This window comes from Xenopus tropicalis, chromosome 6 (genome assembly GCF_000004195.4).
Source record: "Xenopus tropicalis strain Nigerian chromosome 6, UCB_Xtro_10.0, whole genome shotgun sequence".
Classification (NCBI taxonomy): domain Eukaryota; kingdom Metazoa; phylum Chordata; class Amphibia; order Anura; family Pipidae; genus Xenopus; species Xenopus tropicalis.
The window spans coordinates 89,218,005-89,278,952 of NC_030682.2; the positions used below are offsets into that span (position 1 = coordinate 89,218,005).

At 36.4% G+C, this 60,948-nt stretch overlaps 2 protein-coding genes across 2 annotated transcripts; both read left to right on the top strand.

The window, feature by feature from the left end:
- Positions 1 to 4,804: 4,804 nt before the first annotated feature.
- On the top strand, positions 4,805 to 13,493 carry snrnp48 (small nuclear ribonucleoprotein, U11/U12 48KDa subunit). The gene is given in 9 exon segments (NM_001142014.1): positions 4,805 to 4,972; positions 5,578 to 5,685; positions 5,781 to 5,841; positions 6,832 to 6,912; positions 8,923 to 9,108; positions 9,299 to 9,420; positions 10,303 to 10,409; positions 10,499 to 10,651; positions 12,648 to 13,493. Coding segments are annotated over 9 exon segments (996 nt in total). The 5' UTR covers positions 4,805 to 4,849; the 3' UTR covers positions 12,703 to 13,493.
- A 4,478-nt stretch (positions 13,494 to 17,971) lies between these two features.
- On the top strand, positions 17,972 to 60,635 carry LOC100488932 (collagen alpha-1(XXII) chain). Its single transcript, XM_004915296.4, has 29 exons — positions 17,972 to 18,211; positions 26,100 to 26,205; positions 29,626 to 29,976; positions 31,216 to 31,339; positions 32,457 to 32,850; positions 32,932 to 33,009; positions 33,343 to 33,354; positions 33,466 to 33,552; positions 33,718 to 33,771; positions 34,437 to 34,490; positions 35,180 to 35,233; positions 35,397 to 35,450; positions 36,305 to 36,358; positions 38,824 to 38,877; positions 40,204 to 40,257; positions 41,873 to 41,926; positions 42,958 to 43,002; positions 46,269 to 46,322; positions 46,463 to 46,516; positions 48,329 to 48,382; positions 48,470 to 48,541; positions 48,698 to 48,733; positions 50,314 to 50,358; positions 52,381 to 52,413; positions 54,238 to 54,384; positions 55,129 to 55,305; positions 57,282 to 57,372; positions 57,465 to 57,542; positions 59,829 to 60,635. Exons 1-29 carry the CDS (start codon positions 18,191 to 18,193, stop codon positions 60,023 to 60,025), a joined length of 2,688 nt encoding a protein of 895 aa, XP_004915353.2. The 5' UTR covers positions 17,972 to 18,190; the 3' UTR covers positions 60,026 to 60,635.
- The last annotated feature ends 313 nt before the right edge of the window (positions 60,636 to 60,948 follow it).

Below are 60,948 nucleotides of genomic sequence, written 5' to 3' on the forward strand. Positions count from 1 at the left end.
TTTGGAGCATGCTGGATTGTGAAGGCTTATGGTAGTGATGGGCACGATCCAAAACCCAGATGCGGGCCACAGGTGGATTAAAGCCGAGCTCTTCTTGATGCTCTCCCCATCTACGACCTAATTGATCCCCACTTTTGCCACTGACAGAGTCTATTTATAGAGTCTATGTGCGCATGCCCCGCCCCCTCCGTGACATCAGAGATGGGGCAGGTCGGGTGTTTCAACTATTTGTCAACCCGCACATCACTAGCTTATAGCACCAAAATTAGATGCAATTAGCCAGTGGATGTGGAGCTTCTAGTTGCAATCCTGAATTTTTTCCTGAAACTTGATTCCTTGTGTGATTATCATGATTTACCTTTTGTTGCCGAAATCTGCCTATGTTCCCTTTTCCCACTTTTTTTTAAAAAAAAATAGGTTAAATCATTTTTGTAATTTTTATGAGATGATATTCCTGATAGAAGACTATACAGATAAGGTAATTCAAAGTCTAAAGTTTTCCCACATCAAGTAAGTCATAGCAACCAATCAGATGTTTAATTTCAAACAGACATGTCAAACAGACATGTCATGTCATTAAATGCTACCTGCTGATTGCTACTCTTAGTAACTCATAGCATCCAAAGTTAAGACCATTTAATATATTACCCAGCATGTCTACATGATTGTAGATAGTTGTTCGAAAAGAAGATAATTCTTAGCCTCACAGACTTTTATAGAAGTGAGTTCATTTTCAATTATTTTCAAGCATCAGCTTTACCTAAATATGGTTTTATTGCTAGTTACAATCATGATGCGTTTTCTACCCTCCAATAGTAGATTACTTTAATCCACTATGTAGTAAACCAGATGATACTGTACCTATATGTTAGTGCATTAATAATAGCAATGGCACCCATATTAGCCAATCATATTAGCTAGTTCCCAAATATAGTCAGCAATATACTTTTATAAACCCTGTTCCTTGGGATGTAGTGCTACACCTCTGATAAGGTGCTATGGTGCTCCAGTGTTGTAGAGGACCTGCAGCCTATCCTCTACTACCCACTAAAGGATCCGTGTATGCTTGCCTTTCTTTGGATCAACTGACTGCTTGAAGCCAAAGGAACAGGAACACTAAAAAGTTTGTGAACATTTACAACAGGTATGGTATGCTGCACCTCTTTATGCCTGGCTAGCAGTATATATTTATACCCTACTCCTGATCGAAGTAGGAATAGATGTGTCTCTAAACCTCACCCAATTAGCATGGGGCCACAGTGACCTTACAAGTTAAAGGGCCTTGTTCCCCATAGGCATTTCAAAATAGGCCTGTGATTAACCACTCAACAGAGCTCTAATCATTACAAACATTTCAACAGCTAGAATTTACATCTAATTGAAACAACGTCTTCATATTGAAAGCAGCCCTAGTTCTTCCCTGCAAAGGCCCCGGTCTAGGACGGCAGGATGCCCAGCTGCCTGTAAATTGCGTCTGGAGCACTGGGGAAGTGCAATACCCCCTGGGGGAAGTGCATACCCCCTGGTATCCCCATGTATGAGAGGTTTATTGTTCAAATGTAACTGGTTAATATAGCACAGAAGACATTTTTTTTTGTTTTGCCTACTAGATGACAGCTCACTGAAGCCTATGGGAAACATTTTCTTCATAGAGATATTACAGCAACAAAAGAGGCTGCTTCCAATAAGACTCAGGACTAATTGTATGTGGGCAGCAGTGCTCTTCTGTATGTTGCATTATTACTTGTATAAGCAGTGCGAGAGCACAGAGCGATGCATTGGACACAGACAGACAGCACAGGATTGCACAGACCGAGAGACAGTAAAAAGATCTCTATCCCATGAGTAGCACAGACTATATAGTTTTGTGAGGAACCTATTAGCTTCTGTTCTCCTATCTGCTATATAATTAACAGCCTCCCTGGATTATTCTGTGTATTTATGCCAAGATATATCCCTGACCTGACCAAGATATATCCCTGATATCAAGCTAATCTGATCGTTTGGCCTTAGGGCCTAGTGATCGCATTACAATGACAGGAATATGAGTCGTCAGGGCCCACAGGGAAAAGTCCCACTAAACTGGCAGGCCAGTCTGACACTGACTGTGGAAATAAGGGCTAATCAACGTACAGTGCTGCATACAAAAGTAGCGCTATATAAATAAAAATATACATAAATTAAAAATGAATTTGTTTGATTCCTCAAAGCAGTCTAACACATTTCAGTAAACTGGCACATCTATCTGCTTTGATAAATGTGTCCCTTTGTTATCACTTTCCTAGCTGTTGGTATAAAGGAAAATGCTTGAATTGCTAGGAATCCTTCTGGCACCCTGTTTAGTTTTTATGTTTCAATAGTTTTACTGGAGGGAGGAAAAGAAAAAAGGAGGGTTATACATTCCCACTTCTACATTATTGATATCAATTCACAATATTTATCCTTTTTCCGTTTTGTGCACTTTTTGTGGGGTTCTTCTGATGTATCCATTGACGTGAAGAAATAAGAAGAAAGGAAGAAAAGAGAAAGGGGGGAACAATACAGTAAGTTCAGGGACAGAAGGGAGGGGATTTGTAACTAGGATAATAGAAATTATTAAGTACGCCACCTGGTTGCTGCACTGTACACATGACATTTACATTGCTCATCAGATACATTTAACGAAGCAGGTTCAATCAGAAATGTTTTAATATTAGCGGATTTGCTAAACCCCAATTCGTTTTTAATAAAGCTACTACTGTGCTGGTTTCTGTGGAGCCACACATTACAACCATTCAACATCAGCCCTACAAAATAATGACTTCATATGTGTTTGGTTTAAAATGCATAGGGTTTAAACTGGGAAATTAATCTTCACTGTTTGGGATTAGAACCGGTACAGTTTCCAGTACCTTTGCATATGTGTGTGCATGATCAGATTAATTAAAGGGAAAATGTCAGATACAACTGAATACAATTCCCATTACATGGTTGTTATAGTAACTTAGGAGGTGAGCATTCATATTAAAAAACAGGGACAGCCTAAGGGTAAATAGCACAATGTGGAGACCTTGTGTCAAAATATATAAAGCCTTCTCTAAATGTACCATCTGCTTAAAATACATGCCAAACCTGAAATATATTACCTTACACTACATACCTAGGGGCTACTTAAATATTTTATTGTGTGTGTTTTAATTTTTTTATAGAAGCATAATGAATAGTCTGACCCTTATGGCCTAGTCTGTAGGGCTTTGGTGCCCAAAAGTTAGATCATGAGCTTGTTACTAGTACAGGTATGGGACCTGTTATCCAGAATGCTCGGGACCTGGGGTTTTCCAGATAAGGGGTCTTTCTGTAATTTTGATCCCCAAGTCTATTTAAAAATTAAACATTAAATAAACCCAGTAGGGTTGTTTTGCTTCCAATAAGGATTAATTGTATCTTATTTGGGATCAAGTACAAGGTACTGTTTTATTACAGAGATAAAGATGGCGTTCCCGTAATTCAGAACTTTCTGGATAATGGGTTTCCGGATAAGGGATCCCATACCTGTAGATCACTCTTGGCCACCAAAAGTCCTCCTATGAGATCACTCTTATATTCTTACCATTTTTCAAATATTAAAGGACCAGAAATATAAAAAAAATGTTTTTGTTTTTACATTTAACGATTTTATTTGTTCTTTCAGAACCTACAAATTTTTTTTTTTTTTCAAATGTACTATTTGTATTTTTAAACAAGTCTGTAGTTCTATAAAGACCAATAAATGACATCTGGCCACCACTGTTTAGTAGTGTTGCCACCTTTTCAAACTTAAAATACTGTCTGGGTGGGGGCGGTTCCATTATGTAAGGGGCTTGGTAATGATACAAATGGTGTGAAGCCATGGCGTTACCAGCTAGGGATGAAGGACTAGATGTTACAAGTATATTGGGAAGTACATTGCCACTAAATGTGTAATACTGGCCCCAGTCTCTGATAGAAAAATACCAACCTGCTACTAACTAAACCCACTGAATCCTTTTGCAGCTTGAATGGCTACTCCCATAGTTACACAGCAGCTTGCTTTATAAACTATAGTAATTATAGAACAGACTGTAAGACGAACAGGAGCGGACCTGGCTAGAAAGTAAATAGGACATTCTGTAAAAATACAATTGTATCTGTTGTAGGTCTGTATCGCTTTAATACACAATGGCGTTGAAAGGCACACAATTCTAGCATTTTGTCACATGAATAGTTTGTAGCTCCATAGGGGGTGTTCTTTGTCTACCAAAAATCTCATTGTGCATCTCTAACCTAAATATACCTGTAAGAGAAAGTACCCTGGCGCGTAACAACGATTCACATTGATAAAGAAAAGTGGAGCGGGAGGGGTTTCCCTTTCGGGTGTTTCAATACCCAGACAAAGCTTGGGTCCTGTGTTCCACTACCTTTAAAGTTAATTAAAAGATGAACTACTCTATATAACATTGCCCTTGTGCTTGTAAAAGTTTTCCAAAAAGCAAGACACCCAACAGTACAGTTTAGGTACTTGACAACAAAGATGTACTATTAAAACCTAGGATTTTAGTTTGGCACATGCATTTAAGACGAATTACATGCAGTTTAGTAGCCTTCAAAAGGTAGCTGCTACTAGTAGCCCAGGGTGTCTTCACCCTAACAACTAGTTATCAAGTTTTATACAGTGAATAATTCAACCCCTTTCTTCATTCCCAAGACGAATCTCTTTACCCCGCCTCCTTTTTCACAGCGAGGCTTGGAGCGCTACGTACTTCTGGCGGCACCTCCGTGTTCCGGTCTGGAAAGTGGCTATGACTGTGTTTATTTAGTAAGTGCTAAACATAGGATATGTATGGAGGGCGCTATGGATGGGGATCCTTGTACTTTGCTGCAGGAACTGAAAGACTTTACGGAGCAGTGCCAGAGCCGCCTCTCCGATTTGATGCAGGAATTGGGATGGACGTCTGAGTTTTCTGACGGTGACAAGGTGAGATCCCTTTGGAATAATTGCGAATCGCACTGGATGAGCCGGTGTTTGTAGCGAATTGACTACATTGAAGGGGCGGGCTGGTGTAATGGCAAACTGTGGGATAGAGTCGTGATAGGAGGGGTTACAAACCGCATATTTACTATATATATATATATTAGTGCGGTCTAACAATAGCAAGTATTACAGCCCTGTGCCTATTGCATAGGTGGTACATATCCAATCTTTCAGTTGGTGATGGAATACAGCCTCTACTATATGGGGAGTCTGGAACTGTAGTTTGACAGCTGTTGTAGTCTAGATTCTAATTTGGACAGAGGTGTCTCTCTGCTCTCAAAAGCGAGTTTTTTGTTTTAATTGTCACAATTCTACAACTTCGGAGACAATTGCACACTCTTTACCCCATGTCCTCTGCATATTATCTTGGTTTTAGAAATATCTGGGAAGTATCAATGTTTTAAGTAACACAAAATGATTTATATAGCATGGATACAGGCCATTTTATGCTGCACATGTTTCTATTAAAACTGTTCGGAGCTCAGGCATACACAGAGGCATATAGGATGCTATTATTTATCTTCGTTTTCTTAATTTTCTTGCACCAGGATACAGCAGTTTGTCCATTTGATGATAATCACCGAATGCCTAAATCCTCCCTGGAAAAACATGTAGCTACATGCAGGCTACGAAAGTTGGGATATACCAAGGAAGAGGTAGATTTTGTGAAAGAAATACTGATTCAGTGATTCATGTTGTTATCAATGCTCTCTGCAAGTTTATATTTATAATTGTTTTCTTTTGAATTAAGGTTCAAGTGTCTGACCCACAGTTTTACTATGAGGATGCTAAAGTACCTCCAGTTGTTATTGGTATGGTTTAATTTATTATTATACTTTTTGGGGAAATCTTTCGAATCCTTTGTATATTGCCTCTGGCTTATATACATTTCTGTAGAATTAAATAGGGACCAACAATATCCAGGTCTTGGGTCAGGATTGGGTCAAATAATGGCATGATTTGCAGGATTTGTATTTGGTTGAATCTTTTGTGTTCAGCTGAACTAACTCACAACCATTAATGGGGAAGTATACACTTTTACTAAAACAAATAATAGAGCACAATAAGTAGGACCCATGTTGAAAATATATTCAGCCTTTTCTTCCATGTTTTTCTGTTTTTGTTACATAAACATATATAAACAGTAACAGAAAATTTTGTTTATTACTTAGTTCATTCCCCTCTCCTCTACAGGAAACAGAGTAATTTTTGAAAGTGAGGTAATAAGCTCTGCATATAACAAACTCTAAGCTGCAGCCTTTGTTAGCCTCTGAGATAAAGCACAGTTCCTTAGGCTGATGGCCCACAGGGACATTAGTCGCCCACGGTTAGATTTTGCTACCGCAGTTATTGATCTGCCTGACATGCCTTTCCACCGGCAATAAAGTGAATCACTGGTGGAAAGGCATACACATTGTTTCCCTGAAGGAGCATCTTTGGAAAATGAAGAAACACATATGGCTTTCCCCTGGTGGTTCACATTATTGCTGGTCGAAAGGCCTTTTAGGAAGATTAGTCACCCACGGTAACTGAGATTTACTGCAGGTGACTAATCTTCCTGTAGGCCATATGCGTTATGATTGGATGATACTGGCCCTGTATTTTCAAGCAATATTGTTTGTCACTAGAAAAGCTGTGTCCATTCATTCTGAGTTGGGAGAGATTTAAATTATTTTGTCCCCTTGCCTCGGGCTGACAAAACACTACACATCTTCCTGTGTGACATAACCCTTAAGTGGCACAAATGAGGCAAGCTTCTTAATTGAAAACTGTGCATTTTGATTCTCTTCTTTAACCCACAGATAAAGAGCTTCAGTTTCAAATAATCAAACAAGCTAGGGATCGTGTGTCAGCCAGCAATGCAGGTGGATCCTATGAGAGAAGTAAGTGTAAAAAGCAAGTGTCATGATGTTTTTAAAATATGTAATAAAAAATATATTTAATGTATAAGAAGGATTTATACTTACGCTAGAAGGTTTCCTTTTTGAAGAGCCATTCGTTTATTTGAAACAACTACTTATTAACACATGTGACCTACAAATAAATATCCGTTTACCTTTTTTATAGCGACTTCATTAATATTGGAATTAAGTATTTTGGCTTATTGGTTTCCTCACAATGGCACATGTAAGAAGATCTAGCCTGCATGCATGTAGGTGCTATTAAATAAGAGCTCCCAGCATCTCTTTAAATCAGATGGTTGTTGGGTACTGCTAGGAACTGTAGATTACTAACACATAGCAGTCTGCAGGCTGGAAACTGCTGGCTAGAGTGGTAGTATTCAGTGGCACTTCAGTGGCAATGTATGGCAATAGCAGGTTGAGAAGATGTCTTTATATGAGGGTGTTAAAAAATAAAATATCTGCTATCATATATGTACTCAGTTCAGAGATATATTAGTCCTGCATAGGTCTTGCCCGATAGACCTAAGATCTGATCCAGCCCTGCAGTTTAACCCCCCTGTAAAAAACAGTGACATCAGTATAACACAGGACTGGCATCATTGATGGGGCTGGTGATTTTTTTTGTCTAAGATTGTGGATTTTTCATGTAAATATTTTGATTTACTGTGTTTTTTTTGTGACTGTTGTACTCTCTCACTTCATAATTATTCTTTTACTTTCATAATAGCACTAACCACAGAATGTCATGAAACTGTTTTTTATCTGATGCAGTTTTTAACCAAACCCTGCAGACTGTTCCACAGTGCATGTTACTGCATGTCTTAATTTTTTAAAAAAAGATCCACTTTTGTGTTTAAATTATTGTCCAGAAGGAAGATTTGAAATATATAATTTGTATGTATTTGCAATTATTTAGTAATACAATAGCTCTTTTTGGTTCTCTTTTCACCAACAGGGGTGAGTATAGACTGGATTTAGCCTTGACTTTTCACAGATAAGAACCACAGTGTATTTGCTGTATCCTTTGACAAGCTATATCCTTTTCAAATGAAAGGGGGATAAAAAATCCTCTAATATGTATATTACGGGAGAGAATGTATTTTTCCCTTTCTAAGCAGCAGTGATATGGATAGAAATAAAATGGTTGTTGTTTGTACATGGTCACAACATACTTCCATTACTATGTATACACATGGCTTAACTCTCACACAAAGCAGTTCTTACCATATTGCCTGGTAAATATATGCATCCCTGCCATTTTTCTAGTGAAGAAAAACAAAAAGGTTGTCATTATGCTAAATCTGCCCCTTTTTCCACTTGAAAATGAGACTTGTTGTGGTTAATGCTTGAATACTGGGAATGTTGTTTGTCTAATTGAGGATCATGTTTATTATAAGGAGAAGATAAAATTATTCACAGAAATGTCTCCCAGTAGATAGATTTGGGTGGCTTTTTAAACTACAAATTTCAGATGGCAGTTGGTTCACCTAATTGTAGTGTTAATTGAATGCAGTTGCTTGAGTGAATATAGTGGTATTTTATTCCATTGATTTCTGCTAAGAATGCATGAGAGTTCAGGATGTAATATAGTAAAATCCAGTTTAGCTTTTGGTACCAAAACTGTATTCCTCAGCTCTAATGATCCTATACATATGGGATGGTCATAATTTGCACCTGGGTTCAGTAGTATGCGTTCACAACTGGTTTACACTGAAGCCCAACCGTATTGATTATATAGTAAGAAGCCCTTAGGAAGTGTGGTAACTTAGGTCTGTGGCATGTGGGCCATGTTTCCACCAGTGTCATTCAGCTAACAGAGATGGACCCAAATCCTCTTGCATTAAAAACACTTCACTTACAGGCTGCATTCTCTACCACATGAAAGACTCTCGTACAGAAAAAAACCCCATGTGCCATAGATAGACATTATAGTTGTGTTCTGCCTTTTTTGTGGTGTCTAGTGATATTTTTCTCCTTTTTGTGCCTTAGGTGCATATTCTTGCTCTCCAGTTGAAGTTCCTTATAATCACAAGTATGCCATTTGTGACCTGACACCTGCTGATCGCCTAGCCATCTATGATTATGTTCTTGAGCAGACCAAGATTCAGAAACCTTCTCTGACTGATCGTTCCGAAGCTGATCTGTTTGAAGATTTAGCTGCAAAAATAAACCAAGGTAACACTGCCCCCACTAAGCTGTTTTTTAGTAAATTATTCATGCTTACTATTAATACAACCAAGATTTTATGGCAGATATGTCTGTTCTGTTGTGATGACTAATTCAAAACAGCTAATAAAAAGGAGTTATAAAATAACTGCTGTAAAACAGCATGTGTTTATCCTTTTGCTTTTAACTTGCCTGTTAGATGATGACCAGAAAGGACCCAAATCCCACCTTGAAATCATGGCTGAAATGAGAGATTACAAGCGACGGCGCCAATCTTACAGGGCAAAGAATGTGCATATAACAAAAAAGTCTTACACAGAGGTAGGCATTTGGCAATACCTAGCAAAGTGTTCTTTAATGGCTTAAGTTTAGAACCTCCAAATGGGTGGGCGAGTTACATGTAAATGTAGGTACTACCTGCATTTGTCATTATACTTGCTATGGCTGTACATCTGCATATTGCATATGTCTTTGCTAATTTAAGCATGCACATTTTAATTAAAGAATACCCCAAAGATGCCAAATCACTTACAAATATAAGTTGGATCTATACTTTTCTTTTTTTGAAACTTTTCCTTTCTTATCTCTGAAAAAGAAGTCATCGTGTTGTTTCTGTCCCCTGTTGTAACATGTCCTCCATGCTTAAGGAACAGGCATTGTCTGGTAAATTTTTAACTTTGTAGAGGCGACATTTGCTGGAGTGCCATGTTCTTACATATTCTATGTGCACCCTCACTGAGATGTTTCAAGCAATTGTAACAATAATAACATTTTTCAGTAGCTGAGGCATATTTGCGAGAGGCTATAACAATAAATTCCAGCAGAACCATTTACCCAGTGATCCCCAACCAGTGGTTTAGGGGCAACATATTACTTCCAGTGGCCTTAAAGAAGGTGCTTGTTTTTGAATTCTTGGCTTGGTGTCAAGTTTTGGTTGTATAAAAACCAGTTGTACTGACAAACAGAGCATTCTATAGGCTGCCAGTCAACATAGAGGCTACCAAATAGCCAGTCACAGCCCTTATTTGGCACCCCCAGGAACTTTTTAAATGTTTGTGTTGCTCCCCAACTCTCTTTACATTTAAATGTGGCTCAAGGGTCAAAAAGATTGGGGATCCCTGCATTAAGCATTACATTGTTAAGGCAAATGGATGTAAATGATTGCATGGTGGAATGTACCTTTTAATGACCTGTAACTTTTAGATTATTCGCGATGTTATAAATGTGCATATGGAAGAACTGAACGGCCATTGGCGTGATGAGATTAATGATGATGCAGGATCCTCCGTTTCTTCTTCTTCTGTTAGAAGGTAAATACCAATTTTGATCCTTTTATCTATTTTCCTATATTATACATATATATATTTACATACATGTGTTTATGTGGACTTGTTTTTAGGAGGCATACACAAAGATCTCCCTCAGCAGATTCCAAGAACTCTGGAAGTCACAGGGACAAGCAGTATTCTGATAGAAAAAGGGAACGAAGCAGGAGCCCACGCAGACATTCTAATCGGGAAAAAGAAAAGGACACCAAAAAGAAAAAAGAGAGGCAAGATTTTATTTCGTTCTAGATTTGCTGTAATAAAATTTTCAGCCTCTCAAGTGTTTGTTGCTGATATAGTGCAGAAGGCACTTTATGGCATCACCAATATTTCTTGATGTCTATATTTGAATGTGAATTCATTAGGCCTGTTTTGAAAACATTACATAATATCATCAATAAGTCAGGATCATAAAATGTGCACTGATTATTTTCTCTTGTGTTTACTACAGTTTGTGGACTGATCAGTAACATGTAGCTACACTTCTCTTGTCATTTTATATCACACCATATAAACTATTAACTAGTTTGTCGGGGTACTGCAAAAATAGATATGAACTTTCTTTTCTGTAGAAGCTGCGCTGTTGAAATATGCAGTTCTCATAGAGGATCTAAATAGAAAAAGAGGCAATGATAAAAATCCTGGCAATCCATTTTTTTTTTTTGGTAGCATGTGTCATGGAACAACCACATTCACAATGAAAGACCACCAGCATTGCAGTATTATGTGTTGTAATTCCTGCCTCCTTCCCAGAGTGGCCTAGCCCAGCTGGTGTGGCAATATGGTTGGAATCAGCTGCCTGACCAAATCTGGGCATGTATTGCCATTTCTGAAGCTTGTTTAAATCCCTTTTCCTTTAAATATAATCTGCCCACCGGCACTAAGTAGCTTTTTACGGCGAGTTTTCCTGATACACTTGGTTTCAGCCAGGTCATGGAATACATAGGCAGAGATTGCAGACAGAAGATTCTAGGAAATGTAGGTCTCCTGAATCAACATGCATGTTGGATGAGTAAAAGGATTTGAAAGCAATAACATAGTAGGCAAATAGTTGCTGATTTTTAGGTTGTTATTTTTTAAAAATATTTTAGAACTTTTGTCTCCTTCTTCCAGCCAGCATTCATTATAGTTCATGCTATTTATATTAGTAAGGCCATGCCAGATCAGTGAAATTAGGTAACTTATTAAACCGCTCCCTATATTTCACCATGCCCCTGCCCAAGTTGGGTTTTTATAAAGCAGAAAGCTAGTATTTAAAATAGATCTATATGAAATACACAAACTGCATGGCTAATTAATTTAGATATGTGATTGAGGCTGGTGTGTCTGCAGTTCTCAGTATAGCCTCTTTAACCATTCATTAATTAAACATTAGCCTATATTTACTAATCTGCCTGCTTAGTACTGAAACATTTCTGCAATGCTTTACAGAGACTGTTCATCATTTGCATTATTCCATTCCCCACTGGAGCTTACAGTCTAAGTCCCTATCACAATTACACATACTGGGGGTCATTAATTAACACTGGGCAAATTTGCACCTGGGCATTAACTAATTATAACCAATCACATGACCCTGGGAAAACATACAGATTTCTTGCCACTGTTCTTTGTGCTTGCTGTGAAAAAACAATATTTTTATTTTTTTATTTTTGCAGACATTTATTTTTCTTTTATACCACAGCACTTAAAGGAAAACTATACCCCCAGAATGAATACTTAACCAACAGTAAATAAATATATATAACAGTAAATATTGCCCCTTTTACATGCTTGCCCTTGATCCACAATTTAGTGATGGGCTGCGTGCTCCCTTAGATCACATGACCAGAAATAATGTAGGTTTAACTGTCACAGGAAGTAGTGTGGTAGCAAAAGACAGAGCTCTGTCCATTAATTGGCTGATGTGGCCTAGCATGTATGTGTGTCTTGGCTTGTTTGTTTGCACTGTGAATCCTATGATCCCAGGGGGCGGCCCTTAATTCTTAAAATGGCAGTTTTCAATTTAGGAGTACCCAATAGCACATACTACTAAAAAGTATATTTTTATGAAAATGGTTTATTTGGATTAAGCAGGGTTTTACATAAGAGCTTGTTTATGCAATACATTGTTTGGGGGGGTATAGTTTCCTTTAATAAATTAGAGTCCCATCTATATTAACAACCAATCATAGTGTCCCTTTCAGCCATATGTTGTATTAATAATATCCTTATTTGTTTCAGGGATGAAGACCGCCGTCACCACAGAAATAAAAGAAGAAAGCAAAATGAAGACTAAAACAATGTTAATTTCAACATCCCCAAATCGGATGTTTCTTTGGCAGTGTTCTCTACTTTTGGAAACATAATTTATGTTTCATGCTGAGTTCATGCATACAGACTTACAGTCTGAAAGTCACTGGCAAGTAGTGTCTATAAACAAGGACTAAGTTTTTTTTTTTTTGTTTTTTTAACTGATGTGGTGTTCTGCCAAAGCTGTTGTCATTTTTATGTATATTGAGAACCATAGCTTGTCCTCTGTAATTAGGTCATTCAACAAAAATAAAACTTTGTATCCTTTCTTGTGTACATTTATAACTGACAGGTTACAAGTGATATGCTGTAATTAGTTTTTATAGTGTTGTAATTGGTAACAGTTACTGACCATTTCTACAAGAAAATGTGAGTTCTAGATATGTCTTAGATACTTCAATGTCTGTTCCTTTGTTTTAAATAAGAATTGAAAAATGGCCTTTGCTTGTTGATCTGGTGTCATGAACAATTTTCCAGACATGGTTTCTGTTGATTTTCCACATAATGTCATGTAGCATATTTAGGCAATGTTGCACCTGTCCAATTGATGTGTTCTCCAATAGGTCACATATATAAATCGTGACCCACAGAAGTGCCCACAAAAGAAGCGTCCAAGAGTGTTAATCAATCAAAAGTATACATTAATCAGGGTTCTTAAAAACAGAATCAATTTATTATAAATACAGATATGGGATCTGTTACCCAAAATGCTTAGGAACTGGGGTTCTCCAGATAAGCAGTATTTCTGTAATTTGGATCTCCATATTTTCTACTAAAAAAATGTTTAAACATTAAATAAACCCAATAGTATAGTCTTGCCTCTAAGAAGAATTAATTATATATTAGTTGGGATCAAGTACAAGGTACTTATTATTATAGAGAAAAATATTAATTATTTGATTAAATGGAGACTATGGGTTGATGGCCTTCCCATAATTCATAGCTTTCTGGATAACTGATTTCCAGATAACAGATCTCATACCTGTACAGTTAAATATGATTGGCCAACCACAGCACAATTACTGCAAGTACCATTAAACAGTCACAGAAATACTTAATACAATTTGTCACTTGTTATGGAATCCATTATATACTCTGCTTTGTATCCATTCCTTTTATCTTACACTGCACTAAAAATGTTTGCATTCATGTAGGTTATATGCTCTTTTTTTTATGGAGGACACAGATGTTAAAGTATTTATTTCCGTCTGGTGCTTTTAGAGTCTTTAAATGTCACTTGTATGTACATACAGCATAATGCAACATCCCATCATGTAAAGTGCATTGCTATGTAAATGCTACAAATTATCTCTTAATTTGGTGTCCCACAAATGTAGGTCTGTATTCAGGATCCAAGCTTGTGTGGTTTATATGGTATCAACCTTATCTGCCAGTAATCGCACACTGTAGTGATAACTTACATTAAAGGACATGAGAACCCCAAAAATAATTTTTGCCTAATAAAAGAATCAAGTTACTCGCTGGACCGACTTCTTGTGCAAGTATAAAGCTACTGCCCCGATGCCTTTCAGGGCTTTTGCTCCTAGAAGGTTTTGGCTCAGTCGCAGCTGCTACCAGGACAGTGCTCTTACGGCTGTGCCTGTCTACACTTCTGCCCAACTATGTAGTGCAATGTAAATCTACACAGGAACAAGTGTAACTCAGATTGCACTGTAAACTTTAATTCAGAAAGGATAAGTGGGCTACACAGTCCTCCTATACTGCATAAACAGAAAACTTGGGAAACCCAATCTAACTTGGTTACGAAACATCGCTTATAATAAACATTGTTTACTTTGGAATACTGTAAAGCTAAAAGCCCAGTCAGTAAAGTTGAGCATGCTGTCCGCAGTCTCCATATTTTTGTAGATTTGTACTTCAATGTAGAAATTAGAGTAAAAAATGTTGAAAGGAAAAAATGTAAACCTCCAGTCTTCATTTAACCCATTAGGGCTTGATGGTTCTGAAAACTGGTTTGCAGTTTCTGTTTTATAGTTTCCCTCAAAGTGCTTACAGAAAAGGTGAGTGAAAGACCCAGGTGCAATTTTGGGAGAGTTGTCCATTCCTAAATCATGGTTTTGACTACTCTGATGATCATAACACCCAAGCAAAGCTGCAGTGGGAAAAAGAAGCAAGATCCTATGTATGGACAAAGCACCCTAGCCTTTTGGAAATGCATTCATGTTGAAAGTCTAGTAGTGGATTCTCATGAGTATTTGTTTCAGACTGATACAATAAGGCTCTGGGTCTAGAATTTTGCAAGACTGCATGTAGATCTAGCTGTACAGTCACTGGCCTTAGGTAACATAAACATCATCTTCCATTTGAACATGTGATGACAGAAAATTGTAATGCAATCTTTATCTACACCATTGTGCTATTTTAGCTCCAGAAGGTTCATAATGGAGGCTGCAGTTTACTTGCCTGGTCCTGCCTCTCTTGGTGGCCTGCATATTTGGGGAGAAAAGAGGTAAACAGAAATAGGCAGGAGTAGTGTCAGCCAACAAAGGCTTAATACTGGGGTTTGTGATGCAGAACTCTTGTTATCAGGTTAGGAGGCCTAGTTTCCAAATGTCTTGTACAGGTATGGGATCTGTTATTTGGAAACCCACTATCCAGCAAGCTCCAAATTATGTGAAGGCCATCTCCCATGCCATAGACTCAATTATAAGCAAATCATTCTAATTTTTAAAAATGATTTCCTTTTTCTCTGTATTTAAAAAAACTACCTTGTACTTGATCCCAATTAAGATATAATTAATCCTTACTAGAGGCAGAACAATCCTATTGGACTTCTAAGGTATGGAGATCCAAATTATGGAAAGCTCCAGGTCCCGAGCATTCTGGATAATAGGACCCATACCTGTAGTAATGAAGGTTTCTGTGTATCACTGTATGAAAGGATAGTTAATATTTACTTAAGGTAAACAAATGCCCATCAGATAGTATCTAAACCAACTCAGTAAGTCATAAGAGATTGAAAGAAAGTGCATTTATAATATAATTATCTATTAACCCATCAAATCAATTGATCTTTATTAATTATCTGTATTTCTGGAAACTTATCAAATACACAGCATGCATGCCAATTACTAACAGTTTGAGCATTATACATACTGTAGAAGCCAGTAAAGTCATCAATTTAGTAGCCACCCAATATAATTATTTTGTTAACCTGATCTGTTCTATAGGGCCATGCCGCAGGGGCAACTTGAACATACAGTAACTAAACTTGTATTTTTTCATTGTTTATGATTGGGACAGGCTCTACTCCAATACTTATCCTATGTGACTTAGTTCATAAAATTCAATAATAAATGCATGTTTCCTGCTACATGGTCAACTATGATTTAGGTGCTGTGAGGGCAGATTAAAAGAACACAGTTTGGCAAAGCTAACTTGTCAAAACAGTTGAAATATGAATTTCTCTACAGTTTCATTATTGGCTTAAATCAAAATGACTGAGCAACATGGTAATATTGTCTAAGTGGGGAATGAATGATTTTGCCAGCAGACCTGGAGTGCTATAGTATCTTAAAAAAAAAAAAAAAAAAAAAATATATATATAAAATATATATCTTTTGTAAACAGGTCATCTTCCTCAATGTTTGGGAACTCTAAAATGTAGAGATGTACCGAATCTACACTGAATAGGGCAAATTAGGGCACACATAGGTTAATGGGAAAAGTGCACACAACATGCCGTAAAAAAATTTCAACTTCTGTGTTCATGTGATGAAAAGTAAAGTGATTTTAAGGGTTCAGATTGAATTTGAACAAGCACTTGGATTCGGTCAAATCTATAACCTGCTGAAAAGGCAAAATCCTGGCTGAATCCTGAATTTGGCGCATCACTCCTAAAATGTTTCTGTGGGGCCTAGGAACATCATATTATGCCAATAAACTTGATACTATATCACAGAAATAGCTAGAATCTTGGCCATGAAACACAAATGTATGTATTTATAAAGAAAGGTTTAAACTATTTTGTTGTATGTATTTATTTAGCACCACAAACAGGAGTAAAACAGTTAATCTGAAATGTTGAAATGTTGCATTACCAGGGCAAAATATACAATTGCTACACAATCCTATTAGGTATTTTTAATGTTAGATGTTTTGGGTAGTCTTGAGACATGGTGTTCCAAATTATGGAACTACTCCTTATTCAGCAAATCTCTGCCCTTAAGCATCCCAGATAATATATCCCACGCATGTTAAAGCTTTTGAATCCTTGCTCTATCTTACTAAATAACTGATTAAAGGTGGGCATAAACAGGCCGATTTTAGCTGCCGATATCGGCCCTTTAGACTGATTCAGCCGCTTATCTGTTTGTATGGGCAGCAGCGGGTCTCTTTGACTGACATCTGACCTGAAATTGGGCATATCTCAATCAGGGAGGTTTGATTTGCCCCCCGAACAGACAGTGCCTATTTGGTTCTAGGGCCAAATGATCGGATTAGCCCGATATTGCCCTCCTGTAGCTGGGCATATTTGGGAAGATCTGCTTGCTTGGTGACCTCGCCTGGTGAGCGTAGAAGTGTAGAATGAGACTTGTGATTTTCCATTTTCAATGTTTAATCTAGAATAGCTATGGCTACCAACATTTTTACATCAGAAAACAATGAACATATATACACATGGGGGGGAGGTATTTATCAAAGCATTTTTTTCTACTTCAAATAACCTCAAATTTAATAGAAAACATCAACGTAACATATTTATTAAAAAATGTGATCAAAAAATGCTATTGCATAAAACCATTAAAAAATACATGAACACCTTGAATATCTTGATTTCATGTTTTACTCATCATTATTAATTGGTTGGCAAGCTAAAAATATTTTTAAAAAAATTGAGTTTACTAAATAGTTAAAATTTTGCTTATGACAGCACCCCTTGACTTCTACATGACCTTGCAAACTTTTATGTACCAAAGTCTTACATTTGAGTTCTTCATGTTTTTTTTTGCTTAATAAATTGCTTAATAAATATTGAAAATGTATCTTTTTCAAAATTCAAATTCATGATTTTCAGTGGAAGAAAAAACTCACATTGCAGAAACAAATTGATATTGATAAATAACCCCCTAAGTTGTTTTAAAAAAAAGTTTCTTTTCATGACCAAACTATCTCATAAATCTTGTGTGAAGATGGGCAATGGCTTGACAATGCAAGCTTAACATATCTGGCAATGTTTGCATTTCCTAGGTCAGGTATTTCTCACCAGCCTGGGTTCCTCAAGATGCTGCTTCTGAACCTCTGAGATCAGTGGGACTGCAGTTGAATGAAGAGGGCCCTTGGGATGCTGCTGTGGAGACAAGACTTACTAGATTCTTACAAGATTCTGGCTTAAATCTAATGCTAAACTATAGTATAAAATAGCATGATTGCCAAAAGGAAATCTAAGGAATAAATAGCTTGTCGAAAACTTTCCTTGTGCAGCAGAAGTCAGAGGCTTGATTCACTGCACTATGTCTCGCTCAAGTGCAAAGGTAAGAGATCCTCTCAATTTGTTCTATAATCCTTTTTACAATAAAGACACTAGCAATAAAGGCACCAAGACTGAGGGGCTGATTTACTAACCCACGAATCCGACCCGAATTGGAAAAGTTCCGACTTGAAAACGAACATTTTGCGACTTTTTCGTATGTTTTGCGATTTTTTCGGATTCTGTACGAATTTTTCGTTACCAATACGATTTTTGCGTAAAAACGCGAGTTTTTCGTATCCATTACGAAAGTTGCGTAAAAAGTTGCGCAATTTTCGCGTAAGTTTTAACGCTACGCAAAATGCGCAACTTTTTACGCAACTTTCGTAATGGATAGGAAAACTCGCGTTTTTACGCAAAAATCATATTGGATCCGAAAAATTCGTAAAGAATCCGAAAAAATCGCAAAACATACGAAAAAATCGCAAAGTACCGATCATTACGAAAAAAACGCAATCGGACTCCATTCGACCCGTTCGTGGGTAAGTAAATCAGCCCCTGAGTGTGGTATTGCTATTTATATCTTCTACTTACATAGTTTTGAAATTGCTGATCGTTGGATCTAATAAAAAAAAAATAAAGATACATATTTAGACATTATAGTGGTCAAACTCATTTATGACATCTATCTGTAAAATTAAAAATAAAGAAAATATATGCTAAAATAATATATCCTTCGTAATAAATGAATTAACTATTTTAAATTGTATACATATAGTGGTCTCTTCTATATTTATATACATGTAAGGGATCTGGGATTTTCCAGATACAGGGTCTTTCTGTATTTTGCATCTCTGTTCTCTATTTTTAAAAGGAAATGATTTTTAAAAATTAGAATTATTTGCTTAAAATGGAGTCTATGGGAGATGGCCTTGTAATTTGGAGCTTCTTTATAATGGGTTTCCAGATAACAGATCCCATACCTGAACATATATATATATATATATATATATATATATATATACATATGTCAACAGGAGGAGGACTCAGATTACAGGTCCAACAGTTTGCTCGGGTGCAGGTAACAAACCCAATAATAAGTAAACCCAATAGGATTATTTTGCAAATAAAAAAGACAACTGAATATACAATAATAAATAAGCTGCCAGGAAGTGATTTCAAGGTATCGATGACCAGTATACCTACTCAAATGTAAAAAAAAAATGCCATTAATTGAAAACATTAATATATTTACTATACTAACCCCTTTACTAAACATTTACACACAATTTGCAGAGTAAATTACACAAATTTATGAAGTTGCATAAAAAATAATTCATGCAAAATGTCTCTTTTTATAAAAGATTAGGGGAAAAACACTCAACAACATCTAACTGGAAATAATGTTATTATTCGTCAAACAGCAAAAAGAAAAAAACATTAATGAAATGCTGTTTTTTTTCAGAGTTATTCCAATTGCAAGTGCACACGCCTATCAGATAGGTAATTAATAAAGCACCAGCCATTTCAAAATTATGTAGCACTCTATGTAATAAAAAGAGAGCAGTCACAATTAAACAATTTAATCTTAACTGAGATAACGAATTTGTGTAGTTGTATTGTGCCTATAGTAATGTGTAGTGTGGTATAGTAACACATTTTCTATTAGAAGAAGTCTGTGATTTTTAAAATTTCTTTTTAATAAATGCTGATTAAGATTATGGGTCAGCAAGGGTATAATGCTACCAACCCAACTGCTGTAAGCTCCTTCACTCTCTCTATAGTACAGGTATAGGATCTACTATCCAGAATGCTTGGGACCCTGGAGTTTTCCAAATAAGGGATCTTTCCATTAGTTTGATCTCCATACATTAAATCTACCAAAAAATCAATTAAACGTTAAATAAACTCATTGTTTGCAATGAGGATTCATTATATTTTAGTTGGGATCAAGTACAAGGTACTGTTTTATTATTACAAAAAAAAGGAAAAAATTGGATCAATCTGGATAACAGTTTTCCAGATAATGGATACCATACCTGTATTATCCTTACACCTGAAAGATTTGTGCTATAAAGAAATTAAACAGTAATATCAATGGTGTTTTAACCCCTCACCCACAACATTAATGTACATTTGTATACAAATAAAATAATATAAAAATGTATATGCTACTTGTTAGATATGCTCGAACATTTCTGCAAATGAGCATTTCTCATGAAAAAATGACATTTCTGCCTGGTATTTGGTAAATTATTGGATTGTTGTTATACATGATTTTTGTGGCTGTGTGTTAGATTTCTAACTTGGTAAATTGAGAGCTGTTGGGTTAGTTTTACACCTATCTGTCTGTTTCACAAGCTGAAGAAAATGAAGAGGCAGCTGAAACAGCACTTTATGTTGCTGATATTTGCACAACATATAGTGCAGATGCCACTCTGCTTGGTGGAATGTCTAGTCTACCCGGCAACTTATCCTTTAACTATACATTTCACTGACCTTCTAATGCACTTCGATAATCATGGGAACTACATAATGGAGTCAGACTCCAATTTACAGTAAGACAACAGTCACACAAGCAGACATAACGTATATCGATCAATCAGACATTGAAATATATCATTACTTTGCTAGCCGGGTACAAGGTCTATATGAGCATCTGTTTTAACAGTTTGCGTACTCAAAATAATTTACCATTTGGGATGAAATCTGTAATAGTGCTCCTGGCAATAAAATGTTTTTTAAATAGCATGTACATTATTAGTATTTCCATGGAAGGCTTGTCAATGTCATTATGGCGTAGAAACATTAATAACTAACAAGAAAATATATCCTATGTTAAAAATGATCAGCTTTGCATTTAATTTCATAATTACATTTTGGTGATTATTATACAGGTATTGGATCCACTATCTAGAAACCCGTTATCCAGAAAATCCAGTTTATATGCAATGAAGGCTTTGTCACCCCAGGATGGAATGACAATCAGAGTTCTCTATCTATATGTTCAGAATTGTCCCTCCATCTGTGCTTGGGGATATTGCAGACCATATTTTAGTTTTGGCTTTTATCCCAGGGGAAATGACAGTTTTAGGTTTTTGAAAAGAAAATATTTTACAGAGCAGCACATGAAACACAGTCAATCATTGCTTGTTACTTTGAATATCTATTTACTTGCCCAGACAAGCACTACAGCAGTAAGGAGACCAGTAAGATATACATATTGCACCTATTGGGTAGGTAACTTAATGTTAATACACCGGCTGTAAGGTGTCATACTGAGGGATTCACAGACATAGTAGTTAAGGTCACTGTTGCCTCCAGATGCATCACCTGAGAGCAATTTGGTCAAAGGAGAAATTGCTAAATTGCTAATTGCTAAACTGACAATTCACCTTAACATTTCTGCATTCAGTTAATGAGTTCTGGACATACCAGTGACCATAAATCTCACTGAACTATACATATCCAAAAGAAGCCTTTTCAGATTGTTCTAAAACAAGTCAGGTTCCTACTAAGTGACTGAAGGATTTTAGAATGTATAGTACAGTATAACCATTATTATGATATTAACTGTAGGGGTTATTTACTAATGTATCTGCAGGGTGCAAAGTGCAATTTTCCAATCAAATTGCCATGTTAATCATACATTGTTCAGTAATTTTTTCCCTAATTCCAATTGGTGCCAAGTTACATCTTCCACTATTGTGCCCTGATGGGGGTTGTGTGACTTTCAGAGTGTCCTTTTAAAATGGCATTTGCATATAATTCACTGGTCACACGTCTGCTGCTCCCATTGAATAAGTCCAGGGTGGTGATAGCTCCAGGGTACCCCACTGCCAATAGATGCATCTGGCCACCATACACCAGAAGAGGCAGTGCAGGAGTGTGCTTGGATACAAGTAATTTAATGAGTTGTGTCAATATGCTCCTCTATTGTGTTCCTTTTTGAGCGCCCACACTAGCATGGGTGTGTTGTAAATGGCACCCCTGTGTTTTTAACAAAGCTGCAAGCAAGACTATGGGGATTTGTTTTTTTACAGAAAGCTACATTTCTTACATTTATCTAAACCTTACTATGGCTCCATCATAGGTCTATCATAGGTCTCCTTGTGCATCTCGGCATTAGAAGTTATAAACCAGATAAGTGGACGACAGACGTAACCAAAGCTTTTGGATTATATAACCATATTATAACTATATGTTTCTAGACTAAACTCTGGAGAGTTGGTCAAAATGGTTTAATCTCTTTTGACCTAACCTTCAGCTAAATAAAGGAATGTGTAAGCTCTAGCCTGTTGACACCTCCCAAAGTATATATTAGTTATTTTAATCATTAATCTCTACAGACGGAAACCATTAGAAAGAGAAAAGCTGCAATAGATAGAAGATATCTGAAAGTAGATGTATTAGATTGTACCAGTTGACAAGGATTTCTTAAGACACACTCCAGAAATTGACTGAGTGAGGGCACACGGTGCGTATATTCCCTTCTCTTAGCTCTGCATTTTTTGGCCAGGCTAAGAGAAGCAGATTGCCTGCCTATGCTCCTTTATGTGCCTGCATTAAAACCTACAGCAACTGTGCAAGTGTGGGCACACAAAGTGGAGCTGATTGGAGCAGCATGGAAAATGTCCGCTTTCACATTTTTCAGGCTGACATCTGCTCTGTGTGCCCGCTGGTTGCAAGGCCTGAACTAGGGGTTGGCAGAAAAGGCACATGTCTAGGGCACAATGGTGAGGGGGTGCTAGCCAGGTACCTCTTCTGCCTACCCCTGAAATTGGCTCTCTTTCCCCATGCAGCAGATGCTTGTTACTGTGTTCTCCTTGGCCCCACACGTGGCGTCACTGCCCATATTCATGCGCATTCGCTCGGTTGCCAAGGGTGCCATCATTTTTTCTAATTTTAAACCTCATAGTCCTCAGCAGCTGGCAGGATTCAGCTTCACATCATTTACATTTCTTTTTGCATTCCGCATTTGTCATTTATCTGACAAACCAGCACATTTCATTTCATGTACCTTCTGACAAGGTAGGTAGCAAGATTTACAAAAGCCTGCTTTGTAAATTTCCCAACACCTTGGGGCTACTAGTCTGACAATCCAGCCCTTGTAATGAAAAATTGCACAATCAAAGTTACAAGTCTGTCAAGGCCTGTAGTTTTTTTTATATACAGTATACTGTTGTAAATGTTACCAAATGCCATGTCATATTGTATCCATCTGTATTTAGCTACAGCATACCAGCAAGCTGAATATGCAAAAATATACATTCCAGATTTATATTTACAGGTATGGGACCTATTGTCCAGAATGCTCCAGACATAGGGTTTTCCAGATAAGGGGCCTTTCCATAATTTGGACTCCATGCAATGGATTCTGTCAGTAACAGAAGAAATATTCGCAATGCGAAAAATTGAATAAAATAAAATTTAATACAGCTTTTGCAAAGGCAGAAACTGTTTCATAAATAAACGTTAAATAAACCCAATAGGATTTTGCCTCCAGTAAGGATTATTATATTTTAGTTGGGATCAACTACAAGGTACTGTTTTATTATTACAGAGAAAATGGAGTCTATGGGAGATGACTTTTCTGTGATTCAGAGTTTTCTAGATAATGGGTTTATCTGTATTAGAATAACCAAAATGAGGGCACCCAGTTCAGTCTACCTATGGTGCACGCACTTGCCTTTTTTCCTCTCTAGGGTTATGAAGGGCAGCAATCTTTGCCTTTTCTTGCCTATAATATCATGTATGTTTCCTTTCTGTTATTATATTAAGATATTTGAAAGCCGGGGAGTTTTAGATCCTTCCTGATGTTATGGGAGTGTTAGCTAAAGGTTAATTTTGAACTTGTTTAGTCATGTTGCACTTTGCCAATCATTGTCATACGATCATTTCATTCTATCCTTTGTATGAATAGGGGTTTTCCTCTAGAGAATAATACAGGAGAGGTTTATTGTTCAATTATTGCATGGATAATTCCATCTGTATACAGGTATGGGACCTATTATCCAGAATGCGCAGGACCTGGGGTTTTCCGGATAAAGGATCTTTCCATAATTTGGATCTCCATAACTTAAGTCTGCTAAAAATCATTTAAATATTGAATAAACCCAATAGGCTTGTTTTGCCTCCAATAAGGATTAATTGTATCTTAGTTGGGATTAAGTTCAAGGTACTTTTTTATTATTACAGGGAAAAAGGAAATAATTTTTAAAAATTAGAATGATTTGCTTATAATGGAGTCTATGGGAGATTGCGTTTCCGTAATTCAGAACTTTCTGGATAATGGGTTTCTGGATAACGGATCCCATACCTGTATTAATATTTCGGATTGGTAGCTGGCTAACACTGAATGTACATTGTCCATCATCTTCCTTATATGTCAGTGGTACAAAACAATGTATTTGAAAAAATGTGGCTGTCAGTGTGGCACCCCCCCCAGAAAAAAACCCCACAATGACTGTGTAGGTTTATTTTTATTCTTATTCTCTATTGCAAATATTTCTGTGTAGCCATATTACAGATTTGTTTTAAGGTGAACTACAAATGTGAATCATTTACTAATGGAAAAAGCAGACCAAATAAATGAAAATGGTGGAAATCGGTTACTTAAAACACAGTACCATAGAAGAGTTCCCTGCAGTAGAAGAGTGTGTTTTTATATCAAAGTGTATGCCCAATACATTTTGTCGTAGTAATTTTTAGTACCAGTAAAAAAAAGAAACTGGAAGCTTTTCAAAGCAGACAAATTCAAACCCCAATATAAAACATATTGGGGCTATATAAAATAAATGATAACAATTACTTTTGGCATCTTTGCTTCTGTTTGTGTCCAGTTTGCCTCATGTCTCAGTAACCTTTTCTTCCTGTGACTTCTGTTCTTCTATCCTGCCTTTAAGTTGTCTCATTGCTGGGCACACATATAGCATTCCACAAGAGCATTTTCTCACATATGCTACATGTAAAGTCAGATTTCTATAATAAGTAACATTTTTCTAGGTATTCCTTTTTGGGAAAGATATACAGAATTTACTGACATACATGACATATCTTATTAGTACTCATGGGTGTATTTAAAATTCTTGCATCATTGGTAAATTAACAGAGGAAAACAGAAGAATTTGTATACCTACAGGAAGGAGACCTGCTATCCAGAATGCTCAGGACCTAGGGGTTTCAAAATTAGGGGAATCATCATACTTTGTCTACTAAAATAGTTTAAACATTAAATAAACCCAATAGGATTGTTTTGCTGCCTATAAGGATTAATTATAGATTAGTTGGAATCATGTACAAGGTCATGTTTTATTATTACAGAGAAAAAGGGAATATGTTTTAAAATGTTAAATTATTTGGTTAAAATCAACTCTATGGGCGATAACCTTCCCATAATTTCATAATTTAACTCTCTGGATAACAGGTTTCTGGATAGTTGGGATTATGTACATGGTTCTGTTTTATTATTACAGAGACAAAGGAAATCATTTTTAAAATCTAAATTAATTCATAATTTGGAGCTTTCTAGACAACAGATTTTTTGATCCTATACCTATATTACTAACACATCAGACAAATTACATTTACATGAGACATGAACATTAAACAAGGTACATACTCTTCATAAAAATATCTAGGACAGGGCAACAAAGTCATGATTGGGTTATGGCTGAAAAGTGGAATTATGGCTTTTTGCCTTCTATACTAATGAATACTTATGTGAATCATAATCATCAAAGAACCTGAAACTGGTCATTTGTTCCCAAATTTGTGTCTTTATCATCTTCCTGGATAAAAACTGTGTCATTAGTGCAACAAGAGCATAAATATCTTCTGAAATGTGCATTGTCCTTGTTGCTGCACTTCTGTGTTGGAGCATCTATATATATTGCAAAGAGGGATCTATTCGTTTAAATAACACACAATCATTTTTTACTTATTTGTTTCAGGGTTCCCAAGGTCTGAGGGAGATTGCAACATGGCTGCTAGTCACTTCTCTGTTTGCTGTGCAGTTTATTAGCATTTATGGACAAGAGGGATCTGACGAATATTCAGGTAATATAGAGCTGAAAATACAATGTCAATTATGAGACTGGAATGATGCTTTGTTTAGATTGATTGTTTTTAGACCCAGTTGCCAGCTTATGTGCCAGTGTAATGGTCCCACCAACTTTCTCCCCAGCAGATATCTGGCCAAAAATTGGCAAGACCTTGCCAAAAACTTATCTTCAAGCTGCATACATCCATATTGGTGGCAAAGCTATTCCATTATCATTTATTTAATGTTTAAATTATTTTTATTAGACTTAAAAGATGTTCATGACCATGCCTGCTTATTTAGCTTCAGTTACATAAACTCTACTGCACATGTGGTGGAAGCCAACATGGGGGTGCAGTCAGGTACAGTGCCAAGAGTGGCACAAGGCCAAAATACAGCCTTGGGTATGGTGATCCAAATTGTAGGAAAAAAAACCCTTGAGAACACCCCAGGTCCCAGGCATTACAATTATATAAAAAATTGTGAATTTCTAAAACTTCACCTTTATTATTTTAACACCAGAGTAAAACCAGATCTTAAAGAATCTCACTGGATCACTGGTACCATTAGAATATATTTATGGGTATAATGACTTGCTTTATATGTCTATTATATGTGTAACACATTATAAAAGGTATGCATAAAAATATGTGGCAAATAATTCCATGTATCAGTGAATACAGTCTCATGGCCAGTCACTCCTTGGGATGTTTTTAAGAGGGTCTATCACATTTATAATAATTACAACACTGTATAAAGTAAAAGAATATTGTGTTGATTAACTGCATATATGAATTCCATATTAATTTGCTCATGCTGTGAGAAAAATATTAGTACCATCTATAGACTCCATTAAGTCACATCCAATGGAAAACACAGTATGATTAATGGTAGAACTCTAAATTGCTTTACCATGTAAAAGAATCTGAAGCAAGTATTTCTGAGAAATCACATTACCCTTATTTTCACCAGGAAACAACATACTGTACACAGCTTGTTAGCAAAGCATTTGTCAGTGTAATTTCTATTTAATTACTCTAAACAGAATGGGGCATGATATGTTTAAAAAAAATGTGCATTCTGGAAAACTTCAAGCTCGTCAACCCTAAGAACAGTCATATTTATTTCACATTCATAAATCTATGCATCCTTTTATAACCCATGTAAATCCTCAGAATTCCCCAGTTTTAACAAATGTTTCCCAAGATACACAAATAGGTACCCCCACACACACACTCACATCCACATATTGTTTAACACAGGGCTCTCCAATTGGAGGCCCACAAGCTGGATGTAGCCCTGACATCATCATTTTATTTTAATCTGGCCCTTAAACATGTTACACAGCCTACTACATGTATCATGTTGGACAGCACAGGTTTAACATATTAACAGCCTAACATGGAAACAAATACATATAACCACATTTCTGGATGTGTATTTTTTAGAAATTTGATGCAATTATGCTCAAAATTTTATTATTTAACATTTAATGCCTTAGCCTTAAAATGATGTCTGCATGTGATTCTGAAGTCTGCTACACCTAGTGATGTAGCCTGCAGAGGGAACCCTGTAAATACCCCAACATAAATACCCCAGGTGGTAGTTGCAGGGTTCCCCTGTGTTGATAGGTGTGCTGTTTATCAGACATTTATTTTTGCATAAATGAGCACTATAGTGATCTACACAGAATAAGATGCAGCGTGACATACACTGGCTGAAACACATACAGCCTGACGCGCCTGTATCTGCATACATACACGCACATACACAGATATACACATAGACACACACAGAATGGCTCATAAACATTTTTATAAATAAAATGACACACAAACTCATACACAAACAAATATTAAAGCACAGACACATATACACATGACCAGGTGCATGGCCTATTGTTCACTCTCTTTACCCCCCTTAAATAACACGTGTGACATCATCTTGATTGGATGATACGGCTTTATTACTTGAAACAGTCATAAGTAAACATTGTGCATTGTATGTTAGTACCATTATTAACATAGTAACATTATAACAGTTGATAACAATTGTTTTGTAAGGCCCTCTGCCAGTCTGCCCTTCCAAATGCCAGCAATACCCACTAGCCGCATGTATCTAGCTCAGTGAGTACGCCACACCAATTATTATTAAACAAACCATCTACAAGGGACCACGCCGGGTAAGTAACTGACCATATCCAGCATCACCGTGGGTACCCACCTTAGGGGTTGCCGCAACGGTCCAGTACTGTTCAATACTACACCACCTTGCCCGGCAGACTGGCAAAGGACCCGCCAATGCTGTGACTGCTAAGTAAATTGCCTTTCCCACAACTCACCCAATGGGATCCCCCTAGTTTTACCCTTCTGTTTTCTGTGCCCAACTTCGGTAGTAGCTTTATCCCTACTTTTTTCTACACATAGGGAGGGTGGGACTCGTGCGGCTGCTGCCCGACAAGCTGGGTGCCTGCTTCCTGCGCTGATTGGCTCCCCTTCCCCCTGCCCACTTCTTTTGTACCCAGCTGACCCATGACCTGACCTGCCCAATCCCTGCTCACCCAGCCTGCCCTGTCATGTAGGCCCTCCCCCTTACGCTGTGCCCATCTCCAGGCCTCACTGACTGTCACAAACTACACAGACATGTACCCACACATAAGGTGACAATCACATCAGCTGTAGGTGAAAGGGGTGCTGGATACTGAAGCTAAATTAACACAAAGCAAATCAAAGTGTAATAACTGAAAATGACCAATCAGGAATTGAATTATTATACCTCTACTAGGCTCCATTATACCTCCAGTAAAGCTAATTGCTGATTGACTTGACTATGGGATCCTACAAATTTTACCGTGTATTAACCAATGAGTACTGGTAAATTAACCCTAAACATAGCCATTTTTTTTCTCTGAGTTGCAAAATCAGAGGTGCTGGGGGTGGGGGGCATGTTGGATTCTCAGCCTTTCTCAACAAGTATTGAGCTAAATTCTTTCCCCTGACCCAGGAACCGTTGGACTGTTGGGTGCTATATAAGCTAATTCTGCAGGTGTAAACAAGTTAAATCTTTAGGCACCTGAGCAAAGGGTCCTAGAGCTGCAGCTTCATCTACTCCATTGATAATCTGGCCCTGAAACCTGCCCAAAGTCCATTGACTGCTAAGAACAAATAATCTTGTTGGGGATCCTGAGGTGTAATTGTTTCCTTATGTAGAATATATTGCTACTGGCTATTACTTTTACTTATACATAGTGTATTGCAGACATACAGTATGCTTGTACACACTTGCTCAAACACATACAGCAAATAATCAAAGTTTTTTTTTCAAGTCCTCACATATTTTGCAAGGTCTTTCAGAAAATCGTTTGTAATGTGTTGGGAATTTAGGTGCCTCTAAAGTCTGGCCATCATCTTTGAACGTTTCATTTTAATTGCACTCAGGTTACCATGAATTCCAGGAAGAGATTTATTCAGAGGAGAATAATTATGATGGGGACTCTAGGTACAACGGTTATGGGTCTGGAGATGATGATTTGACGACAGCTACAGATGTTCCATCAAGCACAAGTGTCACAGAAGACTTATATACAGAAGAAATAACATATTCTGGGTATGACCCTGACACTCAGCTGGTGACAGAAGAATCAAGACCATATCCAACTCCAACAGAATCCTTTTTTGCTGCAAGGGATGTAACTACAATTACAACAAGACTTCCATACCCCAGACCAACAACTCCAAGTGAGAATGAGGACATTCTACAGGCCCCAGAAATTTCCTACAGTGACGAAGGTATGTAAGATAATGGGCTACATGTACAAACCACTGTATGTGTATATGTTAGGGATGCACCGAATCCAGGATTCGGTTCGGTATTCGGCCAGGATTTGGCCTTTTTTGGCAGGGTTCGGTTTTGGCCGAATCCACGGTCCTGGCTGAACCGAATCCTAATTAGCATAAAGTAACATATGCTAATTAGCATTCGGAAGGTTAAATGTTAGGGGGGAATTTTCAGCGCGCATGCCGATTTTTAACCCTTCCCGATCCTAATTCACATATGCGAATTAGGATTCAGTTTGGTATTTGGCCAAATGCATCAGGGTGGGTTCAGGGGTTTGGGCGAACCCAAAAACTGGGTTTGGTGCATCCCTAGTATATGTGTGTAGCTGGATAAAAGTGGCCATGCAGTAAAACTAGGAGTTAAGTAAGCACAATAAATATCCAACATTTGCTGAAACTGATTAAACCAGTAATGCTTAACCTGTGCAGTTGCATAGTAGATTTGATATTTTCTTCTGTGTTGCTAAATAAAGTACCCACAGTGTTGCAAATGGATCCTGAATGTGCACAATGTTGTTGTGGCCTTGAATGTAAGCTTGTCATAGCTCACCATAGTGTTAAGAGCAGGTCAGACCAGTAAGTAACGCAACTCTAGCCAAAGAGTTAGACAAGTGATAGAGGACCAAACCAAATAGAATTTTGAAAGGCCAAAAAACATAATGCAGGACAGGATAGGAACCCTGGTGTGCTTAAGACAAGGAACCCTAGGAAGGCCCATGAGAGAACTGTTTGCCCAGAAAGTTACCAGAGAGTGCTGCCCTGTAATAGGGTATATGTGACTGAAATCCCACTGAATGAACATACTAGAGGCTAAATGTAAGAATAGCAAGGTTCATCTGGAGAGGGCTGCATATTATTATGGACTGCCTATGAAACAACTGAGCCTAACGTGAATTTTAAAAAAACCTATACTTCGATGGATTGTGAGGAGTGCTACTTTTTGAACAACTGATGATGAATTAAAGTTGGTTGCTACTCCTTTGGATGACTTCCTGTGACATCTGGCAAGAGCGTGGGAACTTCCCTTTATTTGTTTACAAACAGGTGCTCTCTAAACTTGCCCAGTTTAATGTTGGTTACACACAGATAACCAGAGCAAGAAAAAGTGATTATAGTGGAGAAACATGTTTAGTACTTACACTTGAATTATATTTTGTTTACCCTAAACCATTTATGTAATTTGCTTTTCAGTGACAAATTTAATTGAAGAATTTAATATACCCAGGAGTTCAGGCGTGAAGACCATTTCAGGATCAAGGTCTCATCTTACTGCTTACCAGCTTGGGGGAAGATTACCAGTTAAGAGACTGGCAAGGTAAACAGGAGATCATTAACTTATTTGGAAAAGGCCAATATTTGTAATTCTAAAGTTATAAATATTACATCACAAAATATATTGGAACCATAGAGATATACAGGACAATAAGGAAAGGAAGCAAATACAGTTGTTAATATAGGAGCTAGTATTAGGGGCACATTCATGAAATCACAAGTTCGAATCCCGAATGGGAAAAATATCCCGAAAATGCCTACGAAAAAATAGTCACGATAATATTGTATTGGCGATCCAAAATTTTCGTACCAAACAATTGTAAACAGTGGGAAAACCTTTCCGACTTTGATCCTTCTGTGCATGATTTTGGAAGCCTCCCATAGGAATCAATGGCACTCTGCAGCTCCAACCTGGCCAAAGGAAAGTCACGATAACGAAGCTTGAATGAATCCGAAACTTTCGTACTCAGCGACAATACGATTTTGACGCACAAATTTTGTCGCAAAGTATAAAAAATTCGCACAAGGTGCGAAAAGTCGCGCAAGGTACGAAATTGATGCAGAAAATACGCTCGGAGCGTTTCGAACAAACGCTCAGAGCATTCGTGCATTAATAAATGTCCCCCTTAGTGGCCAAAAACATATGAGAAACTACTATCAGTTTTCTTAATACACAGTTATCTACTTATTATATGGAATTTCAGATAAGCCTCCTAGTATCTTGTAGTATGTGCCACAATAAAGTTGGCCATACACTGAAAGATCCATTTGTTTGGCAAGGTAGCCAAACGACCGGATCCTCTCCCAATATGCCCACCCACGGGTGGGTGATATTGGGTAATTTGATAATTTGGTCCAAGGGCCTAGGGACAATCAAATTAAAATGTCGGGCATAGGCTGCATAAACGAGCTGATGTGGTTCCCAGTCCAAAAAATCAAACCTGTTTGATCGAGATCTGCCCAATTTCAGGCCAGATGTCGGTCGAAGAGGGTTATCGGTGGTGTCCAAACACAGGCAGATAAGCTGCCTGTTGAAATCAGCCTTTGTATGGCCACCTTAAGACATTTGCAACTGTAACATCTTTAGAATGTTGGAACATTGTACATTTTATGTTTCATTTTATCGCTTAAAATGTTGTTTTTCAAACTTATATTGGCAGATTGTTGTTGCCCACTGGATTGCCTCTGGAATTCTCCCTTGTTTCAACCTTAAGAATGAGGGAACAGACTCAGGAAGAAATATGGAACCTCTGGGATCTTCAGGCTAGGAATGGGGTTGAACAGTTCAGACTGAGGCTTTATGGAGAAACAAATGCAGTGGATGTATATAATGTAGCAGCTTCCGGTAGGGAAAAGGTAACTACTTTTAGGAACGTGGGGACTTTGTTTGATGGAAAATGGCACAAACTTTCTCTTAGTGTCAGAAGAAATCAGCTTACATTGCATGTGGACTGCAAGCAAGTTGGAACCTCTGCAGTCAATATATATGGTACAGCAAGGGTGGATGGATTCAGCACTGTGGGAAGGAGGATAAAGGATGATACCACAGCTAATGTGAGTATAAAATACTATTGGTGCTTGTGGGTATTATGAGTATATGATTTTGTGATTACAATCTTTTGCTTTTAATTACAGATTGACATACAACAATTTGAGTTGTCTGCAGATGCAGGAAGATCTGTTGAAGAAACTTGCTGTGATATTCCTGGAGTGGTAAGTTCAGTATAATGCACATTGCTGGCAATGAGAATGGCAGTTTGTTTGGTGAATACTCTTACTATAGCTAAAACAAGTGAATTCATGGAGAGCGATAATGAGAATGATGGAGAGGGTGGGAAATGTGTGGGAAGAAGAGTGGGTGTATGCCATGGAAGGGAGAGAAAAGGGAAGATTCAAGGAATTCTAAGAAAGCACATAACCCAATAAACACACAGTAACATTACCTGCCAAATGTAACAAGAAACCAGTCAATAAAAGACAAAGTTAAATAGGTGGTTATAAAATCAATGCAATATAGTTTTCATTTTCTGTATTTTCTTTTTGCAGGATGATTATAGGGTGAGTAGGACAAAGATTTAAAGTATAAAGCTATCTTGGTATGTTATATCCATTCAGTGTTTCTATATATTAATAACTAAATATGTATTAATAAAATGCTTTATGATTAAGTGTGCTGATTTAGGTGAAGCTATTCTTCCGACCAGCTGCAATTGCTTGCCTGGAGATCCTGGGTTTGAAGGATTCCCAGGAGCAAAGGTAAAAGTTTGGTTTTACAATATTTAATCTTTCCGACATCATTTTGTAATTATTTTTACGTGTGTGTATCTAGTATGAATAAATCTAAAGCCACTGGATGAATGAAAATCTTTATGGTTATACTTGTGTGTGTATTTAATGTTTTTTTATGATGATCTATCTTAGGGTGAAAAGGGCAACCAAGGTGCTGAAGGCTATATTGGAGTTCATGGTAGACATGTAAGTATCTGCCTAAAAAAAAATCTGTCTATTAACTATGACATATTCTATAATATGCAATACAGTACAGTATAAAATGCTGGAGAGCTGCAATAAACAAAAGGAGAACAACTGAAATTGTATTAGGATCGTACCTTCTATTATCCTTAATATTAAAGACACATTACGTTATATATTTAATGGGCGTTTATTATGATTGAACACACTAGAAACATTTTTTGGTACTGTCGCTGTACGCTATTAAAATTAGTTTTAAAGACAAGGGTTTGACTTTTATTTCTCTTCTGTTTAAGAGACAACACTGTATAATTATGTAGCATTTATACATACTGTATGTGAGTAAAGTTGCCCATATCTCATTGGCCTGTGTATTAATTAATAGTTAATCAACATGTATTATTATTATATTGTAGTGCAAACATTTCACTTATATAGGTAGCCCATTTTGGGTCTTCACCCACAGGTAAAGAATCAGTACTATAGACAATGTATGTACTTTTTTTTGTTGCATAAAGATAGGTTTATTTTAATACCTCTTGATTAACTGTATTTTGTATAAAAGTTGTGTATAAACGGATAACATGTTTTGCACACAATAATCGAAAATTTGCAATGTAGACTAAATAATGTGATGTAGTTTAATTGGTCTTTTGCTAATACTATAGGGTTACAGAGGGGCCAAAGGAGGACAAGGAAGAAGAGGTGATACCGGTACCAGGGCAAGTATAACCTTGAAATAAATATTTTCTGTCTTATTCTTATGTGTTGTAACTTTGTACATAAACATCATATAGCCCATATAATATATACTATAGGGATAAGTTCCTGTACACGTTCCTGGACACAAGATGTAGGCATAAAGTACTTGGACACCCCTTTTACAGTTGTATTGTTGGAACAATCACTGCCAAGATCCAAAAACAATGCCAGCACAATAACTATTTGCTGGGAGCAGGAGTCTTTTTATGGGGTATTAGCCACCCACATGCTTAAACTTCACCATGTGCAATGCAAAAATATGGTGGAGTGGTATGAAGCTTACTGGCCGCCATTAGACTCAGGACAAGTGGAAGTGTCTTTATGCTTCACCATAGGTATATCTAGCTCTCCCAAAACCATTTTTTTTGTAAACCAGTTAAAATAATGCAAAACAACTTATTTTTCAGCAAACTATAATATGTTTAGATGGGGGAAATTAGATACATTTATATGTTTAAGTGCTTGAGAAGAAATTATTTGTTTCCCAGTGATATCACTGCATAAACGATCAAATAAATAATATTTATTTTTAGAAAATATATATTTCTAATATATTCTGTAGATATACCTGTAGATATCTACAGATAGATAGATAGATGATAGATAGATAAATACATAGACTGGCTTACATTTATATTTTCTTCTGCAGGGTGACCCAGGTCCTGATGGTGATGAAGGCCCCTCTGGTTTCACAGGTGATATTGTAAGTAATCAGACTCTGCAACTGATACTATAGTGTCACTTTTATCCTAGCCAGACATATTGTGATTCGCTGCAAAGCTGTATTTGGCCATCAGTCATGTTGTATGATACAGTTATTTGCTGTTAAATTAGCCTTTCTCTGATATTTTGTTGTTCTTCTTAAGGGCTACATAGGACTGCCTGGAATCAAAGGAGAAGAGGGTATACCAGGAATTCAGGTAACTCCATTGACTTTAATTTTTAATAACTTTACAAATGTGTTATACAAATGTATACAATTATGATAAAATTTCAGAGGGATCTGAAAAAACACATTTCATAGTAGATGACATGAATGTACAGTAGTTTGTTAAGGGAAATACTTGGAGACAGATATCTGATAAAAGTGAATGTTTTGTAGATAATGTCAGTTTTGTATACTGGAGTAATTCCAGTTTAAACACAAACAACAAAAAAAAGAATATATGTTGTTGGACCAGTGTAGGATCAGCACAAATCGAAAACATGCTACCATATTTAAGGTTACAGATTAATTTTTTTGTGGAGTTAGTCTTTATAGCCCTATAGATTATGTGGGCTTGTTAGTACAGTTATGGGATCTGTTATCCCGAAACCCATCTCCCATAGACTCCATTTTAATCAAATAATTCACATATTTAAAAATGATTTCTTTTTCTCTGTAATAATAAAACAGTGCCTTGTACTTGATCCCAACAATACTATTGGGTTTATTTAATGTTTAAATGATTTTAAAGTATGGAGAGCCAAATTATGGAAAAACCTCTTATCTGGAGATACCCAGGTCCCAAGCATTCTGGATAACAGGTCCCTGAACTGTATTTGCATTTAGAGGACACAACAGAGAAGCTTAAATGCACTATAGAGATATTTGTGATACTGTCACAGATTATCGAAGAAATTTAATTTTGTAACTTTGCTATACCATGTTACATTGAATGGGGAAGAATAGAATTTAAGTTGTTTTTGTGAGTAACCAATCATCATTATAAATGGTTTTATAAATCTTAAATTAATGTTACCCAAATATTAAATTTACCTTCTGATTTTTAAGGGAGAACCTGGACTCACAGGGCCCCGAGGAGAACAAGGAGAAATTGGAGAGACTGTAAGTAGGTTATATTATCTGTGCGTATATATATATATATATATATATATATAAAATGGCTAAAAATGATGTGTACCTACAGGGAAGTTGCACTTACCTGTAAGAGAAAATGTAGGGGTCATTTAAAACCTCTGTTTTTTGCACTTTGCCTCTAGTGCCTCTAGTTAGCAGAGAGTGCTGTCTGTGTTCCACAGCACTCTATTCAAGACAAGTGAGCTCTCACTAAAAGAGTCCTCTACCTATCTTCTAAATCCCATGGCGTGGGTTTAAATACCACATTTCTTTTTTTGAAGTGGACTCACCCCCGTCATAAGGGCGAAGGGCTGAGCGGATCGGCAGTTGGCCTGGAAAATGCAAAAGCGAACATGTTCCAGGCCTACTGCCGATCCGCACCGATCTGTGTGCGCACACTCTGGCAGTTGCCCTAACTTTTAATGCACGCGCACAATGCTGCATACAGAAGCTGATCCGCTTCTCTCAGCCAGGCAGAAAGGTGCAGATTAACGCTTCATCTGCCCTCGCCCTAAAGGTTCATAAGAAAAACAAAATGTATCCACTTCCATGTTTAAGAACAGATATTCCTTCACTTGTGTTAACTTGTAAGATAGGGGAGCCTGACCCAGTAAGTGACATATATGATCACTTTAATTATAATTTTAGGGTGCAAGGTGCAGTTTTTACAAAGGTGAATGCTCTAATATAAAGAAAAACACATTTCCTAAAAACATTTTGAAAAATATGTTTCTGTTTCTGAGCATGCTGAATTATTTCCATTTTATTCTAAAGACTAAGATACTACACTCAAAGATGGAAAGCTAGAGGCCCCAGAATGTCAGAAGTGCAAATTTTTAAAGTGCTACGGATCACAATGCTGGACCCCTTAATGTTTGAAATAACTACAAAGGAACAAAGATGCTGAATAATTAGATATTAAATGACTTGTTCTTTCTCTGTCTTGCAGGAATTTTGCTCTTGCTGCTGTTACTTGTACAGCATCATTAGTTAAATTCTAAATTGCTGACATATACATATTCTTTTGAAATTATAATTAAATAAGAAAGCTCTTTGGTTCTGAACTAGACTTTCTACTAAAGACTGATAATAATGTGAGAGGAAAAACTTTTTGAGTGACAGAACTTTATGGCAGGGATTATAGCTAGAGATTTTGGATCAAAGCCATATTCCCCAAAAGACTAAGGATCAATGACTTTATTTAAATGGATTGCACCATTGCTAAATGGAATTCTTGGCTGTGGTTGATTTAACAATGAACTGAGGCAAAGCAAACGTATATATTGAACTTAAAAACTAATATTAACTATATTAATATAAGAAATCAAACCTTACATGCACCAGACTGCTATTACCAATGTAAATGGTATTATAATAAAAGCAGGTTAATATGTGATAGCAGTATTCCTGCAAGTGTTTCAAATTAGGGATGCACTGAATCTAGCATTCAGTTCGGAATTCAGCCAAGATTCTACCTTTTTCATCAGGATTCAGATTTGGACGAATACATGCTGCTGGCCGAACTAAATCTGAATCCTTCTTGTCACGTAAACACAGAAGGTGAAAAATTTTCGTTGCGTGCGCATATTTAACTTTGGATTCGGTTCAGTATTTGCCCAAATCTTTTACAAAGGATTTGGGGTTCGGGCAAATCCAAAAAGTGGATTCGGTGCATCCCTATTTCATTTTAAAATATAAATCTAAAGTGGTACCTGAACCAATTGTTATTCCTTCCATAGTGTAATTATTAAATGAAGAGTTGCATGCTGCAGCATAGTGCAGATGTGTGCCTTGTTGTATTTGTTACTAGTGAACTGCCTCTGTGCTTCGTAATTGTAATTCTTAAATTGTATACAGTATTTATAAGTTTGTGGTTGTTTATGCCATGCAAACCCATACAATTACACCAATAGCCTACACAAATCTACACCTAGGGTATCCCATTGCAGTTAAATAGAAAGAAAATATCTAGCTTGAAAAGTAGCATAAAATGATGAATAAAAAGGAGAGGCAATCTATGCTAGTTTTTACATTACTTTTTTTTATACATTTACACCAGAATTTTACACTTTGCAATAAATATTATTAAAAATAATTCCATCTCATTATGATTTTGTGTGCTTTTCACATATATCCTAGTGATGTGTGGTTGGAAAAAAAATTGCACGTGACCTGGCCTGCTGAGCTGCATCCATTTATATACCTACGCCAACCCAACCCGCCTCTGATGTCACAGAGGGGCGGGGCAGCTACTCTGCTATAAATAGACACTGCTGGAGGTGGAAGGGTGGGCACAAAACCCACGGGTTTTGGGTTGGCCCACGCATCACTGTTTAAGAGGAGTTGGTTATATTTAATAGCTAGTTAATTTCACACAGATACCTACAGTGACAATTAAAAATGCAATTTAAGGCAGACAACTTGCAAATGTGTTATTTTTTCCCTCATTACAGGGTGCTGTTGGAAAACTAGGAAGTGATGGCATTAGGGGATCTCTTGGTGAAAAGGTATGCAACAAGAGTCTATACATATTCAGAGTTATTACTTATATGAGTTGTTTGAATGGTTATTAGCATTATAGTTCATTCTAAACAGTAATGAACAGGGGATTCCAAAATATACAACAGGATGTATATAAGGGCAATGAATGGACATCATTACATGTTCATATCAACATGTTACTGCACAACCTACTGTAGGTACCATGATGTTACCACAGAATTCCAGAAATATACATATACATACTGTACATATACAATGCCTGATTAGATGGGTACTGTACAAGGGGCCTACATATTTTTCCATCATTTAAACTTCTGCCCAAACAACTTGAACAGCAGGAAATGAGGAGCTGTAGCTACTCTTTACTTTCTCAACTGCATATGCACCATATACTGTCCAGTAGGGTGCATTAGCATATAATATAATTATATATATATATATATATATATATATATATATATATAATAACATTTCACATTAACAGTACATACATTTTTTTATCACATCAGGTAGCATCTCTACATAGTGACAATATCCCTGCAAAATAGGCAACAGCACATTAAACTTAATTTTAAACACTTTATATTGCAAAGGATACATACCATGGTAAACACCTACATAACTAATTCACATCATATACATACTGCTTTACTGTACTAGCAAACTACAGACAAGTCACAAGGAATGACAGATCATTCAGCCCGTCTACCTAAGCTCATATGTGCCATCTGACAACCTGCCTTGCAGTAGTACATTCCTTGCAGGGGCATCTTCTCCTACATTCTTAAACACAGTGGGACTGTCAGAAGATCTGCCAGTTACCGTAATATATATATATATATTCCAGGAAAATATACATCATGTATGGGTAGGTTAATTCCTTCAGGGTTCAACGAATACTAGGGGACACACTTATAGGAATGCCTTTCTATTGCATACCTATGTAATGTTTTATTGTTTATCATAAGGCAACCTGGCTGCCCGTGCTGAGAGAAGATGTACATGTTGAATATCCTACACAGTAAACATGCCTTGGCTTCTCCTGTTATGCTTAAGGGAATATCCATTAAAGATAGTTCAGAATAAAGCTTTGTTGTCTTTTCAAAATCAGTTTTATATTTGCAACCTATTATTTTTAAGTAAGAAGCACTTCGAGGAAAAATGTTTACATTATTTTTACATTATATACATATATAAATATTCATGGGGAAACATTTTCTTCTGATGGCTTGTTCTTACTATTATTTTTATGTGATAAAACAACCACTTCTTTTAATTCAAATGTAACATTGCAATGTTTATTAATATTATCATTTTCTACCATTTTACAGGGATCAAGAGGTCCACAAGGAAAGGAAGGACCTCAGGGACCCGAAGGGCAAAGGGTAAATTGGCATTATATTATACCTTTATATATTTATTTATGGCATAACGTATAAATAGTTGTTCTTGGGCACACATCTCTTTCTGACAGTTTTTGGAAAATCTAGGAACATTAAGTGATAGCCAAATAAGAATGTAAATTTCCAGGACACAAAAAAAGATGTCTTTGAAATATATTAACGAACCTTGGACTGAAATTTACAAATGCCAGCTTCTTGAACAGACATGCTTTCTGTAGCACTGTGGAATCGAGAAGGCCAAATGAGCCAAACTAGCTTGAGATGGCCAATAATCACATCGTTTAAGATCTGAGGGCAGATATTTTAAGAATTTCTAGGAAAAAAAGCCTAAGCTGACTTGGATGATTTAATGTGTGACCTGCTGCCCTCACCCAGACAAAACAAGAGAAAAGCAGCATTGGTTTAGATGATTCCCCCACCTGATCATAACATTCCTCCCACTCACACTGCCAGAAACTGATGCACAGAAACCCTCACAACTAGCGTTTTATATCCTCAAATTGCAAGTCTTAAAAGGGGATGAAGAAAATGCTCTCCAATTTTCATACAGTTTTGTGAGACGAAGTCCAGATGTTATTTCTACTGCAGTTTATGAAAAGATTTATAAAAAGAACATCTGTATTCTGCTCTTATGTGAAAGATTATATACTGTATATTGCTCCTGTGTGATAGTAGGCTCTTAATTGTAGAGTAGATGATAAAATATGTTGGCACATCTGTGTACTATAGTACATGTCTCTATAGTAAATTCTCGTTAACTATGCAGTTTATGTAGATTCTATCTTTTCAACATTTAAAGTCACATTTATTAATAATCATGGCTGCAAAAAAAACCATGTCTAATTGTAACTAATGTCCATAGATAATTTCCCTGTGATTTTTGGAAGTTTTTGGAAGTTTTTTATGAAATATCCAGACAGGTAAATTACAAAGTTGTGGGACAAAAATCACAGGATAAGTTAAGAATTTAAGTTTTCATGCATTTTCAAGCTATTTGAACAATCAAATTTGTCACATTTTTGCAACAGATCAACAGATTTTAGCTGGTATGATTTAAATTTGTATTCTTTCTGTTTTTTTTTATTAATACATTGCGCAAAATCGCGAAATCGTGATTTCTACTTTCCAAGATTCTGTGGTTATGTGTAAGGTCATAAACTTGACCACAATGTTTTTAGCATTCTTGATTAGAGCAAGATAATGATGGGTGGGAAAAGTTATCATTTTGTACAAATATTAGCATTTTCACACATTTGTGTGTATGGGATCTGTTATCCAGAGACTTAATGTTCAGAAACCTCCAAATTAAGACAATACCTGTTTGAGCAAACTCATTTACACCTGACTGTTATTTTCTCTATTCAGCCTTGTATTTGATGTTAAGTAAGCAAGACTAAACGAATATTAATGAAAACACGATCCTTAGAGCCATTTGTATTTATATATCTAGTAGCTGTATGGTATGGCACATTAGCGAATGATCCCTTATCCTGAAAACCCCAGCTCCCAAGATTACAAAGATGTACAAATGAAAATAATAATGTATTTTATAATTATATATATTTATAATTTATTTTTTGAATTCAAATGATAACAGGGTGATGGTGGTACCCCAGGATTTACAGGAAGCAGAGGGGATGCTGGATACACGGTAATTAAGCTATTATGTGCTATATACTGTACTACAGGTGATACTGACAGCTTGGCACAGATGCAGTATATGTCTTATTTTATTAAAGAAATGCTTTGTTTTTACACATAAATTGTTTCTTCTATTACCAATGATTATCTCCTCCCCACCTCCAGCCTCTCCATCACTTACTTGGGGGCAGGGCTGGGAACAGGAGTAGGCAGAAAAGGCACCTGCCTAGGGCACAACAGTAAGGGGGTGCTATGTAGGTACGTCTGTTGCCAACCCCTAGTCTGGAATCTCTTACCCAGGGTTGAACTTGGAGGTGCAGGGCCCAACAGGGCTTCTGCATCAGGGACCGCTGTCCCCCCCAAATGGCCCCCGTCGCGGCCTTCACACACCTCCCCGAGTGTCACCCTCACCCGTCCACCCCCCTCCCCCGAGCGTGCATAAATGGAATTTACCTGCAGCACGTAAGGGAAGGGAGACCGGATCGGTGGAGGGCCCTGCGGGGATCGGGTCTGGGCCCCGGTGGCCCAGTCCGACCCTACTCTTTCCCCTACCACTGATTTCCTGGCCCTCCCCCCCTGCACGGTGGGGGGGGGACAGAAGGGGAAGTGGTGGGGGTGTGGGCACGCCTTTACTTGAGGGCTCCATCACCCCAATTCAAATTTAGAGCTTAGTTTATATCATCCCCCTACACTGTGTTTTAGTTGATGCATTTGGTCTAGCTATATCTGTGATTTGTTAATGATTATTATTGCTATCATAAATTAAAATGTAGTAAAAGCCTATATTGCGTATTTTGTGTGTGTATATGACATAGCAAAGTTGTTTTGCTGTTTCTGTGCCTACTGTAGATGTCAGTAATTAATATTTGGAATAATTTCTTGGAAATAGAAAGGGAAAATATAACATCCTTTAGAAAATGGGAAACATTTAAAATATGTGAAAGAAACAGTATTGCCTGCTATGTGCTACCAATTTACATAGTGCAACTAAAGTGGAAAAAACAACTATCTTGCATATGAAATGTTGGTTTGTCATTTCAGGGGTACCCTGGAATTACAGGAGATCAAGGAGAACAAGGATTAAAGGTAAGGATATTTAACATTACTGTATGAAAGTATTATAAAAATCAAGTTTGTAGGTCTGCAGAAACATCTCAGTTTTCAGTTAAATACTCATGTGGCAGATGTCCCTTCCCTGGAGGATCCTTCTTTTGTTTCCGAACTTGAGGTTTCAGATTTTTGATGATGGCTTATTGTGCAAAAGTCACAGTTTTCATGCGACAACTCAGAAAATTTGTATTTTTCGTGACGTTTCTGCAACTTTTCCCCACACAGATTTTTTCAGTTCAGACTGTTTATTAAATGAAAGACATTTGTGGAAAGAAGTTTGTTCAAATTTTAAGATAAAATAATTAAAAATGAAAAATGTTAGGGGGGAGATTTATCAGTTTGGGTTTTTGCACTAAAAAAACTCGTATTCAAATTATTCGAGTTTCAAAAACTCAAATTTCTGGCATTTATGCGAAAAACCTGAAAATTCAAATGTAAAGATTCACTTTAAAAGCTTGCGAGTTTCTATCGAAGTCAATAGTCGTAGGCAAAGTCAAGCCATATTTTCAAAGTTCGTTTGTTCAAGTTTTTTGTGCTTTTTGAGGTATTTGAGTTTTGTATTCCAATGAGTCTTCCTTATCAATAAATACGTAAACATTCGATATGCAAGTTTATTCAATTTAGAAAAAGAAATTCAAATTCACAAACTCCAAAATTAATAAATAAGCCCATTAGAGTTTTAGTAAATCTGCCTTTTAGGGTAAGGTCACATGGGCATGCACCCAGAAGCATTGAATACCCCCAGGTGCAGGCATATACAGCCAATATCTGCCAGCAAATGCCAAGTCTTGTGTAGGTTGGTGGATATTGCTTCTGGGTGCAGCCACAACATGAAGATTTTTTAAGTGTACTGGCGTATTGTCAGCCTGTGCTTATCTGTAGGCTGACAATACACCCGTAGGGTTAAACTCCATGGGAGATTTTGACCAGTTTTTGTGGGTCAGATTTTATCTGATCTTGTCATGCAACATCACACAACAGCATGCAACAGCACAAGATTTTGTAGTATCCTTTTTATGTCTGCAGTCATGGGGCCACAGATCACCTAACTTGCTAGTTTATATTTCTGTTAAATATTAGTGTATTTGCAAAAAATTGTACGATGAGCCACTACAGATATTTGCAAAGTATTTTGTTATGTCACTAAGATTCTACTAATAAGTTTCCATGGACTGTATAAAGGCATTCATGCTGTGAGAAAGACCAGCCTATAGCTTTCCTAATTTCCTGAACTGACACTTTTATGAAGTGGCAATGCCCACAATGCTCTTATTTCCTTTGGAATTAGCTTTCAAGATTTTTTGATGATAAACACAATCCATCTTGTCAGTGCTGTTTTTGAAACTGCTGACATTTTATTTTTTTTTTTTAGGAATTACAAAGTTCCTGTATATTCTTGTTCTCTCATTGAGTGTTCACAGGTTCTTAGCCAAATGCAGACAAGACTTCTTTCTAAACTGAAACAACTTTAAAAAAGAAAGTATTCAGAGTAATTGTTGGGCTGGAAAGAATCTTTGTGTGAATGGGTTTTGGCCCAGATGACGCCCATACATTTTTATATATGTTATTTTAAATGATTGTTATAAGTAGGGATTTATTGACAGTGGGAGTTCCTTGAAAGAATCTAATCTTTTGGAAATATGTGAGTATGGATAAGGCCAAAACTATAATGCTTCCTTTCACTGTAGCTTTCAAGATCTGAGCATTAAACGGACAGAAGATCATATTCTACAGAGGCTTCAAAGTTGTTAAGGGCATATATATATATATATCGGGTGTAGATGGGGCCTTTTATCTAAAGTTTCTTGAATTGTGTAAATCCTATTAGCTTACTATTGCGTGATGCTGATATATGGAATGCTAACTTTCTTAGTCAGGGTGGGCAAATCCTTCATTTTTCCTTGCCATATATTCTAAAATACTTCAAGGATCAGAATGAAGAAAATAAATTCCTACACATTCCAATTTGTTGTGCATACTTGGGCATGCCTCATTTATCTATGGCAGAAAATACATTACTTATTTTAAATTTGTTTTCACATGAAAGCATTATAAGATACAGGATGCCATATTGTCTTCTCTATCCTGAAATAAGACATGTTCCCTGTACTGGAGCGATTGTCTCCTGCTTCTACTTAAATGGACACCAGTAAATTCAAATGGCCTGCATAGATTTATAAATAGTTTTCACTTAGGCAAAATGTTTAAAAGTGCAAACTAATTCCAGGCATGCTCTTTACATAAAGGGATTGCTGACCAACATCCTAAGTATATAGATTATTTACCATTCCACAGAACACTGGGTAGGAAGAGACTGGGTAGGGTTTTGTGTAGACAACAGATTTATAGATATTTTAATACCAAACAATAGTAAAAGACTTCTGCAAAGAAAGCCATCTTTACAGTACATTTGTTGATAACCCAAATGGACCCATATTCACAGATACTCTCTAACAGCACTATTTTATTCATTCCTCTCTGTCTGTCATCTTCCACCTATAATGTACAACAGGTTCCTTCTATAGTCTATATTATGAAGAGTTAATGTCATGCCTGAGATATCAGCATATGAGCTGCAAAAATATATTTATATATTAATTGATAAAATGTCACCTAATCTACATCTAGGGGCTGATTTACTAACCCACGAATCCGACCCGAATTGGAAAAGTTCCGACTTGAAAATGAACATTTTGCGACTTTTTCGTATGTTTTGCGATTTTTTCGGATTCTGTACGAATTTTTCGTTACCAATACGATTTTTGCGTAAAAACGCGAGTTTTTCGTATCCATTACGAAAGTTGCGTAAAAAGTTGCGCATTTTTCGTAGCGTTAAAACTTACACGATAAGTTGCGCATTTTTCATAGCGTTAAGTTTTAACGCTACGAAAAATGCGCAACTTTTCGCGTAAGTTTTAACGCTACGAAAAATGCGCAACTTTTTACGCAACTTTCGTAATGGATAGGAAAACTCGCGTTTTTACGCAAAAATCGCATTGGTAACGAAAAATTCGTAAAGAATCCGAAAAAATCGCAAAACATACGAAAAAATCTCAAAATACCGATCATTACGAAAAAAACGCAATCGGACTCCATTCGACCCGTTCGTGGGTAAGTAAATCAGCCCCCTAGTCTATTTAATCCTGTTAAGTAAGAATATTTTTTAGTAAAGATAAATATGAGAGTGATAACATCATGTCATGTCATATACTGGTAATAATATCTGACTCTTATTTCTGCAGGGCACTAAGGGATTATCTGGGGTTGCAGGAAGGCCCGGTAGACATGGGAAGGATGTAAGTTCATTTGAAAGTATTACTCTTTTTAGGAGTCCACATTTTTCCCATTCTACACATTTGTTATATTAGTTGTTAAAATATTTGGTGAACATACTGTTTTATTTCTATATATGTATGATATTGCATGATATTTACAGGGAAAGATTGGAGTTCCAGGAAGAGAAGGAGAAATGGGAGTTATTGGACTAAAGGTACTTATTTGCCATTTTTAACAAAAAGGAAACATATTCTTAATTATGTTCCTTTTTTTAAAATCACATTAATTTTTTTCTGCAAACATGCTTGCATTTTTAAAAAATGGATTCTCTGACCTGCCAGTCAATTAATAATATATTATCCCCCAGTTTATGCTTTTCAAGTGTGTGTGGGGCAAACAAAAATATTCCCGCACAGTGTAAATCCACTGTCTGTGCATAAATGAATAACAGAAAATAAATAAATAAAATGTAACACATTTTTTTAAAGGAAATGTTCATGGAGAGCTAGACACCACATGATACAAGGCCTGTGGGTCCATTATTATTATTATTATTAACATTTATTTAGAAAGCGCCAACAATAAGTGGGTTACATACATTGGACATCAATAACCGATACAAGAGGTGAAGAGAGCCCTGCCCAAAAGAGCTTACAATCTACAAAGAGAAAGGGTTGAGACACAAGGTGCGGGAATGGGCGTGACAGAGTTGTGAGAGGTGTGGCACAGGTTATTGCTTTTAGCGGCACACTGAACACGGTTATTTTAAACTAGATTAGGGTAAGCTGCTCTAAATAAATGCTTTTTTAGAGATCTCTTGAAGGCAGAGAGATTGGGAGAAATCTGACAGTTTGTGGGAGCGAATTCCAGAGAAGGGGGGCAGCCCTTGCAAAATCTTGAATGCAAGTGTGTGAGGAGGGAATGAGAGAGGAGTTGAGGAGCAGGTCAGTAGAGGAGTGTAACAAGTGGGTTGGATGGTACCTAGAGATAAGTTCAGAGATGTAGGGTGGGGCAGAGTTATGAACTGCTTTGAATGTGAGAGTCATTAGTTTGAATTTTATCCTGGATGGTATGGGAAGCCAGTGCAGGGACTGGCAGAGTGGCACGGCAGGGACTGGCAGAGGAGAAGCGGTTGGAGAGGTGTATGAGCCTGGCAGCAGTATTCATTATGGACTGGACAGTCTTTGGAGGGGAAGGCCAAGTAATAGGAAGTTACAGTAGTCCAGGCGAGATATTATAAGAGAGTGAATAGAAATTTTGGTAGCATCTTGGGTGATAAATGATCATATGTTGGAAATATTTCTTAGGTAAAAGTGACATGATTTGATAAGTGACTGGATATGAGGAGTGAAGGACAGGGCAGAATCAAGGATAACCCCAAGAAGAATGGGGTGTTGGTAAAATTGTTAACCTTTATAGATACCTTGGGAACAATGTGGGCGTTGGATGGGGGAAAGAGAACCAATTCAGTCTTTGAGAGGTTTAATTTAAGGTAACGTTGGGACATCCAAGTGGAGATAGCGGACAGGCAGGAAGAGACGCGAGTTAGAAGCTCTGGGTTGAGATTAGGAGAGGAAAGATAGATCTGAGTATCGTCAGCATAGAGGTGGTACTGAAAGCCAAAAGAATTGATTAATTTGCCAAGTGAGGAGGAATAGAGAGAAAATAGTAAGGGGCCCAGGACAGAGCCTTGAGGAACCCCGACAGAAAGAGGCAAGGGAGAAGATGAGCAACCTTATGTTTGATACCCTGGCTTTATTTGTTCAAATATGTTACATTACTATTAGGTACTTTTAGTGTATTTTATGGATTTGTAGCTTGGAGAAGTCCCTCTGTTCTTTCAAATTATTCTAAAAAAATGGTTAATCATATTTAAATTACAGAATGCTAAACAGCTACACAAAGATGTGGTTACAACATACATCTGAATTGACAGTGAACCATCAGAATTAAAGTTCACCTCTTTCAGATATCTATTGGTTGTTCTGTATACATTACAATTAATCATCCATTTTTTAATTTGCAGGGAGACAAAGGAGATAGAGGTCCACAGGGTCCACAAGGTGTTGAGGGCATGATGGTATGGCACAAGAAGTACTACAGAGGAAACATCACAAATGCATTTGATATGGCAGTAAAATATAATTTGCTTCATTTGCAAATATAGGGACACAAGGGTGCTAAAGGTGATGCTGGAGTACCAGGAGAGCCAGGTCCTCAGGGACTTAGAGGACCAAAGGTACGTACTGTTTCTGTGGCATTCTTAATGGCTCCTTAAAACTGCCAGCGTCAATCATACTGTTTGGTAGTAAAAGTGAATAATATTGGCATCAGCACTGGAGTTTCTGGGATTTGCCGTTTTCTTCAATGCTATTGTCTTTTTCTGTTTGTGCAGGGCTCGAAAGGAGAAACAGGAGATGATGGAGTAAAGGTAAAATGAGTGTGTAATTTTCCTCTTTTGGTCTTCTCCTCCTTTTGCTTCAGTCTGCATTAACCATAATCAAGGTTGGTCTTTCAGCCATGGGCATAAATATGTTGCATTCATGAGAAGTTTACTAAAGGTGCCATTCTTGGTGACTTCTTGGAGTGCAAGCAGCCTTATAGATGTGGTTAAATGAAACCTGGAGGAAGAGGAAGTTCATTACAGCAGTTTTTTTGTTGTTTACTTATAGCCATTACTCAGAGTTAACTAACAGATTGTAATAGATATTAGACCTTAAAGAAAAATCATTTTGTATTAAATAAACAATTAAATATGAGTTCTATTACTCAAACCATTCAAATTTGCCCTAGTGCAACAATCAGTAACCCCCTTTCATAATTTTCTTGGGTTACTGCACTGCTGCAAGCTTGACTGGTATAAATGAACTTCCTTATTAAGCCTACATTTTACTCATTAGGAAAATACAGAAACGAGGAATGTAAAACGTTTTGTTGTAGAATAAAACTTTCCTTTGCAATGGATTTAACTACACCCAAAGTGCATGTTAAAAGATGAACAACCTGATATTAGTATCTCAAAACTTAATTTCTTTTCATAATTCTATATTTACATTTTGAAAATGGTTTTCCATTTCTAATAATATTTGGGGAAATCTTTGTCATCATTATATGTTTTATATTGAGAGATGCTAAATCTCTATGAATCTTTATGAACAATTTAGCATTATTTCAGCAACTTCCTGTTGTACAGTTTCTATGTTTATTTAATAACCTTACCAAACTGAAAAGCCTGTTTTGTTGAATGCCCATTCCTGTGGGCATTAACAAGTGTTTATGGCACCTCAAGTACAGAAATATTTAAACAATGTTTAGCAATACAGATCAGATTTACATTTAATCAGATTAATTCGATGGAAGCTGTTTAAAATCATTCTCTACAGTATAGTTTCAGATAAAGCACTGCAAAATGTGCAGTGTCGTGGTAATGTGAAACCTATTTCCATTAAAAGTGTAATTCCTCTATATATGGGCAGAGATAATTCAGATAAAATCCATGTACACTGGCTAGCTACTCTCAAAACATTGAGAACTGCTTGGATCACAAACATGGCAGGCATTCAGTATGGTACTACATGGCAATTGTCCAAACCATTTATAGAATTTCCCCTTGATTTTTTGTTTTTCTGCACAATGTATGTTACTTTGTGCTATGTCCATTTACTAGAATTGAATATAAATGATGCTTGTGAGTTTTAATTTGGAATAAATATTTTATAGGATATAGTTAAAAATGTATAAACAATATTATATTGGTTATTTATAAATAGGCAGTAATATTGCATATTGTCTGTATGCAATGTAGCATTTCCAAGTAAATACAGTATTATTTTTACAGTAGCAATTATGGTTACATTTAATATAATAATATTTTAATAATAACATGTAATTATATAATTATCATAGCTATACTGTAGATATGTGCTATTAATCATATATAAAAATACATTTTTGCACACATTAGTGTTGTATGCATGATTTATTTTTTCTTGTTGCAATGCTTCTTTTAAGGGAGACAAGGGAAAACAAGGATCCAAAGGAAAGCTTGGAATTACGGTAATTATTGGTTTTGCTTGATGAGAATTTGATTGTGACCATTCACTGGTTACTTTTGAATGAGCAATATCAGAGGCATTGTTTTTTATCCTGTTAGCTTCAGCACATTTGCTTCTTACAGTGTATTGGAATACTGGAGAAAAATGACAATGCAAGAAAGTCTTCAGCGTCTCTTGTAATGGTTACATTGTTGTCATAGGACTACAAATTGTTTGAGGTTGAAAATAAATTCCAGAGAATAATTTTTCTGACTTTTCACTTTTAGTCCACTTTGTACCTATACTGTAAATTAGTTGTCCACTGTATATGCAGTATTTGGGCAATGTCAGTGTATTTTAGACTTAAGTCAGGATTGGTGCATTGGAGAATTAGCCTAGGGTATTACAAGAAATTCTATTTAGTGTTTTGGGACAAACAACACAAATCTATTGTCTTTTTTATTTTTTTCCATTGTCGGTGATCTGATAGAGGGTCTCATACTGGGCACTGAGACATACCTCCTAGTGTACCTGTAGACTAATAATACTTGTACAAATTAGAGAAGATACAAACGCCTGTAAAGATGACCGATGTTGGAATTTTGGTATTTTGATTGACTAACAGGCAAGGGAGTCTGATAAGCCTGTCACACATCACTATAAAGCCATACATCATCATAGCAGGGACAACTTCTTGGGATTTATTATATAGCCTATACAGAAAGATACTATAAGTCTTTGCTTGCATAGGTATTTGCTTATTATGCTGCTTCTCTACTTAGTTGCAAGTCTCAAGGTGACGTGAGTTTTGTGCAACTAAGCATGATATTCACAATGTTATGTTAGGGATGCACCAAATCCACTTTTTTTGATTCAGCTACACCCCCCGAAACTGACCGAATCAAATCCGAATCCTAATTAGCATATGCTAATTAGGGTACAGAAGGGTTACATCTTCATTAACATATGCTAATTAGGGTACGGAAAGGTTAACATTTTTCCTTGTTTACTTCCTTGTTTACATGACAAAAAGTCACGTGATTTTTAGGATTTGGATTCATTTCGCCCAGGAGCATGGATTCTGCTGAATCCGAATCATGCCGAAAAAGGCTGAATCTTGGAAGATGATTTTAAACTATGTAATTACATTTTCCCAATGTTTTGGTCATTATAATGGTGCAATCTTAGGATTTAGGGTACAAGGAGAATCATTAACAAGACTGGTGCCATATAAAATGGTACAAACTTTAATGTTTTTAATGTAAAATATATACCATATGAAATGTTACAACAAAGTGAAAACATCTCTTGAGAGTTCAGTAAAATAACTGGAATATAGAGTATTATAAGCTGGAACTCTTTCTAAGAGAGACTGAATGGTGTTTCTGTAGTGCAATGTCTTAAATAAATAGATCTATAAATCTACATGAGCAAGTCATATAATTAGGTGAGAAAAATTGGGGCAATTCCCCTTCTGCTAAACAAATTAAAATGCCAGTGTGACAGCCCCATGCTCTGTTTTCTGTTAGAAATTCTTAAAAATTACTTCTCCATTTTTTACCCTACTGCCTTACTATTTAGCCTTTTTATAGGTGATTGTGAAGAAGTCCATTTAGAATGTCAATTTGATGTAGCGAGGCCATTTGTTTTAACAACACTATAGAACAGGCTATATCAGTATACCATAGTTGTTCAGTCTAGCTGCACTGCTAAATGTGACAAACTATGTAAACTGCTAAACTGCTAAATAAAAACCAACCATACAATGTTATAATTGTACAAATTTTGGTCTGGCTAAAGTACTTGTCTGAAAGAATTCCTGGAGACAAACAGGTATGTGCCTGGATTTAATGGTGCACAGCCAATATGTATTGGATCATTAAGCAATTTATCATAAAGCTGACTACTTAACTGTAGGCCTTAGACTAGAGCAAAGGAAATATGAGCAAAGGTATAGAGCTAACTTTTTTTGAGTATTCACTTGTTTTAATCATGCTGTGTATGAACTGTGGCTGAATATATTTGCATTATATTTTACATACAGGGTGATACTGGTGACCCTGGAGACAAAGGATCAGTGAGTCAATTTAAAATGTTCCTCTTTTGTTAAAAACCTTGATATGTAAGAATGGAAAACCTACAGTACCTCAGGCAAAGTTAATATAATTCAAATATTATTAAGTATCCTAAGATAGCTCTCCAGACCTTAGAAGCTGAGAGAAATAGATTTTAGTTTTTAAATAGAAATAGTTTTTAAAATTTTGAAAGCCACCAATTTTTTCAAACCTTAACTGGAATTTCCCAAAACAATAGCCTCAGGCAAAGACGTGTGTATTTATTAATTTATAAAGCAACACAATTGTACGTAGTGCTTTACAAGGTGTGAATACAAACAGCGCTATAGTTATATTAAGTTATACAGTAACAATAGATAAATCAATACTTACAGGTTAAAGAAGTTGTTTACCTTTACAATAATGTTTAGTATGATGTAGAGAGTGCTATTCTGATACAATCTGGAATTGGTCTAAATTTTTTATTATTTGCGGTTTTTGAATTATTCAGCTTTTTGTTCAGCAGCTCTTTGGTTTGAAATTTCAGCAGCTATCTGGTTGCTAGGGTTCAATTTAACAGCAAAAATAATTGCAAAAAAAAATAAAATAAAAATATATACTATATAGAGCCACAGTAACCCACTAAGAATTAAGATCTACACACCTGGGTTTGTTCCTCATAGCTCTCCAATCTTTTGATTCTGCTGATACCAAGTGAGCTTTGGCATAGATCAAAATGCTGACTGGAAACATCAATTCTATGGTTAAAGCATTTCCCTCTTTTTATAGCAGCAACATACATTTTTGACACTTGACAATTATTTGCTATATAAGCCGGCATTATTATTATTATTATTATTATTATTAACAATTTAATGCAAATAAGCAAATACTTACATCAAAATAATATCATAACATCTCTTAAGTGTTCTTCTTATGTTTAACCAACATTAGATTGTATTTACCTAAGTCCTTTTTTTATGCTTACATTTAAAAATCTAGAATCCAACATTTAAGTAGTCTTTTTTGCTCAAATCACCCATAGGAGGGAAATTCTATAGAAGAAAAGGTTTTGCCTGATTTGCTTTACAGATGATGTCAAGTTGTTGCAGTGTAAAGTAGAATAATATTATTAGTGGAAATACTTTGAAGTGAAATACTTGAAGTGAATGCTGCTGCTGTGTAGAAATATCCTTGCCAGAAAAAGCTACATGAACATGCATTTAGAAAAAACATGATATAAAAGGATGTGAAATATTAGAGCAATTTCCATCAAAGCATTTTACTCTGATTTTCAAATGAAAATGGCATGGGAAAACATTAAATCAGATAGGAAAAGGTGCCATAGATTGGACTCCTGAATGAATTTGCTAATCAAACCTGCAGAGTATGTATTTATTGTTTTTTTTTTATTTTAAACTTGGCCCTATAAAGTACCCTTACTTTATGGATTAATTGTTTTAGTGAATGTTCTATGGTACCTCAATTGATAAGTGATGAGTCATACAGTATGAGTATTATTTAGGGAACTGATCATATAACCCTACCATATAAGCCATCAGCCTTTTCAAAGTATTGCCACAGCAATGCATGAATTCAAGAATACCTAGAAACCAAATAAGCAGTATTCATAATAATTGTTGTGCAAAATGCCCTTCAGTCTTCCCCCCCAGGTACTGCTTTGCACCCTCTTTAAATTTGCCAGATATTTCACTTTTTAGTTTAAAAATAGGGTAAATATATATATATATATGTGTTTTACATTTTAAATTAAATATTATTTGCTTTAAAATGAAATTAATCCATTAATGTCCCCACCACATGTTAACTCTTTATGTGGCTTATAGAAAGGGAAACGTGGCCCTGCAGGTCCTTTAGGTCAGCAAGGCAGAATTGGTGCCCCTGGATCACCAGGTCCAAGAGGTTATCTTGGTCCGATAGGAGATAATGGAGAGAGAGGATCTCCTGGATCTCCTGGACTTCCTGGACCCCAGGTAAGTAAAATTGCATGGTTTTAGTTCCATATTTAGAACATAATTTATAACAGGACAGATTCTTCTATGCATAAAGCAAATCTAGTGAAACTCAGGACACCAGCACTGCAATAGGTTTTTTTTTTTAAAAAAAAATGCTGTTGAGATGTGATAAAGTGGAGGTATTAAGGGAACAGAAGGTGTTTTGGGCCTGCTGCAGTTTGGAGAAATGCGAATGAAGATAGCTGAGAGAGCATCATTACATTATTAGGCTATGTGGCAGTATTGTGAGGATTGGTAACTGCAAGGTGTCATCAGTCTGTTTAACTTGTTCTGTACTCATTGTATCTAAGGAGACATTTTTGTCATTGAGATTACATTTTGGAATTATCAAATAATTCTTGTTATAAAGGGGTAACATTAAAAAGGGGGAAAAATTATTTCATTTTCTTCCCTCTCCTATATGCTCAGTAAGCCAATCTTCTAAAGTATTACAATACTGTATCTTGCATTAGTTAATACATTTCTCAGCTGCATAAGAGAAATGCCAGCAACTAATGAACCAGCTGAACAGATGCCCTAAGGCAAAGCAAGACACTGTTGTCACTCTTGGGACTAACAGAACCCCCCACTGATTATGGAAAATAGGTCCTTAGGTCACATATACAAAAAAATTAATATTTCTTACCTGACATACTTGGAGTACTGAATTGTTTTTTTAAGGCCAATGATAAATTTAAACAGGGAACTGAATTTTTCTTTTAGGGCTCAGACATGCCTGATCAACTTGTGTATGAGCTGTGCCGTAAAGTTGTTATAGAGCAAATGTCCCAATATGCAGCTGGCATTAGAGGGAAGTGCACTAGTGCATGTCCAACTGCCAACGTTTCATTAATTGGACCACCAGGACCTCCAGGGGCAACAGGAAAAATTGGGAAAAAGGTATGGGCATTGTGAATTTATGTGAGTACCATTACTGTATACAGAAACCACAAATGGCTTACAAAAGCTGGATTTCATTTTAGTTAGGGGCCACTTATATACTGGTTTGAATAAAAGTAATTTCTATCATATCAAATTAATAACCTGCAATAAGGTCACTCAGTGGCATAACAAAAGCTTATAGCAAGAAATGCCCAATTGTAAGCCCAAAATATGCATGCCACAAACACACACAAACATGTACACACGCAATTCATTGCAGCCATGCCACAGTCCTTATGCAATCCTTAAGTTTTCTGCAAATGATTGTAGGACAATCCATGCAAATGTTGGCAAGATAACTGCATTGTGATAACAGTTTTATAAAGTCATCATATAATGTGAATTTAAGGGTACATTTCCTTCACTTATAAGGACTGGTGCAAAAGGTATAATGACAGTCAGTGCAAATAGTGCATATATATATATATACATTTGGGTTAAAAAAACAAACAAACAACCAATAATCCATCAAATTCAATGTCACTTAGGGGCACATTTACTAACCCACGAATGGGTCGAAATGAGCCCGATTGCGTTTTTTTCGTAATGATCGGTATTTTGCGATTTTTTCGTATATTTTGCGTTTTTTTCGGCGTCTTTACGAATTTTTCGTTACCAATACGATTTTTGCGTAAAAACGCGAGTTTTTCATAGCCATTACGAAAGTTGCGTAAAATCTGGCGATTTTTCGTAGCGTTAAAACTTGCGCAAAAAGTTGCGCTCTTTTCGTAGCGTTAAAACTTACGCGAAACTTCGCACCTTTTAAGTTTTAACGCTACGAAAAAGGCGCAACTTTTCGCGTAAGTTTTAACGCTACGAAAAAATCGGGCGATTTTACGCAACTTTCGTAATGGCTACGAAAAACTCGCGTTTTTACGCAAAAATCGTATTGGTAACGAAAAATTCGTAAAGACGCCGAAAAAATCGCAAAAAATACGAAAAAGTCGCAAAATGTTCGTTCTCAAGTCGGAACTTTTCCAATTCGGGTCGGATTTGTGGGTTAGTAAATCAGCCCCTTAGTATATATATATATATATATATACACATACATATACAGGCCTACCAATACACTAACATATATAAACTATATAGGAATACCTATACTAATTTAAGATCTTGAGATCAAAATAGCCTTGGATTATATGCTTGTTCAAGAAATCATCCAAGCCACTCTTAAAGCAACAGTCACACCAGAACATGAAAAAAGTTGTGCATTTGCCTCAGAAGGACTAGTTTATATAAATGTCCTGCTGTTTAAACATGGGGGCATCCATACATAGCAGATAACAGATAAACTCTGTGGAATACAACAGCTTTTTATCTGTCATCTGCTATGTAACCTGTGCCCTTTCTCCTTTTTTCCAGCTTGGCTAGCTACCCCCATGGCTACACAGAAGCTTATTTATATCAACTATAGTAGTGTTTCTAAAGCAAACACATCAGTTTTACCAGGCCAGGTTAACAGCACATTATATTTGAATTACTTTAAAGCACTTATTTATTGGTGTTACTGTTCCTTTAAAGGCATTGATAGAATCTGCCAACACAACATCAGCCAGCAGGACATTCCACCACCTCACTTCCCTCCACTGCTTTCATAATATGCAAAAAGTGTGTTGTCGCCTATCTGCTCTTTACAAAGTTGTTTAAGTCCCTCAGGTTTAGACTTGAAGTTAATTTTATTTCTATTATACAAAGTTATTTTATTATTTCATGTAACCCTTTAAACATGTTAGATCAGGCTTCTCAAGCATTTAAGTTTAAAGGAGCCCCTCATGATCCTTTTGAATCAGTGTAGCATGAAGTGCTTTGAAGAACACAGTGCTTCAAGTGTATGGACAATGAAAACATCTATCAGATGCTCTGCATCATCTCACATGATATAATTCTGTACGTAATGTTCTTGGCCTTTGAATCTCAAATTGTTTGAACAGGGAAAACCTGGTACTGCTGGATCAAATGGAAAACGAGGACCAAGAGGACCAGTTGGCCTTCCTGGACTAAATGGACTTGTTGGAGAACAAGGTGATGTTGGCAAATGTTGCTGTACCAGGACTCTTCACCGTAATTCATATATTTAAACATATTTCTCAAGCTTTTGTATCATGTTATTTCAGGTAACAAGGGTGAAAAAGGAGTAAGAGGTGAAACAGGTATTGGACGTCCCGGACCAGATGGAGTTCAAGGTCCTACAGGTAAAAATAAACTTGCACAATGCAAATGTTTTACAGAGGTAATCCGAATCAGTGTGTTGAATTGTAAGAATTTTCTCTAAACACTTGATGCCAAATTTATTAAAGGCATTCCTAATTCATAGCTTAGATTCATTTGCATAAATATTAAGTTATTAATTGGGGGTTCAAAAAACACGGTTAAGTGGCCTTTTGTATGACACTTAGTTCAATGAATTACAAGAAGATCATATACAAATGAGAGGGAGCCCACAGATGGATAATAAAACAAGGAATGAGACAGGCCGTTAAAGCTTTAGAGTTGTATAAAAGTATAGCACAAAATGCATTAACATATTAAATGATAAAAATGATATAAAATATTGATTGTTAAAGGAGGAACTGAGTACCATGCTCAATAGAGTTTACAATCATGGCAAGAATTTTCAAACCCTTTCATTCCTAGACATACAAATCCACCAGTCAGAACATAGTATTCTTCTCCGGATTGTAAGTGTGCTTAAACTTAGGATCAGATTTATAAGGATGAAAGTTCAGGATAAAGAAACACTGACAGCAGTGCAATACTGTTTTGCATTTTTGTCATTTTATAGAAAGACTAGTGGGGTTATGCAATAAAAGGCACAAGTTAGCAACCAATGAGCAGGTAGAATTTACTGGTCAGCTGTTTAAAAGCAAATATCTTATTGGTTGCTATGGGTTACTGCTACTGGGCAAATTTTGTGCCTTATATTACATAAATAACAAAAAATAATTAACAAATGTTTTTAACTGCCTGATAAGTCCAACATATTAATTTTCTATATCTGGAAACCTGATATCCAGAAAGCTCTGAATTATAGGAAGCCCATCTCCCACATAGTCTATTTTAAGCAAATAAATCTATTTTTTAAAATCATTTCCTTTTTCGCTGTAATAATAAAAGAGCACCTTGTACTTGATTTAATGTTTAAATGTTTTTTTTTGGTAGCCTTAAGCTGGGGTGATCCAAATTACATTAAAAAACCCTTATCAGATAAACCCCACGTAATAATAGATCCCAGGTTATAGTCATCCCATACCTGTACTCAGCATCAGTAATCTGAATTATATACAGCTAGTAATGATTCAATTATATTCAATGCCAGAATCATTAGTTAAATCATTTATGAGTGGTACTGCAGTGGGAGCCAGTCAAGCAGTCCATCCACGTCTGTCCTACAGTATCAGTGAAGTGTAATGTAGATTTATATATGAGTTTTTAGTTTATATGATTTAAATCTGGAAACCCATTATCCAGAACGTTCCGAATTATGGCAAGGCCATCTCCCATAGACTCAATTATAAGCAAATAATTTTTAAGTTTTAAAAATGATTTCCTTTTTCTCTGTAATATTAAAACAGTACCTTGTACCTGATCCCCAGTAAGATATAATTAATCCTTATTGGAGGCAAAACTATCCTATTGGGTTTATTTAATATTTAAATTATTTTTAGCTGACTTAAGCTATGGAGATCAAAACCCCAAGTCTCAAGCATTCCGAATAACAGGTCCCATATCTGTACACATTCATACATATACATTCAGTATGAGCATGGCAGCCCTATTGTAATAGCCTAGGTAGTGTAAGTTAGATGTGTCATATTAGGCACTTGCTTACTGTACACCAGGTTAGTACATTTAAGAACAGTATTTATTTTGTGTGCTTTTATTTGGGTAGATTCCTTAATGATTTCCTATGCTATTTCCTTTGGCCTATTAAATACATTTGCAATTTCTGTCACTGAAACTTAACAGAAACATTGCTAACAGGTATTTGTAAGTCTATTTTGGGTATGGTTTTACTGAAGACCATGCACAGAGTAGAATGAGTGACAGAAATATCATCCCTGTTACACCAAACTTGTTTTGTTCTATTTCACCAAAATGAAAAGGTTTTATCATTACATACCCCCTTTACAGAAACATTATTAGTTTTTTTCTGTTGTTGCTGTCAGATTGGAGGTTCAGATTACTATATTTATTGGGTTTATAAATTTAAAGGGGAACAATCTAATGACCCCTTTATAAACAGATGCCCCCAGAACAACTGTCCTTCTGGTATCTGTCTTAAAGTTACCTGGAGTGACTTTTTGCCGCACGTGGTAACCTGTGGCATGCTAGTGGGAAGGACCCAGCCAATGACTTTGGACACAAGTACCTTAAATAAATGGTATTATTTGATGCATGACTGCATTGTCTGACCACAGCTGCTGTTGTGCTTTATAAATGAACCCTATAACTTTATCACTATATTCACTTAACTCTAGGATATCCAGGTTACCCAGGAGTTGCCAAGGATGGAATGCCTGGTCCATGGGGCCCACCTGGCTACAATGGTCCAATTGGTCAGCAGGGGCTCTCAGGTCCTCCAGGTGTTCCAGGATTTTGTGAAGCCAGAGACTGCGGTATTAACGCACCAACATTGCTAAATGAACAAGGTTTAACGAATGGAAGAGCCTACTGAGTAACAAGAAGCAGAATCTGGAAAACAACAAGATGATTGATGTCTGTGGAGTTCTGATAATGCCATCTGCTAAATAAGAGTTCTCACTCCTTTAGATTCAATCTGAACTATAATATCTGCCACCCTCAACTTCAGATCTTCATTCATTATTTTGTTGTCAAGGACATCTTCTCTTAGAAATATGTAATCTAGTTTTTCTGACTTTTAATGCCTTTAAACGTTACATTTGTTATGCATATGATACACAGTAGGCATTACTGTTGGCGAAAATCCATAAACAATTACCTCCAATCCTTTTCTGCAACTTTTACACCACCCAGAAGACTACCTGATCCACATTGCTTTATAGCTGGTACCTGGAATGAACACAAATATCAATGGACATGCAATAAGTGATACGTGGCCCAATGTTTTGTACCGATTATTGCAGTTATGGGGATGAAATATCTATTATTTTTTTTTTTTTTTGAAGACCCATAGTCTCTAAACAAGAAAGAAAGACCAGCTATACTGATTAAAATGAGAAAGAAAATAAATAGCTGAAAGAAAATAAATATTTCAAAGTGCTGTTATTTGATAATAAAATAACTCAAAATGTCAATGTATTGAACCCATGTTTTGTTTGAACCTTATTTGTTTATTCCTTATCCTATTATGATACAATTCAATAAATAACTCCAAAGTGCCCTCTTCTGCTTTAGACTTAGCGATGAGGTCTTATGAGGAAAAGAAGAAGAAAAAAAAAAAATATATAGTGTAATACTGTTATTACTTCACAAAGTGCACTCTCATGTGCTTTTTAACACCAGTGATGACTTTTACTTATATCACCCTTTTGTGCCCAGTTGTGATATCCCTTTCCGATTGCCAATCTACTTACAGACCCCCTTGGGTTTATATGGCATCCAATTGGTTCACTTGTA

Coding starts and splice junctions, on each gene's coding strand:
- LOC100488932 (XM_004915296.4), top strand. CDS start 18,191: ATGTCTCGCTCAAGTGCAAAG. Junction 32,851..32,931: donor AGGATGATACCACAGCTAAT/GTGAGTATAAAA, acceptor TTTTAATTACAG/ATTGACATACAACAATTTGA. Junction 35,234..35,396: donor CTGGTTTCACAGGTGATATT/GTAAGTAATCAG, acceptor GTTCTTCTTAAG/GGCTACATAGGACTGCCTGG.